The sequence below is a fragment of the Photinus pyralis genome, unplaced genomic scaffold (genome assembly GCF_008802855.1).
Source record: "Photinus pyralis isolate 1611_PpyrPB1 unplaced genomic scaffold, Ppyr1.3 Ppyr1.4_LG2, whole genome shotgun sequence".
Lineage (NCBI taxonomy): Eukaryota > Metazoa > Arthropoda > Insecta > Coleoptera > Lampyridae > Photinus > Photinus pyralis.
In genome coordinates this window covers 41471589-41543677 of record NW_022170403.1, presented here as the reverse complement: position 1 = coordinate 41543677, position 72089 = coordinate 41471589, and the positions used below count along the sequence as shown (strand labels likewise).

The window sequence follows — 72089 nt, the reverse complement described above, 5'->3', positions numbered from 1 at the left end:
GCTTAATTTCATTTTTGAATTTATAAATTTAAGTTACCCTAACTTCAAATCTAATGTCAATGAGTCTTTAATACTAGGAAAAATTAAAGTTTAACTTGCACTCAATTACACTTATTATTTCATTATCTTTTGTTTGTCTCTTTTTTTTTGTTTCGTTATTTACTAATTGCAATTATAATGTAAGTTATATTATACCTAAGCTGTGCCATTATATTTAATTTACTTTGGCAGAATGGAAGATCGACCATGTCGAATTCTTGCCTTTTGTGTCTTTGTTCTACATTTACCTACGCAATAAATATATATTATTATTATTATTATTATCTAGAGAAAGAGAATGTATGATCTCTAACTTATTTCAAAGAAGGGAAGTTCAACCCCCTTTGTATGCAAAGCCTGTTTGTTGCAAGGTTTTTCAACACATTATGACGTTTCAGTTGTTCTGGTTGTGTTTTTCCAAGGATATCTCGGGCATTATTGATGGTAATTAATTGAAAGTGTGTATTTATAGCCGCATGGGCCATTGACATAATTTAAAAACGTTCATCACTACTAAAACACTGATAGATCGAACACATTGAACTCTCCTCGTCCGATTCACATTCTAAAGTTATTGGTAGCGTTTATCCGAATTTTAACATTTCTGCATTTACACGATTTATACTCGTACATTTTAGCTAGATGTATTTCACTTCAACAGTACATTTACGTTCACTAGACACCTAATTGAGCACTACAAATCTTTCCCTTGTTTAGTTTCTGATGAGTAATTGCTATCAAACCAAGTTTCCTTGTGTTGAGCATTTAGGCGTGATAAAAGTAGATTCTATCCGCTCTATTCAATTGAAACGAGCAATATCCTCAATTAAAAAAGCATCAAAGACCTAATGAGTAATGAGTAATTTAAGAGTTAGCGAAATGACATTTTCGAAAGTTCGTGTTCGTGTTGGGAAAGAAACATACAAAGATTACGGTGCACCAAGCTTACAATGTTACGTCTCCTACTTTGTTATTATTTTTCATATGAAACCGCAATTTACGCGAATTGCCAATAAAGTAATCAAAGTTCAATCTTTTTAGTGACCCCAACATAAACCCACTGAGATTTATTGCTATATGCCATACCGTCCCACCAAAACCGCAATAGATTAGTGTAATGTGTTATAGTAAACCACAACAGCTTCCGACGAGCAAACGTAAACGACGCAATTTATTGTTTCAGAAAGTGTAGAAAATTCCCTGATGTTTTCCTAAGAGGCTTTCAGTATTCATAGTAGTTGTCATGAGTACTTAGTATTAAGACACCATTTAAAACAACTCCTGTTTTGTTGGTAATTTGTTATAGAAGCGGGCAGTAATATGGATGATAATGGCAAGATGACATGAACGTTGCGTTACTACAGAAGTCGAAGAAACGCGGTGCATTGATCTACTCTAACCGTTGATCATTGGGGGTCACTTGCACTTGCCATTGCAGGTACACATCTCAATGTCGCAAATTCGCAATACCACGTCAACCTTATAAGATTGTTATAGTGTATCCCAATTTATTTTACGGCATGTTTTATGATCGAATAAGTCGGATTTGAAGATGCCGCCATTGTACAATCAAAACACAAAGAAATATTCAAAGTGCGCTCGTCGGAAGATGTTTACGAGTTATATGTAAGGCGAGTGTCCGTTTATAAGCCTCTCATGATTGTAGGGCCTATTATAAATACGAACGATGGCTGTAAATGACATGGCTGTAAAGCTACAAGGTGTGGGTTAGTCATCGTAAAGAGCACAACTTACGGACCAGCACAGTCTTGTTATGGACCACTAACAAAGTTCGCCACCGCTTGTTCCACTCACACTTTTACTACGTCTTCTACTTCTTGGTTCGACGACCTCATTTACTGCTCCGATTCATAATTTTAATAGGAATACTCGCTTTCATCTGAAACTTGCTCAGGTTCAAGTAAACGCAATTTGAAATAATTACCCTTTAGAATTTTCATTCAATACGAGATAAAAACCAAACAATTTTAATTTTTAATTTGATCGCTGCACGCAAAAGTTGGTACTGTAATAACCTCGTTGTTACGATGGTAACCAAAAATAATCTTCGGATTTTAAAGGTCAATTGAATTTTCAAACTTGGAAAGATCTTGGTAAAGGCACGATAAAGTAAAAGTTTTTCAAAACATATTTTTTAGGTATGTTGTGTTCTTCATCTTAATTCATGGATGTACAGCAACAGATGTTTTTTTATACTTCAATCACTCAAAAACACCTACCGTTTTAATAAGACCAACTTCTTAAATGCATCGTTCATTCTTACCATAAGCATTAGGACTAATGAGAATTTCAGTCTGTTTGACGGTTCTATTACAAACGCATGAACGACTTCATATTAATTACTTGAAAGGTGCACTACACTACCTACAAACCATATTAATTGTGAAACCAACAACGCCTCTGTCACTTTACAAAGCTAATGAACAAGATCACCACTATTTAGGTGTTTCAAAGAATACCATTTTCCAAAAAAATATGATTGCCAGGAGTTTATCAGGAAGAATTCGTCAGGAAGGAACTGCTTAAATTAACTACCTAAACTGGACAGAAAAAATTCGAAATTACGAAGATGAAGGTAGGTACAGTCCGTCTCTACCTACAGTAGAACGAAATAAGAAAAAATTGACGGATACCTGCCAAAATTTAAATAGTCCAGGGTTCCCATTATGTATGGAATATAGTAATATCTCGGTAATATCGAAAGTATACAAAATTTGTCTATATGAAAATTGTTTAGCATTTTATTTCCCATAATAAGGCAGCATTCCGTTGTTTTTATTTCAGAACACAAATGAGTAATGAAAAACAATTGAATTTTTTAAAATGGCACTGCACCTTTGCATTAGGCTCATTTGATAGAGACTTTTTTTTCTCTTTTTGATGATATAACATGTTAGTTTATTCAAGAAAATTTTTCAAAAAAATGTATTATAATTAACACAAAAAGCTAAAAAAAATTCTTCTACACGGGTGTTATTACGTCATTGAAAAGAGAAAAAAGATCTCTATCAAATGAGCCTAATGAAAAGGTGCATTGCTATTTAAAAAAATTCAATTGTTTTTCGTTGTTCATTTGTTTTCTGAAATAAAAACAAAGGAATGCTACATTATTATGGGGAATAAAAATAAAATGATCCAAACCGGATTTTTTATGCAGGTAAGAGGATTCGAAATCGGGGAAAAATAATTAAAAAAGATGAATTTTTCCGCGGCCGAAATCCGAGGGGTTGAAAGTGGTGGAAAGTGGTATTTTGCAATTTGTGGCAAAAGTATTCATTTTAGGCGAAAACTAGAGAGATAATAAAAAGATGAATAACTTTTGTATCTACACTTTTTTCACGTAGCCTCAACTTTTCCGAGAAAAACCGGAAACACTGTTTTTTTTCGTTTTCTGTTCATATTTTTGCGAAATTTGAAGAAAACATACAATTTTTAAGACAAAAAGGAAGACAATCTTACATCCGTCAAGTGAACTCGTTTCGGAGTTTCAGTGGAATGAACAATCAATTTTTTTCATGGTACAGAGCTGCGTAGGATAGCAAAATTTTCGTAAATACTATGCGATCAAAAATGAGTTGCTGTCGAGTCACCTTTGGAATTTTTGTTTACGTAGAAAATCATATTTAACTTGAACTTCCAAAGGCGACTCAACAGCAACTTATTTTTGATCGCCCGTTACGTTTTTTTTCCTTGCCGATTTAAATTTAATTTAAGCAACCTTCGATATGTCCTTGAATAAAGATATAAGAACACTAAAATCGTACCTTACAATCAAAGGTGGTTAACATAGTAATATATTTAATCGTTGATTAACCTTAATGATCGTTTATGGAAGCCTATAACTATCGCATCAACTGTGAAGATAATCGCTTATTTGATAACGGTTTATAAGTAATAATCTTATGTTAAATTATCAATGTTAACCGGGTAGTCCAAGAATTCATTATTTGTGGTAATTACGATATTCACCGAAAATTACGATGCTCTTGGCAATAGCCTCTGAAATTAAAAGTTGTCATATACAGAACACCCTGTGTATACACGCACTGGAAATAAGTCCCAATCCAATTAACTATGAAAACAAGTCTACTGAAAATTGCACTAGGAAGTAAAAACTCCTCGCATATGCTTCGCTAACGTTACGCGTATCCCCTATTAATTTCATTTACTAACTAACTAACTATTAATTGCATGAGACGTGAATGCTTCTTTATTGCTGGCATTAAACGCTTTTAATAAATTATTAAGCATCGTACACATTAATAATTTATTATCTCTTCTCGGGCGTTACCAAATTTTACAACGTGGTGTTTATACAGTTCACTGCTTTATTGGGAATCTCAATTTTTAACGAGTTCTTCTAGTTCATATAATATCGCTTCTTCATAATTTTTATAGCAGTACAACATTTTCCTACATCAGTTCCATTCATTTGAAATAATCGTATGCTGGTTCTTAGTTTTACGAAAATCAGTTATTTTTGTCGGTTTTCCTTTCGTAGATATCAACTCATTTAAGGGAGGGATAAAGTGGCAGCAAAGAATGAAATGACACACACGAGTTAATAATTAATTAATAATTACGTATACTCAAATGTGTATTCTGTTTCCTGAATTCTTTTTATGTAGTCATTATACCTACTATTGTTGAAACATTTTTTTTTATTTTCAAACTTAGATTTGGCAGGTAGTAATGAACACATATAGCTTCTTCATATTTCGAGTCGACGATCTAACAAAATTCGTTCTTTCAGATTTGCCCTTGATCATTAAGTTGTTACCCTTAATAATAAAATGCACACCATTCGTTTACTATACAGGGCGGAAAAAATTAGTCCCACTTTTTCAAATGAGTATAACTTTTGTTTATGGACCGAGATTTTAAAAAACAGTGCTACCGCAATTTTAAAATAAAAGTTATTAATAGAGAGTGCTAACGAATTTCTTTGGAACAGTATATGCTGCCACGGGAGCTTTATATAATTATATCAATCTGCTGCAATTTATTGATTGACAATAATTTACATGGCGTATTAGTGAAAATAAAATTGCAACCAGAAGGGTTTGTTTTTGAAATTTAGTTTAATGTTTTTGAAATCTCTCTAGTAAACTTTTTCACTGATTTGCCCTTCACTGTAGCGGTTCAAAATGGGCATAAAAGTTATTTAAAGTTACAAACAGTTTTCCTTATCGCAATTTCGCTGTACTCGGGAGATTAACTTTCTTTCTACTTTGTGGCACTGCATAGAGTGCGGAAGACCGTTTGTGCAATTTGCTGAATAGCACTTGGTACGGACAGTCTAATCTGAATTACGATCGCGAACTTTTAAACTCCTACACGTTCATGTGTAAATGTTCCTTGACGTAGTTTTATGTCACGGTAATCCTTATTGAAAATGGCAGTTCCTTTGATAAACTAATGTGCTCGATGACTACACACGGATTTTGCTAAGGGTAGCGAAAACTAAAACGCACTATAATTCCAAATTGGAACAAGTTGGATTAACACAACTTTTCCACTGAGGCAAAATGATACATTCCCAAAAAACTACTGGATATTATAGACACCAATTGTCGCTCTGAACTAAATTACTTTTTCTCTTTTAGCTTGGTTGCCTCGAACGCCCAAATTTAAATCCTTAGGCACTAAAGGCCGCTATATGAAAACGCTGACTGACTAATCGCAAATCTTCCTAGTGGAAACAACAAAACCAGTATCTCTTACTACCTTACTGCTACGGCTCAAACGCGAATCTTTCCTAGTTGACTCCCCAAATCAGAATTAATAATTTCGTGCAAATCTCATCCCATTTCATGATAGAAAGCAATGGGGGCGATATAGACCGGGAAATGATGACACATTTTCTGGTGTGATTTGCTACAAGTATGGCGACCATTCAAATGTTTATCAAAATTATTAACAATGACATCTTTGCGGCGGTATGGCGGCTATGCGGGCCGATCGGAGGACTTGTTGAGTTGATAAAAAAATGAGTTTGTAGCAAATCACCCAAAAAAAAACAAACAATCGACGCGTTCAAATTAGCATGGCGAGCCAAGTGGCGGGCTATAACGCCCACGGGAGAAGTATGGCATTTCGTTTCCTCCATTTGTTTTGTCACCGACTACCAGAAAATCCAAAGAATTTTGTGTAGCAAATTGTCCAAAATCATTAAATTTTCCGACAATCGTCACGCAATAACGGCCCCACTCCCAGGGAGTTAGCACCATTTTCGTTTTGAGGAGTACTTAATTAAACCTTTGAATGGTCGCCATAGATGTAGCAAATCACACCAGAAAAAGTGTCACCATCTCTCGATCTAACACTCTGTTAATTTTCATTGGTTTGTCAACTCTAGGCCTGTCTACAGAAAACGCTGATGTAATAGACATTTATTTATCTTTTCCCAAGAAAGCTTAATTTGCAGTGTGAGAAATGTAATATTATATGACCTCTTTCTAGCGTGTAAAACGGTACAATTTTCCGTCAACGGGGCGCCAAATACGATTTAAAACAAAGACGTCACTGACGCTATGACGCAGATGACAAATAAAGCTCGCTGAAATATAATCGACAAAATAAAAATTTGAATGTGACATAATAAATAAATGGTGATCAAATTAGTGCTTTAGGATTTTAAAGTGGTATATTGGCAACACTGTACTGACTGTACATATGAAAACCATTCTTATTTGACAGTTGTGTACGTTAGGTTGTTACAAAATTTATACCATGGAACTTCGCCTCGTCAAAATACCTTCATTCTCAATGCGCGAAATTGAACTTCGCGCTCTTGTTATATAAATAACTATTAAAACAGACTTGTAATTAGATGGCCTTTCGAATAAAATTAACATATTTTCAACACGGGACGATTTTTGTGTTTTATTTCATTTTACAATCCTAAAGTACTAATTTGATCACCTTTTATTTGTTTGATGGAATGCTGAAACTTTGACTGTCCTGAAACTTATAAATTCTTCTTCCGCATTTTTCAATGAAAATTGCAACGGATTAAGATAGCCAGGTACTGTTTGCGTAATTAAATTTCTGATAAAATTTGAGCCCGGGAAATGATGGAAGCGTCTACTTGGGTCCAAACCGTGGATTCTTCAAAATGAGATCTTTTCAGAATGGATTAAGAATTTTTGTAAAAACCAAAGTTTAAAATGGAACTCCATCTAAAAAGTGAATTCCTTTGTAAATGAATGAAAAAGCCCTTTTTTGAAATACAAAGCCACAACTCCATGTATTAGAAGGGTTTAACTAATAAATCCAATGTGCTTGAAGATTTTAAAACCTTACGGGTTCAGTCCTTTGAACAGATGTGATTTCGTTATAAAATGACAACCTGAAGCAAACACAACATCCTATTAAGAGGACGCAGTTTTAGGAGAGCAATCCCGAAATTGCAATCATCTTGGGTCAATGATCAATCTCTTTTTTTACTAGTGACCTACATTTTCATCCTGTACCAGCACGATACAATCCTCTGCAACAGAATTCATTAAAAAACTAAAAGAAGAAGAGGGTAATTTTTTATCAGAAATGCAAATAGAACGACATAAACATAACGAGGCTATGTTACCTACATGTATATTTTAAATGTAAATAAATATCCCTTGGCAGGTCTACTTGGATTTTAACCGAAATATATCTGCCGTAATCCGTTGTCTACTTCGTGAAATAAAAAATTAAATTAAAAAATGATTGATTACATTTCGTTGTTGTTTTTAATCGTATGTAAATTCGTATAATTAACTTTAGGGTGCGCATAAATACCTGCATCATCATTTCCCCACCTTTGCCGAGAACGTGTTTCTGTGTGTCCCCACCCCCTTTTTTCTATTTTTAATTAACAATTGAAGTACTCTATCGATGATTTAGTAAACACATAATTGATGATGGCGAAGGCGAATAAATATGAAACGGCGACACCTCGCTACAACAGTTTAGTAGCAGCCCCTTTCTATTTGTCACATCAACTTTGTAAATCAAGTCCGTTAGTTTACCAACTCAAGCACTTACTTTATTAAACAACCAAACCTGACAAACCATGCCGAGACAAGGAACATGGAACACCCATCACGATCGAAATCCCATTACAGCCTGAGCGTTAAAAATGAGAAGAATTTAAATCGCGGTAACATTGTAGCTGAGACGTGACCGGTCATGAATTAGCACAATTTCCATGTCGAGCTAATGACAGCAAGTTACAGTGCATCCATTGGATAATAATGGCCGAGGAAAATGTAATATTATTATCACTGCACACCGTATAATAGAGATCTTATGTAATTTCCTCGGGGTGAATCTCGCTAATAACCTTCAAATGGAAAACCAGATAAGGTCGCGCCAACTTGCGGCCTCTAAAACGTATATACTAATTAATGAACTGGACGAATAAAAATTAAAAGGTGATAAATTACTCCCGAGATAAAAACCCAAACATTTAACAAGGGTGAATTTATCTCGTGCTTTAAACGACGCATAATTTCACAAATGATTATCACACGCATATAACGAGCAATAAACTACAAATTGCGACCGTACTTTTTACAAGTATTCTATATACGAAACTTCTCTTATACATCGAGCAATATGTTCAAGAGTTATAATTTAACGCGAATGGCCATATTTATAAAAAATAGTTTTATTTGCAAAATATGAAGGCAACCGGAATTGTGGAATTCGAAAAAAGTTTCCATTATTTCTCTCTCCTTCAGTGGACTTCATTTACACAATAGTAATAAAAGTCCCTGCAATTTTGAAAGCCTCGTAATCGGAGAACCATATTGTGTCTTTTTGCTCTTAAGAACAATCAAGCAAATAAATTATTCCTGCACTATCTAAAATAAAAATTGATTGCACTATATGTACAGTATGGTGCTTATGAACGTACATGCTTGCTAAACGTATTTACAAACGTGACAATGATGGCACAAGGAGATTACGTTGTGTTTTAATAGTTCAATTCAATCATTAGTTTGGCATCATTGCGGCGAGGAAGAAGGATAGCGTTAACGAAGAATGACGCAAATGAGCAAGAGAAGCATTTAGTCCATGGACCCCTGTGGCGGCTGAGTTTCGTCTCGCCACCGACTGACAAAACTCAACACCTGATTGGTCAACGCGATTCACCACTAGGGAATGATCCCGCCAACGGTACAGTATCCACATTTACGGTACCAAACTTATCATCACTCCAGACCTCAGCCTCCGCCGTCATTTCGTGTGGCAGTTGTAGTCCAGTAGACGACTCAGGCCACGCATCCGCTTCACTTGTCTATGACAAAGCACTCCGTTGGCCAGCTGAATTTTTCGTCAGCATCCGCAACCATCAAGACACGACCCTTTTCGTCAAACAACTCAGAGCAGCTTTCCAAGACTTCCAACCTTCCCGCCACCGACTGCACGGCAACAAACTAATTTTCGTTCACCCTGCGCTCGGAGCCTGTCCCCAATTGTTCGTACGCAAAAAAGGACTTAAAAGGTCATTGCAACACCGATATGAGGGACCTCTATCAAGTAATCGAGAGGTACGAGAAATACTTTGTCGTCGACGCCAACGAGCGTACAGCTAAAATCTCTATCCACCGTCTGAAACCAGCTTTACAGGCCATTGCAATGAAAACACGCTGTACCATCGTCTCCTCAAGAAATGCCATCATCAAGCAATAATCCCCCATGTCAATCGCAAACGAGATCAGGCAGGAAAGTTAGGTTGACTACCAGATTCGTCGATGTTACTAGCGCTACGCTGGAGGGGAAGTACTGTGGCAACCGAGTTCCATCTCGCCACCGACTGACTCGTCAGACCAAGAATTGTTGGAAGATTTAAGGATGCATCATCCTGGGGTAGTAATTTTAATAACAATTTTACAAAATCAAAAAGGGCATATCCAATAAAGCAAGTTACATTCTTCGATATTTCAGACTCGATTCCAAAGAAACTCAAGAAGAAAAGGAAATTTTAGTACTTTTTCGTCACAACACCCTGTATATTGCTGTGTATACTACGTATAAATTGTTGATTCGTAGTTATTAATTATATTTCATTGTTTCTTTAAATTAAATGTGGATCACTGTTAGATAAAAATGCGAAATTAGCTTTTATTTGATTTAGACAGTGTTGATATTAAAGTAGTTAGAGCGCCTACGTGAAGTAACTCTGAAAGACGCACTTGCCAATGGTCAAAAGAAAAAAGAGTTCTTATGTGACGTTTCTGAGATATTTCACAGCAAAAACAGGGTATTTTAACATGGGCTCTCACGGACAGGCTCGGGTTTTCTGAGCTAGTGAAGGTTTTTGTATCAAGACTTAAATGAGATGGGTCTCATTAAGAACGAAATTTTGTGATGAATCTAAATATGCACTGAAAAGTACATGTTCATATGAAACAAGGAAGATATTTGCATAAAACTGGCAAGATGGGCGCTGTCTGCTCTGGCAAATCTGGTGACTTTTCCACCAGGTCTAGTATATCATTCCCGAAGCTTTGAAATGCAGCATTCAAATTATTGTAAGTAACTAATTGTAGTTACTACTTACTAGAGCCATAAAATAAAATGCGAATGTTTAGGGAAACTAGTCAAGTTGACTACTGTATATACCTTTTTAAAAATCATTTATGACGTTTGCATTGTGCTGAAGTACAAAATACCACTCATACCGTATTTCCAATGACGTTTCCTTCTGAAAAAATGTGGCTATTTTTAAGTAAGTAAGTAAATAGGTAGGCCGAATACATCGCTTGACTTCAGCTGATGTTACCTTCCTCAAAGGTATTACAAAAGGATGATGATTCGTCTTCCACACTTATGAATACAGCTTCGAGATGAAAGTGACGATGAATGAGGTAATAGTTATTTATTTCATACTATCTAGTAATCGCCGCTTTCCCAGACTGATTTGAGTCTGGTAAATCGTATTTTACCAGACTGAAAATTTTTACCAGACTGGAAATTTTGCCTAGCAACCGCAACTGACATCCATCTAAACGTGATATTTGATTGATTGATTGATATTGATATTTGTCAAACTACTGTCAGATCAAACAAATCAAGTGATCGACTTTTGCTTTTATTTTAATGTGTACCTACAACATTTTAATCAAAATGGTATTTTAATAGAAATAGAGCAGTATGAAATAAAATATTTTACATTATTTGTATGTTAAATCAGTTAACATTACTCGTTTCGAAATTCCTGCCTCAGCTACGCTTCGGCAGTAAACATCTCACTCGTTAACGTAAACCTTGATTTACCATACTCATATGTAAATAACTATTACCTAACAAGTTCGGCAAGTTAATTTTCCCGCATGAGCACTTTGTGCACATTTAGTGCGAATGCGGGAAAATTCTTTCCGAAAGAGTTAGGTACAATATTTTTTGTAACGAATTGCGTAAAAAAAGGTCAAAATTAATAAAGTTTTGTAAATTAGCTTTTTTTTTAATCATGAGTTGGTAACACAATCATATGTTTGGTTGGTAACATAATTTTGTAACTACCCACTTTTAATAATGCACTGGTCACATTTAAAACTTCCACATCTTTGGTTAATACATATTTTGCCTTTGCAATGAGTGCTACTGGTCACGGCATTGCATCGTTTGCACTGAATATCTTGAGTTGCGTAAATACACTCGTTACATTTAAAATCCTTGGAAGCTTTGTGTGTGTTAATATGTGCTTTCTTAAACTGCATATGCGAATAGTTGCAGAATATCACTGGTCACATTTTAAGACGTTTTAACAATAAATTTTACTTTTTCTTGAGTTCCAATTCTGAAAAATAATTTGATTGCGTTATAAGTTCTTGTTTATATATTTACGTAAAACTTAGTGTACGTCTGTTTCCGATTAATCGCACTAAATACCCTCAACCAACGGTTTAATTGATTTTACAGCAGATGACAGTTAACCATGACATGACGTTCGTTGACTTCAATAAGTACTACCAACTGAAGAACGCGGATAACCCCTTCTGTCCAGCGGAAACTAAAAAACACCGCGATGCGGGAAAGTCGTTTTCCCGTGCATCGAGGATGCTTGGAAACATTATCTTTCCATTCAATGAGTACAAAATAGTTATTTGTGTACCAAGGCCGTAAAAGTGATCTTTTTTGGCCGAAGCTGTTGTTTGCGGCCGAGGCGGTAGCCGAGGCCGCAATTCAGATGAGGCCTAACAAATCACTTTTGGCCAAGGTGCACACAACATTTTTTAGGCGATCATCAAAAAAGAATTCAAAAATTTGCTCATAAACATATTTTTTCTGAAAATCATAGTTATCTTAGACAATTAAAAACAAAGCATTTCCTGTCATATGTAATAATAATTAGCATCTTTGCGTGTGTTTTGTGCGTATCAAAATGGGTGATAGCGACAGTTCAGATACCCCAAATGAAATTTTGGAAGCTGCAAGCGTTGCGATATATATATGATATAAGAGCAGGCGTTTGAGAGTAAAAGTACAATCGCAACTTCCTCCGTTGCACAAGATGTTAATAATGTCAAATGCAATAGGTCCTTCGTAACTGTGGCTTCCAAGACCTTATAGTTAACATGCTGTACAATTATTAGAAACCTGATTACCTACTTTGATGGTAGGTATAGGTAGCTACTTGTGTTCTCGGTTAATTGCTGGTGATTCTTCGTATAATAATGTAAGCAATAATATCTTCCTCATGTTTTGGTTCTACACTTCGAAAAGGTATGCAAGCAGCAAAGATTGAAACGTCAAACTATAATTTTAAATGCGAATATTGTGATTATGCAAAATAGTGTGAAACATTCCTACAAGTCCGAAAATGAAAAAAACGCACGTGGATGGCCCAATCCTTGATGGGGTTAGACCAGATAGACGCTTTCTATCAAACAGATTACTGTTTCTCACACATCAGTTTCAAATAAGTTCAGTTTGACAGAAGCGTACAATAAAGTGGAACTTTATGGCCGCAAAAGCGACCACAAAATCAACGTTTTTGTGATGATAGCCTAAAAAGAAATATACATTCTATGTGACGGATGGTGTATGTACAAATACAGAAACCAAAAACACACTAGACATATGTAGATTAAAAGTATTTTTGCAAACAAGAGTTGCTACTTTCTTCTTCCAGTGCGAGAATGTGCACGAAGAACTTTACACGAAGTGGGAAAAATTAAATTATCAGACTATAGGAAACTTTATTTCGTAACTGAGGACCACAAGGATAGATATAAGAGTTTAAAAAAATACCTTCGACACCTTACCCGGCGTCCTTTTGCAGAAATCTGTTAGCAATAAATTCTCATACAATATCGGGCACCTTGTCATGTCATAATCTCCTTTGTCTATGATTTTGACGGACTTCGTTATGGGAAAAGTTGGTTTCATTATTCTTCGTTCATATTGTATATTTGTATCCCATTTGAGTAGGTACTCGTTCAACAAGCGAACGTAACGTAATCGTGAACTGGAATTGAGAACGGCATAATTGTACGATTTCATAAGCTTGTTGACGGTTAAATTGGCAATTAATCATGTTGTATGTAGTGTATATCATATTTTTATTCCGTAACGCTAATTGATTTTGTGGCATTTAATATTAACATTCTTGAAGTTAATTTAGTATTTTTATGTACGGAGCGAAATTGCTTAGTCGAACGGACAAATTGGGAGTTTACTTTACATTTTGCTGTTTCTAATAGCATATACATCTATACTGACAGATTCGACATTACGTCAGCGCATGAAAGGGCAAGCCTATATACCAAACGATGCATAAGTTCCAGTTGTGCATTGATTATTGAAATTATGCCTAAATTTAATTGATAGATCAGTAAATTGGGTTTGTTCATGAATTAAACAAGTCCAAGTATCAGTATGAGGAAAGCGCGTTTTTCTTTCTTAAATTTGCTCCCCCTCTTCTCCCTGGCCCTCCATCTCGATAGTCTTTAATAATTGTACAAAAGATATAATGGAAACAAAATTATTTAATTTATTGAACGAGGGACCTGAATAACAAAGGCGAAGCCATCAGAATCTTTGAAGAAAACTTCCGGATGCACTCTTCCCACATACCAATATACAACTAGACCTTCTTTCATGTGCTGCTGCATCAAATATATTCCACACAGCGCCTAGAGATACGGTTGCTTGCATTCAAATCTGTATTTTTCTCTAAGTGAAAAATCGCTAAATCGCTATTGGCTGCACTTTGTCGTCCGTCCGTCCGTCACACGTACTACTTCTGCACCACTGAACCGATTTAGGCGATACAGGGCTCATTTGAAAGGGCTTGGTCCAAAGATTCCGTGCATACCAATATTTTTTAGTTTTGCGCATGCGCAGTGTCAAAAATTTGGTTTAACGCCTGTGCGATGCTAACTTTTTTATATTTATGAAGATATTTAATGAAACTTTATATGTAAATACTACGAATATAAGCAAAATTAACGACATTTTCAAAATGTTGTTTTGCGCATGCGCAATGCCAACTTTCTTATTTATGAAGGCATTTAAATAAAATTTTATACATGGGCATTTGGCATGAAGACAAATCTAACACCAGTTGCAAAATTTGGTTTTGCGTATGCGCAATGGGAAGTTTCTTATTTATGAAAGCAGTTAAACAAAATATCATATGTACGCACCTTGAATGAAACTAAAACTAATACCGGTTTCAAAATTACTGTTAACGCATGCTGTATGTTTTATTTATGAAGGTATTCAATGAAATTTGTAAAATTCTCTAAAACTTAATTTTATGTCTCATTGTATTCTAATTAAAGGTCTGAACGAAAGGAACCGTTTTCTCCCAACTACTGCCCTTCTTTCTGTCCTCTTATCAAAGTACAAGGTGGAGGGGAAGGGAGGGAGAGGGGGGAGGGGGGTGGAACTAGTTTTATCCTTCATGGTACTCTAATGAAAAGTCTCAACGAAAGGAATTAATTTCTACCAACCATAGCCCTCCTCCTGACCTCTTATCGTGATCGGGTATATTACCTTATACCTCAAGAACGGATAGTCGGAAGAGGTACTCACAAAGGGCGATTGAGACGTCTGCAAGAAATATATCCATTGGTGATTGGTGGTCAAAACAAAGGCTATTTCTGATTAAAAAAATGTGCTTTATCTGCACAAGAGTTGTGTTGAGAATTTCTTAGTATTTTCACAAAAGACCTTTTAGTTGTTGAGAATTTCCTAGTATTTTTATTTAGAAGAGACCTTCTTGGTATTTCGACAAGGCCTAACGGTAGTTTTAAGATTCCAGGGACAAGTATCCCTAAATGAAGCAGAGTCGGTTTCGAACTGCTGAACAGTAAGCACCTTTTTGTTCACCTCAATGTATATATTTCTTGTTAATTAAATGTCGTAAATTGTTATTACGCTACCTATTTGTTTTATTTTGGTTAGACGCCGCAAAGTTCTACAAATCAATGTAAAGTACATTATTTTTTTGGTGATAGCCGCAAATTATCACAGTGGGATTGTGGACCCCACGAGTTCAGTAAATTGCCACTGCAAAGGTAATTACCACACAACAAGTTGTGTACAATTTATACTTGTTAAACTTGTTTATGATTTGGCGCATATACTTCTAGGGTCTTTAGCGCCATAAATAGACATAAAATTATAATATATGGAATAAACAACTTTAGGGATAATGGGGGGTCGGCGACATCTGAGCGCTATCCCCGAGAGTAGTGTACTAATCTGGAGATTTTTCAGTTTTTTCCTATCTTCTTCTACAGTTTTGGTCCGATTGTTTTCAAATTGGTGTCGTAAACGTGTTGTAAACGCACACAACTCGTGCATGGCGGAATTTTGTTTTTTCTTAAGAACGAAATTAACCGCCTTTTGCAAGGCGCGGGTCTTCGAGAGGTAGTCGGCTCAACATTTTCTTAGAGCTCTAATCGCGGTTTCTCTCTCTGTCTTTTTTTATCTCGTGTGCGCGCGAATTGCGGGTGAATGGGACGTCGAAAGAGTGGCGGGTGGTGATGGTGGAGTCAAAACTTCAAACGCGAATTGCGGGTGAATGGGACGTCGGAAGTGGGTACCGACAAAGGGAATGTGGTTGTCCCCGACAAGATCTTACTGATGGTGGAGTCAAAACATCCCCTACCTATTGCGATTTTTGGCCCATCCGTGTAAAGGAATAAATGATCGTGATAGGCATTTAAGATATGTTTAAATTTAAGACGGTATATAGATGGAACTGTATTTGCTGTGCAATATTCACTAAGTTTCAAACAAACATTGACATTGCTATTGCCCATGGTGGGATCTCCAGCATTGACAGTGGGAGTATACGCGGAAATTGGGTATTGATTTATTGTAAAGCACTCTTGATGTTCCACCAAATGGGTTTATGTAGTCTTGGCCAGTTTTGTAAATCAATCATTATCCAATATGACTTTATAATTTGAGACTTTGCGACTTGTATATTCGGATCCGCTCCCCATTGAAAGAGCGCTAGTGCTCGCATTATATTAAGGTCTGTTTTGCACCGAGTCATTAGATCATCAATATGGGTTTTCCGAGAGTTTTTCCATGTAAATTCAGAATCAAGGGTCACAGGAAAGTTCCAGAACTCTTACACTGTAGGTATCTACCCCCCAGTGAGATCATAGGGCCATAATGCGGCGAGATAATTGATTACCCATTTCGTTGGAGTTTGATGTTATGCAATCCACAGCGACCACAGCTTGTTGCAATTTTCTATTTATTTCTCACATAGTAGGCGCCGAGTAAAGTATTGTGAACTCATCTACATAGAGATACGTATTCGGACACGGTCAACTCGCCAAGGGCGACTCGCCACCCACGGATTAGCCAACGGGACAACTCGCCAACGCGACAACTCGCCAACGAAATATGTTTCCCTGTTTAATGTGTCATAACAAATGCAATAGTCAATTTCCCTAATTTTGTAAACAAAGTTTATCGAAAAATTGTAGTCAATATTTGAATGAAGACCCAACCGCCTATACCCGTTTCTATTACTGCATTTTGATATAACGACATCTTCTGCAAATTATTATTTGAACAGAAAATTTGACAATCACATCGTTATTTGAACGACATATTAAACAGGGAAAAATATTTTGTTGGCGAGTTGTCGCAGTGGCGAGTCGCCCGTTGGCGAGTTGTCCCGTTGGCGAGTTGTCGCGTTGGCGTGTTGTCGCGTTGGCGAGTTGTCCCGTTGGCGAGTCAGTCGGTGGCGAGTGGTCCGGTGGCGAGTCGCCTTTGGCGAGTTGACGCGTACCGTACGTATTGTACGTTACTAAGAACCGATTTTGTTATAGAATTACTTGCAATAGCAAATAGGGCCACACTCAACGTCGACCCCTGTGGAATACCGTTCCCCACCCGAATACGAGGACGGTTCTTCAAAAATGATGGTGCAACCTACGTATCACTTCATATCTCCATGTTATGTCAAAGCTATCTCTACGTCCAAGAACACGGTAACCGCATGATGTATGTGTAGAAAGGCTTCCATAACTGCCACATGTAAATGAACCAAGTGACCAGTTGTTGACCTGTCTCTTCTATATCCCGCTTGGCAGTAAACTCTTGTTAATGTTTCGGAAGTTGACAATGAAAATTGCGATTCATAAGACTCGCAGTGCAGCTAGGTCCATAGCAAGAAAGGGCCCAGATCTTATAATTGTAGCAAGCATGGACATTTTGCAAAGTACTGTCGTGTTCCGAAGAAGAACAATACAAAAAAAGAAGAAAATAAAAGTTTTGTTGCAGCTTTTTTCAGAATCTTCTCAATGAATGAAACTATATTAAGTGTGATTTTTAGCAAACAAGATAAAATTGAAACGGGACAATAAAGTTTACAAAATAAGAACAAATATAAGCAGCCTCACTTACTCTTTTTCGCCCTCCAGTTCAGGCCATTACCACTACATCCAATTAATGGAAATTTCAATCAATTACTATGTTTGAGTAGTTACTCGTCTCCGACACAAAGTCAAAAATCTCTTTCATTCCCATATACAATATACATATACCGTGTGCCACAGGTTGAACACACCATAGGCAGTGTATTTGGCGTTCAACTTACGTTATTGCGCTTGCGTAATAATGTTGATTATATACAGTAAATTTCGTTTTTGTTAAACCTGGTGTAGTACTTATGCATAGAAAAATAATTGCTGTTTGCCTATGGCGCGTTCAAGCTGGGACACACGGTATAACTTCCTGCTTAATTGATTTAGTGTAAAATTATGCTATACGTGTGGCAGTACCTACGCGCAAATGTTCAGACTTGTTATGATATACCCCTTCTAATTCACTACATAGTAGAACTAACACAAAAGTATTGAAAAATGAATTTAAAACGTGAGAGTGGCATGAATACAATAAAAATTACAATAACAAAGAAAATTAGTATGTCTGAGATTCGTTATAGATACCATACCTACGTCTCTTAAATTTTAACCGACAAAAGAACGTGCAAACTAAGTACACCTTACAAGAGAACTAGATATAATACTAGCCGTAATAGAACACTTTGGGCATACTTTAGTGTCCAATGTTAATGTTAAATAAGGCAGACTCTTGTTCATGAATAACTTTACGCCCACAATGATCATTCAGGTGTACCTACAATGCACTAGGGACAGACTTACGTGCTTGGCACTCATTAGTTAGGAAGCAAGTAAATTAAAATGTAATTACCAAACTGCATTTTTCAACTTGTTAATCCCGATACGTTTTTATAATTTGTTGAAATCGAGAATGTATTCATTTAACGAAGATGTGTAACTAAATCAAGTGCATTTTTAATTTTTATTAAGTTTTTGTGGTCACTGATCAGATAAAACGTAATTGTCTAATTGTGCGTAATTTAAGTCTCCCACGCAGTGATCATATAATCGAATCGTGCATCAGGTGGTTATGTTACTACAATACAGATTTCATAATGTACCTATCTGCAATTGCGAAGAATCATATTTTAGTGCAAAGGCGACCATAATGTTAGGGGAAAACGGTGTCAATGAGTTCAATATGCTATTTGCAATGTGTAGTTAAATAAGGTGCAGAGTGTTACGTTCAATTCGCATTTTGGGGGATTTCGCTAAAAACCCTTCATAAAACAGTACTTCATTTTTGGGGTATACTTGGCATAGCTTGAGCTTATATTGGCTACACGAGAAAGAGAGACCGCGATTCGAGCTTTATGGCTTTGTGAAAACCCAACGCCATGACCCCAGACCGGTGCAGGGGGTGCAAGGAGGTACCCGTGTTCTACTACCGCCATACGTCATAAGACACACCACATCAAAACTCTTGGCAAATCCTGTTCAATAAGTAAAATGTGATTGAAAACGGTATTATGAAATCATATTTTCCGCCCCTGGTTTTTGTTGATATAAGCTATGTCCAGAGTTGGACTGGGTCACTGGGTCAACTGGGTCACCTGGGTCACTAAATTAAACTGGGTCACTGGGTCGCTGGGTCACGTCATACTCTTTTCAGTTAGACCCAGTGACCCAACTTGACCCAGTTTGACCCAGCGACCCAATTTCACCCGGGGACCCAATTCGACCCAGTCACCTAGTTTGATCGAATAACGCAGTTAAGTCAGTGCCCTCGGTTCAAGTGTACAGATTATACAATAAATGAAATGCTGGTTTGTTGAAAATAATACTCGATTGCTTGACAACTGCCATTTCTGTGATGTTTGCTTTAATACTGCCGTAAAAAACTTTCCATGTCCCGAATTGTATTAGAATAATGTTATTTCTTTGCTTCAAGGCTTACCAGTTTGCTTACAGGTGTTCATTCACATTTAATTTTTTTCTACTAGTTAGCTTAATCCAAATAAATCTTTTCTCTAAATACTTTCATTGACTACTTGACTACAAGCTATAAACAAATGCATTTGATTTTTTTAGGTATTAGTTCTCTTGAATGAAATTGGGCTACGTGCTTGTTGCCGAATATTATTGAGGAAGTTTTTTTTTTTTAATTAAAAGTTACTTGAAATTGTTTTGGATGATACCTAACAATAATTTAATTACTGGGCCAGCGGGACAAGACGGGTCACTGAATAAAGCTGGGTCAAGATGGGTCAAGCTGGGTCACCGGGTCAAGCTGGGTCACCGGGTCAAGCTGGGTCACCGGGTCAAGCTGGGTCACCGGGTCAAGCTGGGTCACTGGGTCAAACTGGGTCACCGGGTCAAGCTGGGTCACCGGGTCAACTGGGTCACCGGGTCAACTGGGTCACCGGGTCAACTGGGTCAGTAAACTAACTGGGTCACCGGGTCACTGGGTCACTCTATGCTTGACCCAGTCCAACTCTGGCTATGTTTACTCAGCCCATGCTTAAAACCACCCCTGATAAGCGTCAAAGAATTTAAAAAAACCGCTGCGAAGAACCTACAGTGAATGTACCGTGTGTCCTATTTTGATTGAGACTGCAGTGTATCTTTACTCTTTTTAAGGATAGACACTTGCGGTTTTCGCAACTTTCTGCCACTTTTTTTGAAACTTTTAATACACTTTTAAACAGAATCAATCTAGTTATGTTTGTTTCTAGATACAGGGTAAAAATGAAAAGTTTGACTTTTTGTTATTTTATCGTATTCACTTACGCATAAAATTAGGCGTCTTTCAGGAGACTTTTTATCATGTAAAAGTAGACATAGGAAATTCCTATAGGAAATCCCTATGTCTACTTATACATGAATATCACTGTATGGCTAAAAATTGTCATTTTATTTTAACTACCTATAGTGATTAAAATAAGGAGGCTATTAATCAATTGTCTCTACGCAACTATAGTCAGCTTGGGGTAACAATTAAGTATAAATAAACAGTGCATCATTGTACTTTGTAATTGTCGTATAAATAATATAAATAATATGTAAATTATAGAATTACGCAAAATTGAAGAAGGGTGGGGAAATGCATAAACGTACAAGGTGGAATTTTTGAGCCTTTGATGCAGTCTGCCTGATTTCAAACAACAGGGTGTTGCATTTAAAAAACACCAACATTAGGTATAATTTCAGTGGTCCAAAATTATGTTTTGACTACGTCACTGGTTTCAACGTCAAAATATCTAAAATAGGCAATTACCCTTCAAATGGGTAGTAAGATACGATATCATCCCAAAATGTCAAACTTATCGTTTTACCCCGTATCTCAAAAATAAACGTAACTAGATTCATGCGGTTTGTGGTATTAAAAGTTTCACAAAAAAGTGGCACAGGGTCGGAAAACCGCAGTCTCTATCTTTAAAAACATCTGAGATACACTGCAGCCTCAAGCAAAACAGGACACACGGTGCAATCAACAATACCTTTGAGAATACCTGTTTCAATTTTTTAGGAAATTCCCGATATTTATACCGTGCATTTTCTTTTGTTCCATTATCATGATATACAGCGAAGAACCACACCGTGAAATTGCGAAGACAGTAAATAACTAGAACCACTGAAAAAGCATGTGCAAAGTAAAGTATTATGCGCATAATATGTATGAACCAAATTAGAAAACATTGGAATCTGGAAAAACAAGGTAAAATCTCATACAAACACAATAATAGTATAGTAATAAGGCAGATTGTAGAAAAAATTACATGTCGTGACGGCTAAGAAACAAATACAGAAATTCATATCCGAGCATATTCTGCACGCGAAACGATAAGCCAACTTGTAGCGAGAATAGGACTCAGCAAGCGATTATGGCATCGATGTCTGTGATTGTAAGTTTATACCTAAGATAGCATCATGTTACTTTATTTTACCCGTCCATAGCAGTTCTTACGTAGATAATGACAATTGTTGAGCTACCTGAACACAAACTAGCGTACAGTTCGTGTAGCAGCATCTCTAATAATAAACGATTAAAAATCATCCTTCCACTATGCACTTAATAAGACGGATGGAGGTTTTGTTGACGCAGCAGCAATGATTTAACCCCAACTATAATTACCAATTACCTAGTTAGTCTTGTCTGTTACACTATAATTATTGTACAACGTTGATTAAGTATTTCAACAAATAATTTTCCTTTATTTGGAATTGCAGCATACGTACCGAGCTGAGATTAATACCTTTCATCAAGTACAACAAGACAACTTTCCAATTAATTTCGTAAGTTGACGACCCAAAGTATGTTTTAAGTATTCATAGCATTCCAACTACTCTATTATTAGATAGAGAACAGCTTGCCTGTGCTCTACATACCGAACTCAAACCAAAATGCAATGGGTTTAACTTTTTGGAAAAACTGTCGAAAATTGGATTTTTAAAGCTGATACGCGTAAATGATTTGAGTTTGTTTCGTGACAAGTTGCAAAATATTGGAGCCAGTATTGAATGATGTGTTTCCGCAAATGTTAGCTTTAAAGTAGGTCGAAAAACCTTTCAATCTACTTCATAGCTGACTGAAGCACTGAACCAGTTCTTCGTTTATGGAAAGTTTGGGGGGGGGGGGGCAAGTTTCGGAGTGGAAGATGATAATAAGTTCTGTATCTATCTATATACATAAAAATAAATCGCCGAAATGTATGTAAACCTCTCGCCAGGAAAGATTGCCGGTCACAGAACACCTGATACCGGTCTACAATCTGTATTTTTCTAAAGATGTGAGCGACTTCCGGGATAAGATCGTGCTAATGTTGAACGAAAAGTCTTTTTGTTCAACATTGGCACGATCCTATTCCGGAAGTCGCTCGCATCTTCAAAAAAAACTTAGATTGTAAATTGACACAAGGTGTGCTGTGAGCGGCAATCTTTCCTGGCGAGAGTTATATGGACGTTGTACCCGCACAACTTCAGAATGACTTCACCAAGTTATATCATTCTCTTTTTGTTGTGTTTGTTATTATCAGGACAAAGTTTGCATATAAGATAATTTCCAAAAAAAATGGTACGGAAAGACGTACCTAAAAAACCGCCATTTTTAAGTACCGACCTACGTTAATAACAAAAAAACAATCAAATCCAAATTCAAATCAGGGTTGCCGTCTCTTAATCACACGATAATAATATTAGGGACTTCATTGATCACAAGGAAGGAAACAAGTAAAAAGGTTTTCGCCCTAAGGTGAGTAGCTTCAGCGCATTTTCCATGAATTGATCAGTACTTCCCAAAAGGCTATGTGCGCTATGTTTTTCTTTACTAGAAGCATCTATGGTTAAAATTTCAAAGAAATATCTTCATAAATAAGGAAGTTGGCACTGACTGCGTATGCGCACCTCTAATATTTGCACTATCAGGTATGTTTGCTTTTAACAGAAGCATCTGTGATTAAAATTTCAAAAAGATATCTCGATAAATAAGACAGTTGATATTGCGCATCCTGTGCATGCGCACATTAATCTGATGTTTACAATATGCGATACGTTTGCTTTTAGTAAAACCATCTTTGGTTAAAATTTTAAAGAAATATCTCGACAAATCGGAAAGTTGGCATTGCGCAGTCTGCGCAGTCGCATATCTGATTTTTATTATATGCGATATATTTGCCTTTACTAGGAATATCGATGGTTACAGTTTCAACAAAATATATTAATAAATAAGAAAGTTGACATTGCGCGGACCCAGTTTATTCGTCAAGATTTTCCTTGGCTCAGGTGCCAGAGTTATGCGCTACCGAATGCAAAAAGAACGAACGAAATATCTTGAAAACTGTGGGAGTAGTTAAGGCCTCGGACAGACGGACGGACAGAGAAAGTGACTGCAATAGCCCACACCCAACTTCGTTAGAAAATGCGCTAAAAAGGAGCTATTAAAAACCTTTCAGGATATACACTCATTTCCTTTCGAAGGAATATATCATTTCTGTTTATAGTTAAGAGATCAGGTATGTATTAGGGTTTAGGACATGACTTGTTTCATCATAACAACAATATAGGGTTTAGAGCTCAGGTGTCTGCATTAGGGCATAGCGTGTCTCATGTAATACAGGGGTATAATATTAGAGTAAGGTTTGGAGACCCACCACATAATAGTATTCCAATGTTCAAATAATCCAGAGTCATGAATATAATTGCATTTGGCACTTCTGCAAAATTAGATAGTGGCAAACTACCATTGTCCTGTATAGTCAAAATAAACTTCAAAGAAGGGTAATATGATAATAAATTATTAGCATAATTTGTACTCGAGCATAGAAGAGGAGGAAAGTATCTAGTGGAAATACAATATTCAAGAGTTCTAGGATTGAGTTACATAGTCGGTTCATTTACAATATTAACAAGTTAAAAAGTAATCGTAAACGATTTACATAAAGCGCATTTCCACTTGCATTCATTTCCCATTATTGTAAGATGCAACTTCTATTAAAATCGTAAAAATCCGGCCACAAATATGAAAGATAGCGTTGCACATGGGCAATCCATTTTTGACTTCAATTTCAGTTTATGAGAAGAATTTCATTTCAATGCTTTTCTAAATAAGAAAGTTGGAACTGCGCATGCGCAAACCTAAATTTTGAAACTAATGTTAGATTTTCATTTGTTCCAAGCGCCTAAGTATCAAATTTCAGTTAAATGCTTCCATAGATTAAAAAAGTTGGCACTGCGCATGCGCAAAATAAAATTTTGAAACTGGCGCTAGATTTTCCTTTATTCCAAGTGCCTATGTATCACATTTCATTAAAATTCTTCCATAAATAAAAAAGTTGGCACTGCGCATGCGCAAAACCAAATTTTGAAATTGGCGTTTGATTTTCCTTTATCCCAATTGCCTATGTATCAAATTTCGTTTAAATTCTTCCATAAATAAAAAAGTTGGCACTGCGCATGCGCAAAACCAAATTTTGAAATTGGCGTTTGATTTCCCTTTATTCGAAGTGCTTATGTATCAAATTTCGTTTAAATTCTTCCATAAATAAAAAAGTTGGCACTGCGCATGCGCAAAACCAAATTTTGAAATTGGCGTTTAATTTTCCTTTATTTCAAGTGCCTATGTATCAAATTTCATTCAAATACTTTTATAAGTAAAAAAGTTTGCAATTCGGTTTATAAATGGTCGAGATGCGAAAAGGGCACTGTGAATTTTGAATCGATTCGATTCCACTTTTGGCATTGCGTATTATATGGCTAAAGCTATGCCCATATTGAATTTCATGCAATTCAGTTCATAACTAACGGAGATGTAAAAGCGATGGAACATTTCTAAACAAAGTTATCGTTCACACGGACAGATAGATGGACAGACAGACAAAGGAACAGACGGACAGACCAACAGGCAGACGACAGATAGCAATGCAAAATTATAAACGATCTCTAGGATCGTTAATAAACGGCAAAAGTGTAAAATTATGGAACATGTAAAAAAACGGTTTTTTGTTTTTTTACAATAACTTTTTTTGTAAGCGGTACAGAAAAAATTCCTTCCTTGGTACAAGACTCGACACCATAACGAACCAAATAGCGAAAAAAGTAGAACAATAGCTCTTAAGATAAAGAACTAGTAGCGTCGCAAAACGAGCGGACGGACGGACGGACAAAGTGGCCACAATAGCGCATTATTTTTTATTTTTGTGGAAATGCGCTAAAAATAGTATCATAAACAAGGTCTCTAAAATAAACAAAAACAAATTAATCTCGAAGTATCTATAACCCTCAATCAAGACCACTTGAAACTCCTTGCGAGGCATTCTTTCGGTTAGCTAACACGTTCCAACAGGGGTTCACAATGAGTGCGTAATGGTATCAATGTGCAAAGGCCCTGTAAGTTCAGATTTATGATAACAAGCATCTATTAAATCAACAGCAAACAAACAAAATCAATTACCTACATGCTACATATTTAATGTTACAATTTAAAAAAAAAGAATTACCTGGCAAACGTACTTCACCACTGCAACCTTTTTAGTTGTATCGACAAAAAAGTTCAATTAAATAAAAAAATAAATTTAGACAAGAAATATAAAAAAATACTGATCTTACAACTGTAAATTGACAGCTAGGGAACACGTTTACCGAAATTAGTAGAAATTATAAAAACTTTTTTATTATTAAGGTATATAGTGACTCTTTTGAAGATTTTTTTAAATGGTACCATAGCTAGGTGGTGTTTAGTTTCAACATATATTATTCTGTGCTTAGTAATGTGGTATATAAAAACAAAATTAAATAAATTAAATTACAGAGTGTAAGTTAAGTAGAATTACATTTTCAATAAAGCTTGTTTCGTTTGTTTTTTTTTTGTTTGCATCTAATACATCAAAATTTGCTTCTTTCTTTTTTTTCCAGCAACGATAACCTGTAGGCAACAATGGAACCAGCGGGTTTTCGATATGTACACGATAACTAACATTTTTCTGTACCGCTCTTGACTATACTATAAAGGAAAGAAGAACGTCGTCAAAAGGGTTAGCATTTTCTGAAAGGATCGTCTTTCCGTATCGACCACCGAGTGCTCTCGACATCTCCATAGACCGATTCTTTTCGTATCGACCGCCGATTAACTTCCATAGACCGATTCTTTTCGTATCGACCGCCGATTAACTTCGAACGCCTTTTCTATCCCAGCCGGTGACTAGCATCGATCGCCTCATCACCCGAAAGGGGAAGGGACATCTTTCCCATCTTGCATAGACCGCCAATTAAATTCAAAAGTATTTTCTGTATCAGCCGCCTTATCACTCGAAAGGGGAAGGAACATGAATTATGTCAAACATATAGAGAACTACTTACTGTTATTACGGTACAATTACAATAACATTTTTTATCATGGAAAAATTCTCTCTTAAGAAATTGAAGTTGAAATGTTGCTCACACTCTTACCAAATTAAAAGTAATCAGGAAATATAAGTAACATAACCTCACATTTCGACGAAATTGTGCGAACTTTGTATTAATNTAACAAAGCTACGTCGGGCTATCCAGAACAAAACGAAGGCCCAGCTGACAAAGGAAGTTCGTTTGCACGCCCATTCTCACGTGGCCCACATCACAAAGGAGTTCAGCGTTAAATTAGAGTGGGAAATCGCATTGACCATCTTCCGTACAGCCCAGTGACTGCTATTTGTTCCTCAACTTGAAACAACACTTGGGGGAATGAAAATCTCAAGCGACGAAGAGCTGAAGGCAACTGTCGATTCCTAACTGTGCAGATCGGTGGGAAACTGGTACCACACGGATATGACAAGAGTCCAAAAGTGATTAATCGCGATCAATTGGTTGCAATAAAATCATGTTTGCTAGACATGTGAAAAAGCATTGGACGGACAACCCCCACATAATTATCTTCTTGGAAAAAACAAAGTGGAAACGCCATTCCCACGCGCTCCCGCCCCACTACACCACTGCATTGAATAAGCACTTTATATTCAATGCTACTACCACATCACTTGTTAAGATATTTCAGTTTTTTAAAAAATGCGCTTTATTTGTGCGCAATTTACACTTGTTTTTAGTGTAAATTTGGTAGCTGTATCTGTATCTCCACAAGCAGCATCGAGAGCAGCATACTGCATCTGGCGCTCAGCTACCTAGTGGCGAATGGATCAATGGATGTTTCAATCTTTGTTTTTGAAATTCACTTGGTTTAACCGCAATGCAGAATGACATGTTTAATACCGTTATCCTATTGTTTGTAATCGTTTACGTTTTTGGTGTAATGTTTGCTTAATTTATGTTTATTGATGTTGATTGCTTGGTGTTGGTCTTGTCCCTGAAGTTACATTCATATAAGTTTTGATCATTTTATTTTAATATGTGGAAATTACCGATTCGTTTGATGTATGTACTGACTTGTTACTAACAATTTTCTACGTGAATGAAACAGTCACGGGGATGGTAAAAGCTGTAGTCAAAATTGAGCTACGACACCTAATTCCGTGGTTGTCTTCGACTTACAACTGTAGGCTCGAAACCCCGGACAAGGGGCAACGCTACCTATCTTGCGGGGGAGAGTTTATGCTAATCAAAATTCTTCGGTTTGGAATCTATGTGTAATGTATGGGTGGCGATTCAATAATTTCCACATATTTGACGGTTAGTTAAATTTGCCTACAAAGCCATGTAATTTTCCATCTTGCTTTTAACAAAAGGACTTTATTGCACTAAAGATTAGTCACATCCTGTGTATTTCACCCTTTCTTAGAATCTTGGTGCCTGCTTACCTGACCCATAATTCCCAAAACTTATTTTTAACCTATATGTTACCTCTTGAAGTTTACCTGCCACTTTTTGTGATGTTATAATTTTATGTTACGCGTTCATATCATTAGAAACAATTAATTTTACTACACAATTTGAAGTTAATTTGACGGCTGGTTTTTTTTATTGGTAAGTTCTTTTTTTCCCCAGCCTATTTCTATTTTTATTCGGTGAACTACCATTTTCAAACTTTATTTTTGCAATGTAATTTATTTTGGACTTAAATTTCCAATCTTAATCATTGCGATCATTATTAAACAAACTTGTCACAATTTCAGTGTTTTATTTAACGTTCCTTCCCTACTGTGCTTCAGGTCAAAGCGTTGTCTACAACTAACATAAGGGGGCTCTGCCTTAGATGTTTTATCACGTGCAACTTTTCAAATTTAAGCGGGATCTTGTTTAGTTTTAGAGGGAATAGTCATTTGGGTGGTCACTTTTAAACGTTGAGGGGGTTGACTTTTTCCGAGTTCTTGTAGTGTGAAGTTAGCGTAGAACCTGGGGGTTAAGTATACTACAAGCTGGACTGGCTTTTGATCAATTTTGGATAACTAGCCTAGCTTGTAAAAAAACTTCTGAACTAACCTCTCGCATACTGAGCAAGCCAGACTTTTACCAGATACTAGCGTCGGGGTGTACTGGGAGGGTTGTAATATGCGATGTTGCGTTTCAATAGTTTGAATTTTGCCCATGAACGGTCACAAATGGGCTCCGTAGTCTTCCGTCAATAGCAGAAGGACTTTTTCACTTCTTTTACTTTGGGACAACATACGCCTATTACGCATAATGGTTCTGCTTACCGTAACCTCGGTTCCGCCGCGACCTACCTTTAACAGTTTAAACTGATTCGCCTGAGATGTACGCATAACTTTCTCCGCTATGCTATATATAATCTCGTGGTACTTCTCGCGCAGCTCCTTCTCCTGCGTGACGAACTCACGATTGGCGGCGAGCAAACGTTCGGACGTGCTGCGCGGAAGCGTGGGTCGCTCGGGCTCCGCGTTCGCGCTACTCTCCGGTCCGTCTGCAACGCTAGTTAGTGGTTCTGCGCTAGTAGATTCTGTCGAGAAAACTCCGGTTACTCTAAGAAAGAAAGAATGATTTAAGATGGTCGCTCGACCACCTTGGAAACTGAAAATATGAAAATTCGGTTACAGTTTTGTTTTTTACGCACTCCTTCAAGGGTTATAGGCAAACGTTTCATGGAACATTTCCATAATACACAACTCGCAAACGCTCAAAAGTTAATCCACACAAACGGGCTGTTAAACAATCTCAATAAAAAACAAAACTGTTCACACGCCCACTCATACTTACATGTTTTTGCTTGAAAGTCTCTTCACCAATTTTATATTCATTAATTTTGAGATTTTCTCCCCCGTTTCGGACGTGGACTTTTGTGACTGTAAGGTCGCCTTCTTCTTCTCGTGTTTCTTTCTCAACGTCTCCAATTTCTTTTCTAACTCTAATTTCTTTTCCTTAACTAATTTGTTTTCTAAAATTTTGTCTAAAGGTTCGGCTACTATTTCCTCGACGCACAGTATCTCGGGCGGTTTTGTAATCGAATTCTGCTCCACCAACGTGGCAGAGACTGGAGGGGCGTTAGTCACGGGCACGTCGGTCTCCGTGACTAAGTCAATGGACGAACCGACGCCGCTAGTTAAAGTGGGGCGCGGCGAGGGACTACCGTTGCTAGTTAATTCTTGCGTCGTTTTCGCGGTCGCGTCTTTTTTTTGCTCGTCTTTAGTACCAGTGGGCGCCTCCATGTCGTCCGTGAGAACGGCTAACTGCCGCGACCTTTTTTCCAGATCACTTTGGTATTTAATGGGGTTTGCGAGAGCTTCGGCAAAATCGGATAACCCATCAGGAACGTAGTCTTTAACGACTATTAAAAGGAACAAACTGCATAACGGTAAAGGCTGACCTAGCTCAGTTCTTAAATTCACGTGACGATAACCGGGACACAGCCCGACGACAGGAAGAATCCGATGACCGATGAGTTTACCCGATTCCTCGTAAGCGGCTAAACGAATGGAAGCTAATTCGGGAAGCACAACTTTCTTGAACACGAAAGGTTCTTCATCGTACAAGGGATTGATCCCGTTATTGGGTATAATTTTTGTACGAAACTTCTTTCTAACTGTATCGGCGGGTAGACCGTACATGTCCACCTCTACGTAAGTTCCGACCCTTTTGTCAGTGAGAAACTGACCCGATATCACAGATATTTTGACGGTACCGGCTATAATACCGTCGACGGTCGACTCCGCGAACGGATCCAACCTTCTATCTTTGCGACGCATAAATTCCGGCTTTAGTAAATAACCCGTACGATAATTGTATTCGAATATTCCCAAGTTTAGTTGCATCGCTAAATCCAAGGTTTGAAAGTTTAACGCGACCAACTGGCAGCCCGCATTCCAAAAGACTTGCGGCATGAAGTTGGAGGAGTCGAATCGAGTACCCGCGGGATAGACTCTGCTCAGCTGGAATTTGTTGTAATTTACGAATTCGATCGGTTTCTCTTTTAAAAGCGTAGTGGCTTGCTTTTCGTCAAACGACGACATTTCGTAGCTGCGATTTTTTTCTGCAAACAAAGTAAATAACTGCTTCGAATTCGACGCACCACTTACTTTCTGCGTTTTCAAAACTGGAAAAATGAACCGGTTGTATATAGTTGACTAAGGCGGAAATTTCGGCGCCCGCCTCGGTCTCCTTTTGAGCAGCCGGTTTTTGATCCGGGTGTTCTGACGGTTGCCCTTGGACTGGTTCCACTTCTGCAGCATCGGCTTCTTCTTCACTTGACGAATCTTCATCTTCGGTACCCGTTGATTCTTTAGAGCCCTAAAAAGGAACGATAATGCTAAACCTAAACTAATTTTTTTTGTTGAGGATGCCTACTCTCTACCTTATACTCCAGGAGGCAGCGACATTTTTTGTGCACTCATTTCCACAAAGCTGATATTCTGCCATTTTATTGTTTTGATAGTACAAGTAAACAAAACGGTAGTCTACCGCGTCGGCGGTGTTGCCTAAGTTTGCAACAATGTTCTGAACATGTTAATAAATATGTACATGCCTCATTTCTATGAATGAAAAAATTATTCGATTGAACTTATTTCTACAAAGATGAAATTTTTTTTGGAGAAAGTTGATGTCATAGGAAACCAAAAAAAAATGGTCTGCCGATCGCGTGATGTTGCTAAGGTCTCGGTAGACACGCTGGAAGGTACGCTTTTCCGAGCGCAGCTGCTGCACTGCTCTGCTAAAAGTACCTCTAAATTATTATATACACCGGCATAAAATAAAAGTATTTCAAAAACGAACATAAATAATTAACATGAGAAAAAGGTTTTTGCAGATCGTTGCTCCCCATGATAATTTAGGTCTTAGCGGGTTTATAATGACACCAATCGAAAGAAGATTTTTTTTCTTTATCTAATGATATACGAATTAGTTCATTTTCAGTTGTATTTCTCATTATTAACGATCCTCGACATTGTTTATAATTTTGTATTGCTGTCTGTCTGTCTGTCTGTCCGTGTGCACGATAACTCATAACTGGATAATATCATTGACATTCGCTATTTTGTATCAAAATTTAATGCTACTGTTCATAGAAAATCGTGAACAAAAGTACCAGTTTCCATACGATTTTTTGACAAAAAAAGCCCGGTAATTAGATAACTATGCAAAAAATTTAATTGACTAACCTGTTGAAAAACGAGATGAGTTTTCAGTCTATGAATTTGAACGTTTTTCGTATTTAGGTTTTTGCTCAAAGTTTTCAACTTGTATACAGGGTGGTGCCTAGCGCGCCGCAGCATAGGAATTTCAATGGTAATTTCTTTATAGTCAATTACTAGCTCCCCTAATTATTTTAGAGCAAAAGTCTAAATACGTTTTTTTCAGAGAAAAAAATACTGCATCTGTTCATACTATTACTCATAATTTTCCGTTTTTCAAAACCGTAGAAATCGACAAAATAAAAAGGTTCATTTTACAATAAATCAGATATGCCTTGGAATTAGCTAAAAAAACAGATAACTTTTTATTATTTGCCTTTGACGTATATTAAATTTATACTTGTTTATAAATTAGTTAATCATAAAATTGTTTATCATGTATTTAACTGAAGAGAAAGAGGAAATGTTAAAGTTGTTTTATGCCCGCCAAGTAACGTCCTTTATTTACTGTGAAGTAACCCAATCGACCGATTCCAAGCAGTACCACAGTAGACAGAATTGTGCGCAAGTTTCAAAGAACAGGAACAGTGTTAAATCACTGCAAGTGCAATAACGTTCAAAATGTCCGTCAAAACCATCAGGAAAACGACAATACATTCAACGTTTTGGCTGCAGTAGCGGAAAATCCGAATATAAGTCTTCCTCAAATCAATTTCTTTTTCTTCGATTATGTACTCTGGTTCCGGAAAATGATACACAAATAGTATCTGATGCAGATGCAGCATACATTCTCTAAAAAACCCATAGACGCTTTTTCTTGCGTCAGTTAGTTGAAATAGAATTAAATACGATTATCGTTCGACGTCAAACAACGACAACTTAGATGCGATGCACTTGTAGTTTGTTAAAAGATTCCAAAGCATCACTGATTTATAAAAATGTAACTTTTTATTTTGTGGATTTCTACGGTTTTGAAAAACGGAAAATTATAAGTAATCGCATGAACAAATGCAGTATTTCTTTCTCTAAAAAAACGTATTTAGACTTTTGCTCTAAAATAATTAGGGGAGCTAGTAATTGGCTATAAAGAAATTACCATTGAAAACCCTATGCTGCGTCGCGCTAGGCACCGCATACCCATTTATTAAGAAAAACGCTCAAATTCATTCTTTCGATGTCGAAAAAGGGAATTTGATGCTTTTTTGCTGACCATTATGCATTTTGGTAAAATCATGACCTTATTTATCACCGTTTTCATTTGAAATATGGTAGGTTTATCTAAAATCTTTTCACTCCTCACGTGAAGCCGGTCGAGACCATTCGAAACCGGACTTTCTGAAAACGGTAATTGACAATGGTTTTGTATCTCAATACATGGTATTTTGAAGAACGTACATTAAGAGTTGGGGGATTTATTCAAAGTTTGTCTGGTGCTCTCGTGCGATTGGCCGTGATTTTTCGGAACGGAAGATTCGGCAATGGAAACAAACTTTAAAACAATGAGGTAGATTCAATTAAGCACTAGCTACGTTCGTTGATTTTCGAGTTTCCAATTTTTAGCGTGTCAAAATCGTTATATACGGTGCTGATTGCATTTAAAAAAAAAACGCTGGAAGTAGCTTGATATCCGTTGATGGATTTTCCATGTCCTCGTGCGTTTGTATCAAAAGGTTATCAAAATCGGTATTTTTGCACTGATCTTACTGGATGTCTGAGTGTCAAGGAGTGAAGTTTCTGAAATAAAATTTAATTACTTCACTTGTTAAAGCTTTCACTTGATATATTTCACTGGGTGGCAGCATTTTTTTAAATAAGTCGCGACGTTTCCGAAATATTTAAATATATAAGAAAAGAACCGATTTTGGCTATCGTTTATCCTGGTGTTTATCATAGATGGCAATGGTATTCGTTTGGGAAGAGATGTTGTAGTCGTACTATTCTAGATTTTACACATTCAACATCGTCACATGCACTAAAGTAGCAATTTAGCAAATGCTGCGCGCCAGCAAATGTGGGTCTCAAAAAGTGACCAAAAATCAAAACAACAATTTCTTTAACTTGCATGAATTAAAAATCTGCGTTTACAAAAGTTTGCTTCGTTTTTAGAGCCCCAAATTTATTCGAACAGTATGTCACTTCAGAACAGCAACACATCAATTCAAATAATCCCGCGTTTGATTAAAAACACAAACGAAACTTATCAAAATTTGCAGAGGATTAGTTAGTAGTAATTTTATATACTGCCAGTAATAAAATTTAAATGTCACAATAACTTTTTGGATTTCCTTAATTAAGTATTGGTTCTCGTACATTATCGTTAATCTGCTTTCAAATGCTAGAGCTAATCGCTAATCCCTTCTTATGTGCTCGAATAAATCACTTCATTCTATTAATTATAGTTTTTGAGTGACTCTTTTTCAAACTTTTGCCGGACGTAATGATATGTTTTTCAGGTGAACGAAGTACAAACGTTGCAAATCGTACCTATATCACTGACTAGCAGCACCCATGGACTTAATGCCTTTTTTTCTTCATGGTAACCACCTTTAAGTCTTGGTAATAACTAAAAAAAAACGTCATTTGAAGCAAATCACGTTAGTGTTTTTTTTTAAATATCAACTTTTAACGTTTAAGTATACACATTTGCATGTAACCAAAATACCTCGGCGCGGCGTCTGTATAAATACATTCCGAATTTGTTAAGGTATTTCTTAGTAATGTAACTCCAAACATTATTAATGAACTTAATCTAAATCTATAACTTTAGGGCTTTTGATATCAGATCACCAGTTCGGGTTTAGAGGGACCATACCACCACAGAACAAGTTCATCGTAAAATAAGCCAATCGTTAGAGGACAAAGATTACTATTCAGTCGTCTTTCTAGACGTTGTTCAAGGTTTTGGTAAGGCTTGCTGCACAAATAATTTAAAAAACTAACATGCGCTCAATAATTGTTCAGGTCAGATCGCTTTGACGGTTGCCACAAAAAATTGCCTGTCTGATATCACAAAAATTTTTACAAAACCTTAACCGGTTTAGCTGATCAAGGAACTCCTCGGAGTTCCATTCTTTAGCTATCTGTTACTTAGAAGGCGAAAGATGACGCATTCCCACTATTCATTTTCTATTACTTGTACCTACTAGTGCACCACGGAGCCAGTTGGCTCCTCTAAATTGGCCATCTGCACATAGCTCGCTCACACCTTCTTATGTGCCGGTACAGTAATTGATTATCCATTACCTACTTTGTAATGCTACTGTTATTCTTCCATTATAATTTTTCGAGACAGTAATTACATCACTTACCCAACTTTTACGAACATCTAGTAACTATGTGTACCTGAAACAAAAAAAAAAAACAAAATTACTTATCTTTGTCTTGTTCAACATGTGATTTAGCGTACATTTCAAATGTTTGACCGCCCTTGAATTATAATGTGTCCAATTTTGTTTGACACTGCAGTGTATCTCAGCTGTTTCTAAAGATAGAGACTTGCGACTTTCACGACCCTGTGCCACTTTTGTGTGAAACTTCTAATGCCCCAAACAGAATCAGTCTAACTACGTAGTACGTTTCTTTCTGGAATACAGGGTGAAAACGAAAAACTTGACTTTTCAGGACGTTGCCACATCTTGCTAGGTATCCATGTAAGATAGAAAATAGGTAAAAACTTCCTAACCACCGTTTCTGAGATTAGACTCAAAGTTGGTATTTTTTAAACTAAACACCCTGTATATCTGAACGTCAATAGTTTTCATTCTTTTTCCTGATTTACATTGATGTAGCACAACTTATATTATTTCATATTTTTCAGAATTTTGAAATGACATACTTCGTCAATTTTATTGATTGGCCTTACTTATCATGGATGCAATAAAAAAATACAAAATCTCCACGAATTATTTGAAAAGACTTAAAATGTAAAAAAAAATCGTTAAGCCGCTTGTGAGCAAGAGGCGAAGAGTGCACGTTCAAATTTGATTTTTCGATTTTAATAGCCCTTAATGGACATTTAATGCGTTAACGAGAATGCAAACACGAAATAATTTTTAATTTCTGATCGAATGACACCAATACCAAGTTTGTGAGTGGTGTAGTTCTGGAGCTTTTGTGACTCAGACAGACAGACAGACATATCAGGGTTGTGATATATCAATAATCAGGAAAAAGAATGCAAAAAATTGACCTTAAGATATACAGGGCGTTGTATATCAAAAATACCAACTTTGGGTCAAATCTCAGAAACGATGATCCAAAATTTTTTTTACTATGCCGCTGAATTTACGTAAAAATATCTAAAATAGCCAGTTTTTACCCTTTTTCTATCTTACATGGGTCAAACTTTTCGATTTCCCCTTGTATCTCAGAAAGAAACGCAGTTAGATCGATCCTGTTTATGTTATTAAATTTCACAAAAAAAGTGGCACAGAGTCGTGAAAACCGCAAGCTGAGAGCTTGCAGTCTCAACCAGAACAGGACACCCGGTACAGTGATGCTGATGCTCCATATTTTATTTCCCTCAGACTGTAATTTATATTTTACTCTATTCTGTATAATTAACTGGTCTAGATAAAGAGGGCGCAAGTGATAGTTGAACATCCAGTGTCCCATGGGGAATTGATTACTTATTCCACTTTTACTTTATTTTCGTTTTGTTGTTTATTGTATCCTACCAACAAAAACAATTTTCAACTTCGACACTCTGTTCAATTTCTGTAGCGCTGTAAAACTGTACATTTTCATTTTATTCTACAGTTATTACTTGAAAGAAGTACCAATTGTCCACCCTTATCAATATCTACATGCACCAGTGAAATCAACGTAAAAAATTAAAATCCGTTTTTAACTTTTGAATAACTTTTAGTATAGTCGAGATATGTTTCCGGCCTGTGTGGCGCAGTTACGTTGAAGCTTGACTGCGGTCCCAGGTTCGAATCCGGGTTCGGGCATGTATATTTGTAAATGTATAGTGGGTTGGTTTGATAGAGCAGCCCCTGGCTGAAACCCCGCCCACTTGTAGCGTAGCTCCTTTAGATTAGAAGATGGACAAAAGCAGCATTGGCAATTAGGATCCAAAATGTAACTCAGGGCCCTTAGCATTCAAACAACGGCCACCATCACCAGGTCAAAGATTTGGGTCAATATGTTCGTACTAGTGATATTAATTTCACAATTAATCGCTTACAGAGTTTTGAACACAAGCTGTAGCCACTCGACTGCTAGTTATTCACTTTTAAAGTAAATCTGCTTTTAGTAACTATTTAAACACGTAGGTGAAATGTACACTTTCAAAGACGCTATCGATCTCTCTCGCGACTATTAAATTCGCGAGGACACTTTCAAAGACGCCACGAATCTCTTCTGTTCGCTGTGCACTTTACTATTTATATTACGCCATCAACGGAACCAACGAAATTTTGGAGACTGGCATCCCTTTTTCACCAATAACCGATCAACATATTTTGTTTATAATGCAATTTTCATCTTGGCTGCACGGAACCGCGACGAGGTCCGTTGCTATGGTAATAAATCCTCACGCGCCCATGTTTATCGTTAACTTGCCTGGCACCTACTATCCGTATATAACGGCATGTATGCAATTTTACTCATATGTGAAATTTGGAAAACAAATTGAAACTGTCGTTACAGTATGAGAAGTTATCCTGTCATATCTTGTATGATGTCAAAAAAAAGGCTTGTTGAATTCATGAAAAAGGATTTTTTGGGAGTCATTCTCAGTCTGAAAATGGTATCCTAATAGCACCGCACAGGCGAATACTGGTAGTAACGGGTGTCTTCTTTTTGTAGCATGAACGTAGGGCCGTTAAGTTCATATGGTTTGATGTCAACTGTCTCTAAATGTCGTGATATTTCCTCTTCTTTCTTTTTTATTTTCTTATTATTTATTGATATTCTTATTTATTTATTTATTTGCCTTTATTTTTGAGTGGGCACGGTTTCAACCAAGGCTGCTCTACCAACCCAACCCCACTATACATTTCCAAATATTCATGCCCGAACCTGGATTCGAACCAGGGACCCTTAGCATCACAGTCCAGTTTCAACTGAACTGCGATACACGGGCCGGCTGTAATAATGGATATATATAATCGATCATGTAATATAATATAGTATAATGATATAATCTGAAATCGACAAAATATTACAAATAAACCCCTAAAGTAGATCTAACAAAACGGCAGAGCACCATGGTGTGACCCTACGGGGTCATTGGATTTGACCTATTTTGAATAAGCGGGTTACCTATATGTCAACTGTGCAAAGTTTGAACCGAACAGGGTCAAGCGTTTGACAGTTATCGTGTTCACGGACAGACGGACACCATCGATTCCCTATAAAGCTTGCATCGCTTTGCTCTGCCACTTAATTATTATTACAAAACATGTTGAATATTTCTACCTCCTGCTTGCTATTTATCTCTTAAATTATACTTATGGTTGCAAACTATCTTTCCTATAACCGAGTATATTAATATTTCTTTCCCCCCCCCCTCCCCCCGTGCATTAATGGCTAATGGATACCCAAATACCTTCAGAATGTAAGGGTGTTTCAATTATGATGACGTGAAAAATCCAAAAGCAAACAATAAAATCGCGGATCCAGCGAAAACAAAATCACCATCAAACTGACACATACAAACAAAAACGCAACGAAACCACTTTTAAGTGTAGTAAACAACGGACCTTAATTTGGAAAAACGTACAAATATTTGAAAAGTATGTAGTAATTTAAAAAACGGAAGTCATTTAAATTCAAGTCCAGTTACAAGTGGTTTGAGAAACTATTAAACGGGCGAACAAAATGTCTACAATAACTCTCTTTCTCATTTGGTAAAATGCGCTAAAACTCTCATTTCACAGTCCTCAACCTACTCTTACGTCTTTGGGTTGTAAGATGGCTCTCTAGATCTAGTTAAACGTACATTTAATACGTGATTTATTTAAATCTTTATTTAAGCGCATTTCAACTTGCTTAAATAACAAACAAAACGGTTCTCGACAAATCTCGAAGGATTGCATAATATTTTTTTTTAATATTTTTTTTATTGCCTTTATTTTACAGTGGGCGGAGTGTTAGCAATTTGCTACTCTTCCCACTCAACCCACTATACAATCACAAACAGCCATGCCTTACCTGGGATTCGAACCCAGGACCCTTGTACTTTGTAGCCAATGTTAGAGCTCCTAACGTAAGCTCATCTGAGCTCCGATCACAGAAAGAATGAGTCGCTTCCGCTTTCATTTCTAATCGCGGGGGACCTTCTAGAAAGTATAGATACCGTTCTAGAAAATTCGCTACAATATGTACTTACATTAAAATGCATCGTTATGTAGCGAACATCTTCAATATACATTCTGTAGTATTATAATTCTGTATCCCCGTTTTTTGGTCCGTTCTTATTCCCGAGAATGTAATCGCAACATCTGTATACTTATTATATAATTCATTGCGCTATGATAACCAAGTTTTAAATTACTGGCACAATCATAACAGCACCTAAATAAAAAAAAGTGAATTTAGATTTTTAGATACCAGCTGCTCAGAAGTTGACATTCCTTCAGTAATCATCGTATAACTACAGCAATTTTTGTTCTTCTCTTAATGACTGGTCCAAATTGAAATTGACTGTCAAAAGTCACTAAGATATTATTAACTTCCTTCACAGAGAAGTCCTAATTATTAGGTGATCGCAGGCTTCGTATTTTTGGTGGTCGTAGTTTATTACCAACTTACACGGTAGTCCTCAATTAAGGAGAATGAGCTCATTCGCTTAAAAAGAAAAGCGATGAAATTGTACGAGATTGAGATGTTACAGATGATTAAATTTGAACGTAACGTAAATCTCAATTATTATGAAGATATTTAGCTCGCGATAGTACCGCATGAAAATAATTATAATAACCATGACTGATATTATTTAGGTCGTGTCTTAGTTATACCATGCCATGGAATAGCGAATAGACACATCTCTAAGTATTGACAACGATTCTACCATAAAAACTTCAGTTGCAAGGAAAAAACACTGAATATAATGGCTTGATGGCATTCTTGCCTCCAGTTGCAGCGGAGCAACGCTGCTGTTATAAAAGCATCCTGCGGAAGATACGAACAAAAACTTGGGCGACTAGATGTAACCCTGTGTGAGAACCTGCTCGGCACAATGTGCACGAGGATCGTGCTACAGTAGATATACTGGTCAATGCCGGTGGTAAGCGTTCATTCGTTACAGTCTAATGGTGCAAACGAAAAAAAAGAAGAATTAACAATACCCTATGCTTGTTGAGAGAATTTGGAATTGAAGTACGTACTGATGGATCTTCGATAATTACTAATATACGAGTTTTACTAACTAGCACCAACTGGAAGCGTTCAAAATAACTGCTAACGAACATGCAACTACGACCGCATACGTGAGACCTTGATATACCATGTGTTACTCTAGGGATCACCTGTGGCGTCTACTTTTAAACCCCAACTAATAAATTTAAAACAGTTAAACTATCGCATCTATACATATATGACGGCTTTTACAAGAATGTATGCAAAAAAGATACTGTTAGCAATTCATTTGCAAGTGTCATGGCGATCACATTAATAGTCCCGTAATTTTAGGGGGCGGCTAAAATTAAATTAAATGTATGACCGATACAACTACAGTGATCCGTATTTTTACAACGAAACCTAATATTATTCTAAATTCAAAATTAGTTTCAGATTTACAACATAATGGTACAATTTGCTCGTATCGATAATAGTTTGTGCTTCTACACCATTTGCGAGTTTTTGACTTGAGTTCCATACACGTGCATTAAGTTCAAATTCAAGAACCCAAAACTCCTTAATGCATTAATTTGTGCCGAGTGCTCTCAATTTGTGCATTAATTTTTTTTTCTATGATGACACCTTAATGTCCATATACCCACCCACATTTTCAAGTCAGTTCAATGCCACATAGTCACTGGTGCTTGTTCTCAGCAGATTTGTGATGAAATTTCCATTTTTTGTGCGTAAAAATTAACAGTGATCAACTAGCTAAACAAGAAAATACAAGCTTGAGATCTGTCACAGCGGCAATTCGTTCTGGGTATTTGATCTTCGTCCTTCGTTGCACTTACCAATGGTTGAGCGCCACTCAATTTCTATCTTAACTCTCCCCGTATGAACTTGAGAAAATACGAGGGTAGTAAAAACAGTACAAATCAATTTAGGTACCAAAAGAAATACTAGTTTATTCAAACAAATGGAAAAAATAAACATTCTCTCCACAATGGGATACCGTAACACAAAAATATACAAAATACTTCCCCAAATATTCAACATTATAACAAAAATCTTAGTAGCTTCAATGTACAATTGAAATTCCCCAGTTTAACAAAACCCCCAATAAATAAATTGATATTTTGGTAAAAATTCACACGCATAGGGCCAAGTACAAATAAAACATATAATGAAAAGAAAACCTCCTAAGCGGCAGAGCTTGGTATATAATTAGTTGAATAATGCCCGAAGGGCCTCGCTCTACTCGTAATATGCTTCTATAACAAGTACGATACTTAATTGGCCAACCACTCCAGAAGGAAATGGTGGACTCCAACAACATTCACGTTTCAAACTCGATCATAACTTAACCGAGATAGCAAAGTTATTAAATAGGTACTATAATGTTAAAAAATTACTTGAATGTGATATCATTCCAGAAGGGCGAAATAGTTATTAACTAATACACTAAAGAGTTACTAAAGTTGTCTCTTTGTTGAAGATCGAATCCCGATATCAAATCTCGTTAATGACCCGGTGACCCAACTCCAGAAAATGATCGCTCGTTATCATCAGGTGGAAGATATATTAAAGGTGTTGGCACTCGCAGACAACAATGAATTTTACCCAAGGTTACACGCTCGTACGTCAACAGAATTGTACAGTGCCACCATGCTCAGAAAAGCCCCGGAAAATATGCGAACTAATTTTGAAATAATTCAGGCTGGCCAATAGAAAGTCTGCAAAACGACGCGATACATTCCGCGCCATAATTATTAATTATTTGGTTTTGACAGTTGACGTTTCACGTTATTTTAGTTTACACTTTGCTTCTTGTATTTGCTTTTTTTTACGTTTTCCGTCTCCAGTTTTATATAAACTCGTCTTTTTCAAGACGCATATAGCTTGGATCTACGATCTGATAAGGTATTTAATTCCCTTAGTGTTTAAATTTTGCATCAGAATGTACGGTCTAAATTTCTAGCGCCCTCGGACACGCCCTGTCAGGGACTGTCTGAGCGTGGTGCCACTGTAGGTAAAGCGTCCCCGAAACTTAAGCTGGTCCTTAAATTTGAATTTGAACTCACATTAGTTGATACCATAAACGAAATCAAAGGTAACCCCTCTCTTTGATACCCTAAAATATACATACCTCTTAAATAAGAGGCATAACTATACAGGGTGTTTTTTTGGGAGCTTTAGTTAAACGTTTCTGGGACAGTAAAATAGGTAGGTTTTTGAAATGTTGTACTTAGGAGTTACTCTGAAGGCCGAATCGATGTAAAATATTTTCAAAATGGCCGCACTTCCAGAAACACCGGAAGTAGATAGTAACTTCGTTATTTTAAATGGAAACCCCTATTTTTTTATTGGATTTTTGGATTCTACGTGAAATTTTAATTCTTTTGATACCAATATGTCGATATCTGCCATTTATGGTTTTTAAGTTATTTTGACTTTAAGAAAAAAAATGGCGGATGCAGATGGTACCTTGATAATTGATTACTTGAAAACGGTTGTAGTCATGGCAACCCATTTTTATCAGTGCATAGAGAATGAATAGGGCTTTCTTTTAGTGTACTTAAAAAAAAGTTAAGTTGCGTACAACCGCACCTATGGAGATCCAAATGTAAGAAACTTTAAACTCTATGAACTCAGTTTTTTTAAATGGAATGACCCTGTTCTTATTATTGCATTAGATAGAGAATCGAAAATGGCATATTTTGATATTACATGTTCCTATAGCTATCTTTAACAGTTTCTGATTTATTCCCATTTCATTGAATTGATTTAGGAATTGATGCGATTTTTTTCGCATTTTCGTTTTAGTAGTTGGCCATGATTTTATAACAATCGAATTTTAAACAAATCAAGGAATCGATTTGTTAATATCATTGATTCTAGTCTAAATAATTCATTAATAAATAAGTTTTTTGTTAAGGATATAGGACAGAAAATTTTTGAAAAATCTAGAAAGAGTCGTTCAACTGAATTTCTTAAACAACGTATAAGTCTGAAAATTAAGAGAGGTAATGTGATATCTGTTCTAGCAACAATTCCATACCAAAAATGTTTCAACGAAGTTTTTTATATTTTGCATTGAATTTATTTTGTTACTCTTGCATTTGCAATTCAATTCATTTTCTTAAATATTCTCTTGTAGAGCTTTGTATCACTTGTGCTTCAACGGTTTGTAGTGCATTTGGGGATACAACATTTCCAAAATTCATACAATTTCGTTCCAGTGTTCGAATGAATGTACGGCAAGCATGTGCCGCGATTCTGTCCATTTCACCATAAATAACAATTAAATTCCAAAATAGGTGAAACCACTGCCAGACATTTTTCGATTTTTGAAAAACTTATATTAACCTATAACAGTAGGTGACGGATTAGTGTCACTAGATTTGTTTAAAATTCGATTGTTATAAAATCATGGCCGACTACTAAAAAGAAAATCCGAAAAAAATAGTGTCAATTCAATAAAATGGGAATAAGTCACAAACTGTTAAGATAGCTATAGGAACATGTAATATCAAAATATGCCCATTTCGATTCTTTATCCCATGCAATAGTAAGGAAATGGCCATTCCATTAAAAAAAAAACTGAGTGTTGAGTCTTTGAAGTTGCATAAATTTGGATCTCCAGAGGGGCGGTCGTACGCAACTTAACTTTTTTTTAAGTGCACTAAAAGAAAGCCCTATTCATTCTCTATGCACTGATAAAAATAGGTTGCCATGACTACAACCGTTTGCAAGTAATCAATTATCAAGGTACCATCTGCATCCGCCATTTTTTTCTTAAAGTCAAAATAACTTAAAAACCATAAATGGCAGATATCGACATATGGGTATCACAAGAATTGAAATTTCACGTAGAATCCAAAAATCCAATAAAAAATAGGGGTTGCCATTTAAAATAACGAAGTTACTATCTACTTCCGGTGTTACCGGAAGTACGGCCATTTTGAAAATATTTTACATCGATTCGGCCTTCAGAGTAACTCCTAAGTACAAATTTTCAAAAACCTACCTATTTTACTTTCCCAGAAACGTTTAACTAAAGCTCCCAAAAAAACACCCTGTATATGAAGCAACAATTGTCGATGGAAAATTGATATCCAATGTAACCATAAAAAGACAAACCACGGAGTATCAAAAATCTTGTGGCACACCACAGAAAAAAAGAAAGAACAAAACATCAATGGTATTAGTAAAGATAAAGATAAGAATAATTAGACAATGTTTTGCAATTCTTTGTGTTCATTAAAATTCCACCTAGAAGATTTTAAAATTCGGACCCGATTAAAAGTCTGAAAAAAACTGGAAATAGTCGATTGCCAAAATTCCCCAAAAATATCTCAATAATTCTAAAATGTTACGACAAAATGCTCATTTCGATACGACAAACATAAAAACGATGCCAAAACCAAATTCGAGATGGTAGTTATTGAAATAGGATAATGTAACAAAAACTTTATTTTGAAAAATATGTCCTATATTGAATTTTGACATGACTAAAGAGATATTTTTTTATTATCTTTTAACTGATATCGTATGATTTAACAAAAAAAACATTTACATTAAGTATTTTAGCATTCTAATCAATATTACGATACTTCGAATTAATTTGATAATTAAATGATATTAAAATAATAAATATGTAGATTGTGCGTGACTGTGGGTATAATGGGTTATTTCAAGTATCATAATATCCAGTCTTTGTAACTCTCACGATTGCTGAGGAAAAAATGCAATTTTCACTACATTTTTGAGGGTGACACCCTGTATAGCGCGATTTTTAGTAGTATTCCAGACGGCCTTTAAATGCTTATGTGTAATGACCCTCTCCCCATTAGTCATCTACCAAGCAGGTAAACAGTAAGCATGCTACTACCTTATAATCCAATTAATTACTAAGCTATTTCAGTTTAAAAATTCGCTTCATCTGCACAAGAGTAATGTAACATATGAACCACTTGGATATTATTGTTATACAGTGCTATTTATTAAGAAGTAGACGTAGGGATTTATGTATATTGTTTTTCCCTATGTTTACTTTCAAAAGACAAAATTTCTTCTGAAGGGCGCCTAATTTTATGCAACCAAAATGACTTCTTAAAACAAATTAAGATCTGGCTGTTACATTAATTAATTTGAATATCGTTGCTTTGGCTTCTGTATTTTTATATTCGTTCGTGTGATATGTATTCAACTGGAAAAGAAGTTGATATTGTCAATTGTTATAGTGCCGGTAACAGTTTAAGGAGCGTAAGAGATTTATTGTCTGTTAACTCAAAGCAACAATATTCAAACTAAGTAATATGACAGTGAGATGTTTATTTGTTCTAAAAAGTTATGTTGGATGCATAAAATTAGGCGCCCTCAGAAGATATTTTGTTTTTTGAAAGTAGACATAGGGAAAAACAATACATATAAATAATATAATAAACTCATTTTTTTCTTAAAATTTTAACACCCTGTAGCTCAAAAACTAATAGGTTTAGGACATATGTTGATATAAACTTTTCTCCTTAAAATCACCCGAGGATTCACACCCTGTATTATCGGCACTTAATTAATTAACACCATGTATAGCTATGGTGGATAAAAAATTCTAGTTTTTTTGCAAATGACTTTAAAATTACGCAAACTTTAACAATATATAGGGTGGCAATTTGAAAACTTACCACCCCCCATGTCTTAGTAAATAAACGAGATATTTTAAAAAATCAAAATCCGTTTCGGTAATTCGGAGGGGGAATCACAACTACATAGTTGTCAACGCACCCCCTCCAACCCCTGCGCCCCAGCCACCCCAACTTTTAAATCTTAAATAGTGACCCCCCATATGTGATAGTCGTTGGAAAGCTCTGAAAAAATGCTTTCAAACCATACCAAATAGCGTTACATTTAGGTTATTTAGGTTTATCGTGCAAATCAAAAAATGAACTAATCTGATACATTTGAAATCTGTCGTATTTAATAAAACGCAACTGGCGAACATAGAAGAACTAAGATAGAGAATAATTCAAGAATGTCGAAATATTGCAAAACCAACATTTGAATTTAATTTTTGATTTGCACTATAATTACTAACCTAAATGTAATGCTATTGGTATGGTTGGAAAGCATTTTTTCAGAGCTTTCCAACGACGTATCACACATGGGAGGTCACTATTTAAGATTTAAAAGTTGCGGTGGCTAGGGCGCAGGGGGTTGGAGGGGGGGCGTCGCCAACTATGTCATTGTGATTNTTGTGGATGGAAAATTGATATCCAATGTAACCATAAAAAGACAAACCACGGAGTATCAAAAATCTCGTGGCACACCACGGAAAATAAGAAAGAACAAAACAATTTGCAGTTTGCACATAAATCTCAAATGATACAACCATGCTAGGTATTTGTGCAAAAAAATAAAAATGCTTTTAGATAATTATTGTATAATTTGTAAAACATAAAACATAAATGGTATTAATAAAGATAATGATAAGAATAATTAGACAATGTTTTGCAATTCTTTGTGTTCATTAAAATTCCGCCTAGAACATTTTAAAATTCGGACCCGCTTAAAAGTCTGAAAAAAACTGGAAATCGTCGATTGCCAAAATTCCCCAAAAATATCTCAATAATTATAAAAAGTTACGATAAAACGCTCATTTCGATAGGACAAACATAAAAACGATGCCAAAACCAAATTCAAGATGGCAGTTACTGAAATAGGATAATGTAATAATAACTTTATTTTGTAAAATATGTCCTATATTGAATTTTGACATGACTAAAGAGAGTTTTTTTTATTATCTTTTAACTGATGTATGATTTAACAAAAAATACCATTTGCATTAAGTATTTTTGCATTCTAATCAATATTACGATACTTCGAATTAATTTGATCATTAAATGATAAAAAAATTAATAAATATGTAGATTGTGCGTGACTGCGGGTATAATGGGATTTGGGTTATTTCAAGTATCATAATATCGACTTAAATCGTTAATTTTTTGTTATTTGTGACATTTTCAACTAACTACTTACAAAATTAGATAAGTAGTCGGGAGACACTTTCTGACCCGAAGGGCCAATTTTGAAATGAGTAGGTAAACTTTGGTTTGAAAAGTGATTTTAAAAAACTGCTCGACAATTTTTTCCTTAACTCGTTAACTAATTTCGTGGAATTCTTTCCATTTTCGTTGTTCGGCCAAGAATTGCAGTGGATTTTTTTTTTCTAATTTTCGAAATTTTCAAATTCGTGTTTTTCATGTTCAAAAACCCCCGGATACCAAATTTCATGGAAATCAAATTTTGTTTTCGCCCCCTATGTAGGGGTGTACTCTTTCGTGGTAAGAATTTTGAAAAAAATGTTTGCAAAATCGAAAAAAGCATACCGCAAAACCTATTCAAAGACGTGGCACCAGTCTTTGTAACTGTTACGATTTCTGAGGAAAAAATGCAAATTTCATCACTTTTTTGAGGGTGACATACACGGTGACATACTTATATATAACACCCTGTATAGCGCAGATTTTAAATAGTATTCCAGGCGGCCTTTAAATGCTTATGTGTAATGACTCTCTCCCCATTAGTCATCTACCAAGCAGGTAAACGTAGATAAATACAGCATGCCTACCTTATAATCCAATTAATTACTAAGCTATTTCGGTTTAAATAAATAAAGTAATGTAGTATATAAACCACTTGGATATTATTGTTATATATGTATTATTAATGTTTTTATTGTAAATTTTATTTATTATAAGTTATTGATAATATTATTTGTATATTAATTATAAATGTTGTTTAAACAATGAAAATAACAGGGATCTCACATGTTGACTTAACATGTTAAACAATTAGTAGGTAGCGAAAAAATGGGTTAAACTGTTGATATCTGATTCTGGTGGAATAACCGGCAAACCGGAAAATTTCACACTCTTTTTTTTAACTACATGATTGTCATTTCCACAATGTAAGTCGGGAACAGTGAAGTCATAACTCATAAGTTCTCAAATCCAGTAAAGCAAGTCACTAGCTGATTCTGAAGGCATTTTCTTACTGAAACCGTTTAGGAATAATAAACATTTAAATGTATACATGTACTTCTGTGTTCCGTCCGCAATATGTTTTTATGCGGCTCGATACTGTTGAAACCACGCTTGTTTAATTATTAATTTTCGAGTATACAGGGTATCAATTAATTTAGTGCCGATAATACAGGGTGTGAATCCTCTGGTGATTTCAACATCTGTCCTAAAGTTAATAAATAAAATTCCAAAAAATGAACTAATATGATACATTTGAAATCTGTCGTATTTAATAAAACGCAACCGGCGAACATAGAAGAACTAAGACAGAATAATTCAAGAATGTCGAAATATTGCAAAACCAATATTTGAAAAGGTTCGACAAGAGTCTTACCAAGAAACGAAAACCATTTTGAACATTTATTGAAATAAAAGCCAACTTTAGAAAATGTATCATATTAGTTTATTTTTTGATTTTCACGATAATTACTAACCTAAATGTAATGCTATTGGTATGGTTGGAAAGCATTTGTTCAGAGCTTTCCAACGACGTATCACACAGGGGAGGTCACTATTTATGATTTAAAAGTTGCGGTGGCTGGGGCGCAGGGGGTTGGAGGGGGTGCGTCGCCAACTATGTCATTGTGATTCCCCCTCCGAATTACCGAAACGGATTTTGATTTTTTAAATTATCTCGTTTATTTACTAAGACATGGGGGGTGATAAGTTTTCAAATTGCCACCCTGTATAACATTTTACTAAAGGGGTCCAACGAAGAATTATGTTCGTTTGTACGACGACAGTTTAATCTCAGTTCAGTTGACTACTAATATTGGAAGGAACTTGATTGGATACTTTTTGAATTTTAACTAATCGTTCCCTTAGTTGTATAGGATTATAGGAAGCTCAAAAACCACTTTTCTACTTCGTGAAAAGGTTTAATATCCGTTCATGATCTATGTATTGCGTCAAATGTTTACTGTCATATTTTATAAGAGCGGTTCGTATAGTCTTTAATGATCTTCCCGCGTATGATTGGGAGCTAATTAAAACTCTGAAAATTAATTAGATATGAACAAAGAGGATATTTGAGTAGACTGCCGAAGAAGTTAAGGAAGAGTGTTTTTTTATTAGCAATTTACTATAGTGACTACAATATTAGACGCACATGAAATATTTGAATTATGATGTAGCAATATATTATGTGGTGCTCGTTCGTTAAACATGAAGTAATAAAAATTAAATTATACAACGTTAGTTAAAGGAAAAATTTCATTATAGGTTAATATGTATAATATATAACTATCTACGAATGCGTATATAAATTGGTGAGGAATAAGAAATTAGTTTTTTGTATTTTATCTCTGCATATTAATGTAAAATTATTTCGTATACCAATAGAGAAAAAACGGCTACCATAGTGTTCATATTTACATTTATTCGGTGATACGTTAATTAGCACTTGCGTTGCATGTAATTTTTTTAACTTTTTTGTCGTGAAGAAGGTGAAGGTGAATGTAGTTTACAGATAGTTGAGGTGTAATAAATCTTTACCGCAGATTAAAATTAAATTGTTCGGGGTACATTGAGTAAACCGTTGATTTATTAATTTATTTTAATTTATGATAGCATGGCTAGTTTGTCATTGACATTGTTAGCGTTGATTGTGCTTACCTAAATAGAGAATACTCCGCAATTAAAGTTACTATCGAGAGAAAGTCACATTTATTTCATTTTTGACCTTTTCTTTTAAACTGTTAGACCTTTTCTTGAAACTCTCTTAATTATGTGGAATGTAGACATTCGATAATACAATTTCCAAAGTTTAATGTCGTGACGTGACACTTCTCCCGCTTTTCATTATTACATTTTCTACGATTTATTACTATTATCTAACGCGTATAAGACAACTTTATGTTCCGATTGACCTGGATTCGTGTGCGATTATCGCGAATATTTTCATTTAACAGAACAGTTTGTTAGAATAGTGCCTTCTTCACCTGTAATACAATACCTACCTACATAATTCAGTATGTCAAAAAAAATATGGGTGATAGAGGGCAAGCAAAACAAACATTTCTTCCAAATAAACCGTATATCCAAAAGGTTTCGTTTAGCAGCTCACTCTCTTAACAAGCTCCATAATTTGTGGATTTTCTTTAATTCTGTCCTCACCAACCTAATAAACGAAAAACTAAAAACTCAGTTTTTTTAAATGAGATGACGATTTTTTTACTACTGCATTTGGTAGAAAATCAAAATTGGCATATTTTGATATTACATGTTCCTACAGCTATCTTTAACAGTTTCTGACTTATTCCCATTTCATTGAATAGGGAATATGCATGTGGTTTAAATTTACTTGATTTTTTTCCGAGGATTTTTTTACCCTCTGTATCCGCCATTTTTTTTCTTAAAACCATAAATTGTAGATGTCGACATGTAGGCTTACATGTGGGTATTAAAAGAACTGAAATTTCACGTAGAATCCAAAAATGCAATAAAAAATAGCAGTTGCCATTTAAACTAGGTAAGTTACTAGCTACTTTTGGTATTTCCGGAAGTGCCACCATTTTGAATATATTTGACATCGATTTGGCCTTCAGAGTAACTCCTAAGTACACATTTTCAAAAACCTACCTATTTCACTTTCCCCGAAACGTTTAACGAAAGCTTCAAAAAAACACCCTGTATATAATATGTTTTCTACAATTAGTAGCAGTAAAACATCCGATATTTTCTTATATTTTTGGATGTTGTTTGGAGTGGTACTCGAATTTCTTCTATTATAGTAATCCTGTAACGATCTACATTTCCCACAAGAATGGCTTGTGTTCTACGACTAATAGAGAAGCAAATTCTGTAGGTAATAGAACAGACTTTTCGCGCTAAATTCAATTTAAATATTAGCGGTTTGTACATTTTTTTAAAGAGCGACCCGGATGTCTTTGCCCAAGGAGACGAGAAAGAATTAAAACAATGATGAAGATCACACACCTGAAACTCCAAAAAAGTCACTTACCACTTTGCGGAAAGCATTTGAAATGGACTTTGATCGCGGATCAACAAAATGAATTTTTATTGAATTATTATTGAATATGAGACATCTCTCTGAATCGTTAAAGGGATCGAATAAACACACGACTTGCATGATTTTACATAAACAAAATTTATTCTGCGACTACAAACATAAAATCCTATTTACCAAAATTGGACCACAGCGTCCGACCAAACAAACCAAGCATATGGGTTCGATTAAAAATTAAACAAAGATCAATAAATTTTAAGATTACTTACAGTTTTCGAGTTACAAAATCTCAATAAAACCCGGGGACACGTGACGCACAAAAATTTGACCTTTTTAATTCATTTCCCCAAACAGGTTGTAGAGACGTTGATTGTGATATCTGGCTGAACGCAAAAATAGGCTATCGATGACGAACGGCTGTCCGCTTAACGTGGACGATATCTTTAATGAAGCTGCTATTCCCAGCACCTACTGACTTCTCTTTAACGAAGTTGTTTAACAGCAAACAAGGCAACTAACTCTGCCACCAACTTAAACGTACACACGAAACAGGCGGCTTCTTCAAAGGACTGCAACTCGGCCTCGACACTTGCAACAGGACGCTTGAGTTTGGTCACGTGCGCGATTTTACTCGGAATTATCTTATCTAAACTATATCACATTTCTACGAAAACAAATAGTTTCTTTTACGATTGAAAAACTACCTTATCTCTAGACAATTACATTAATCTTTTACAAAAAAACGTGCGTTAACAAAACAAAATAGATCACACAAATTGAGATAAACATTTTCTTAACCATAATTCTACGAAATACCCTTTCTTTTACAATGAAATAAATAAACAAAGCAGATACGCAAAATATGTTTGTGTTTATTCGTAAATAATCCCACGAGATTGATGAAATGAGTTGTAATGAGCATTTGATTAATACCCGCATACCATCCCAAGTGCGTAGACCTAAACCTTAACGTCACAAACCGACATTGTTTACACAGTAATATTTAGCAGGGGACTTGTTTCGAATATGTGATATACCTATTTGATTTCAATAATCTCGACTTGAGTGAAGATATATTTATATGTACTTGTTTTCATAGATTCTTTTTGTTGATTCGGAATTGGAAGTCCTTCTAAACTCTCACTTTTGTGTTCCTTGTGATATCCCTATAAATCTATAAACAATAGATTTTTTTCACTACTAGCGTCTGATGACATGATTATTAACCTTTTTTCCACTTGTAAAGTAGGCTTTCTCGGCATTTGTTCAAAGTGGTTAATAATTTTTTATTATTAACTAGTAGTCAATAATGAAAACTGTCATGCTGTCACTTTTAGAAAACACAACCCGAAATTTCGCTCAATGAACGTTTAGACAAGTTCTCTAAAACGAATAATTGCCACCATTCGCAATTTCCAGAGAAATTACATACCTAAAATTATCACATTTTGAAAACATTCGAATGAAATTACTCTTTGAAAAATCTCAATGACAGAACAAAATACGGCCTGTTTGACTTGTACTTCCACGTACTTGATTGACATGTTAAATTAAGAAACAAACAATTCTGTCCAACCGTTAACTCTCTTATCAATATAATATGTTAATTTAGAGGATTTCAAGTGCTAGTAGTGAAAAAAATAGTATATATACCACGGTAGAGAAGTCTATTATTGCTTCGCACCTTACACCCCTCGGCGCAAGCGCCTCGAGATGTAATCTTGGTGCTCAGGCAATAATAGTGGACTTCTCTACCTTGATATATAATGTACTATTTACTGCATGTACGACACGAGATGGACTTCATAAAAAGTAAACACATTTCGCAATACAATTTAAGGCACGGTGAAACTCTTCATTTACCAATCCACAAAAATTCTTTATCAACCAGAAGCTCTTACGTAATGCCTATAAGGTTATACAATAAACTACCAGCATCCGTAAAAACATTACGACCATTATCACACTTTAAAAATGCTGTTACCAAATTATTAATAGATAATAGCTATTATTCTATCGCTGAGTACCTGGAAAATAACTCGGAAAATAATGTTCACTAGCTAGTCATTTTACACTGTGTTTCTTGTTAAGTTTGTTTTCATATGTATACGTAGTATTAGTTTTATACAAAATAGTGTAACAATTTTATATGTTCAGTGTAAATGCAATGATTTGAATTGACTTATCCCATAGCATTTATGAGCTCAGAGGATTAATAAAGTATTATTATTAAAGTATTATAAACTTAGGTGTGGTCGAACTTCTTCAGGTTGCATCCCCACTAAACAAGCGGTAGAAAATACGAACGTACTAATCGCCAGTCCTACGAAATCTAGCTTTACAATATCAGGATGTAATACGATCTAACCGTACCCGGACAGCACACGGCATGCCAGATTTCATAAGTGCTCTAAATATTGAATTATGAATTTCTTCATTCTTTGTAAGTTAACCATATGCATATTTTATGTTGTACAGCAAATTATTGAAATAGGTATCTTAAAAAACACAGGCATTGCATTTCAAAAGCAAAAGTTGTCTCCAATTCTAGTTAATCCGGAAGTTTCAATGTGCGACCGGATAGATCAGAATAAAATAAAAATTATGTTTGATACATTTTACGTATTTGGCCAAACAAAAGAGATATTGAGGTGACCCTCATATTTCGAACGCACTGTATACAAACTTTTAGAAATCTATTCGCATTTGTTTTCGAAATAATCACTCAACTCAACGTCGAGTCAAAATATGCCTCTTATAAACTGCTCATGCACACATCTAATGTTTGCAATATCACATTTGTTTGCCTTTAACAGAAGCATCTGTGATTAAAATTTCAAAAAGATATCTCTATAAATAAGACAGTTGATATTGCGCATCCTGCGCATGCGCACATTAATCTGATGTTTACAATATTTGACACGTTTGCTTTTACTGAAAGTATCTGTGGTTAAAATTTCAACAAAATATATTAATAAATGAGGAAGTTGATATTGCGCAAATGCGCACCCTGCGCATGCGCAGTTTAATCGTCAAGATTTTCCTTGGCTCAGGTGCCTGAGCTATACGCTACCGAATGCAAAAAGAACAAATGAAATATTTTAAAAACTGTAGTAGTTAAGGCTTCGGATAGACGGACGAACGGAGAAAGTGGCTGCAATACCGCACCCAACTTAGTTGGAAAAGACTCTTAAACGAATACCTGTTTTTCGTATTTTTATTAGGAAATAGGTAAAGGATTTAAAGTCAAAAATGTCGAGGTAAGAAGTTTGGGTCAACATTTTAACTTATATACGAGTAACTATTACTCATAAGTCATAAGGGAAACGTGCACCGCGTTGATATATTTTATTTGCAGTTATTCTAGTGAGATATCTATTACGATTTTCGGCGGCGCTCTACGTGCACAAAATTTTAACATGTTCGCATCAAGTGGAACATCGTTTCTCGCAACAGCGAAGTATAAAAAGAATCTTTTTGATATCTAATGGGGCATTACAGCTTTCCGCACTAGCTCGCTAACAAACCTATATGTACAATCATTTAGGGGAATATTGGATCAAGATGGATAAAATGCGACTTGTATGCATAAGTAAGCATTAATAATGTACATTTGTTCGTTAGTCCATAACTTTCGAGGTTTTTGTCGAAGCCGCCAATCTTTGTAAATTAGAATGTAATAAGAACAAATACACCAAAGAGTTAGAAAGAAGCAACCGAAGAACAAGATAAACACTTGTACTTAGTCGTGCGTATAATCAATGCCCTGGTTCTGCATTCCGTATTCACAAGAGACGACTAACTTTTGATTGTAAAATGATACATTTTAATGTTTCTTTAACAATATATGAAATAAAACAAATTCTGTGCGCCAACTCCGTGACTAAAGAAATACGAATCCTGTATCTCATGCAAAAGGGATTTGCTATACAAACTGACTTCTAATATAAAATTATGCAATTTAGCAACGTGGAGAAATTTTTTAGAAAATTATTTCCAAAACTTAAACTCTCTGTGTTTCAACTTGAACTAAACAAGCCTCACAGACTAATTGAAATTAAGTATTAATATTTACTAATTTAACACGGACGGTTCCTTACGTAAATAAATATATGAAAATTTCCCGTAAAAGGTACCTATAGATTTCCACAAATTAAAGAATTGATTATTACACGCGTCAAAATATGGTTATAATAACAACGTGTAAGCCGTTAGTAGACAATTAAACAGTAGCTCAGCAGTATTCTCATGCAAACACGAAATTTAAACATATTTTTTCTGTCTCGATAAAGTAACACTGAAAAACGGTTTTTCATAATTCTATTCGATTACCAGAAATAATTTGATGTGATCACTAAGATTTAAATGCATTACGTCGAGCATTGCGTGCTTTCAAAGGGTACCTAGGTAATAACCTAATTTCATTTTTTCATTTCGATGCACTATTGGATAAACTTTTAACCTCGCTTTTAACGCCATACACAGATTATGCTTAATATTTATGCATTCGTTTCATTTCACCCTAGCTTAATGGAACCTAGAATGGACAGCACAATGACTGAAATCACCTTGACTCATGTAAATCAAATGCTGGTGCTTTATGTGACATTCAAAATTGTTAAATAACATTTCCGCGTTTTATATACGCCCACAATTTGAAAGGTTGTCAAAAAGGTCAACAAAGAAGGGCAAATTTATAATTTAGGCTTAATTCAAATAATCGAGAAAGGACTCGCAAGCCTATTACTGTAGCGTAGCGTTTTATTTAACAGACAAAATAATACATTTTTTACGCAATAACGCAATATTATCGTTATTGATAAATATACATATCAATCAACGATATTATTAAATTCATCAGACTTCAGTGAAATACGAGGGTCGTTTGATAAGTCTTGTTTTGAAACAAATCTAAGAATGATACAAAGTTCCCGGTTCGTCTCTCTTAGTTCACTGAATTTGACTCTTGCTGTCTTTCGGAAGTGTAATGGTGAATCCATGTTTCGCCCAAAGTAAAAAAAAACGATGCATAAAGACTAAAGTCCGATTGCTTCGTAACAGACTTAAGTGCATTCAAACAACTGTCAAAACAACACAAATGATTCCATATGCTTGATAATTTAGTTAGGAACCTCACAAAAAATATCCCATTTCCACTGAATGGCGTTCTAATCTTTTGAACATTGGTAACGATTTTATAAATTTTAAATATTCAATTCAAGTAATATCTACCCTTTATGCCATCTGTATATTTTCTCTATAAGCTCATGTGTGCTAGTTTTGTTTGTAAAGTTTTTATTTCGTAGTTTCGTATTCTACTAATAGAGATTATCTGACTGTATTGTAGTGTACAGTGCTCTACAGAGACAGTGTGGTCATACGGTGGTGTTATTTTCTATTGGTAGTTGGCAGATCCGGCAAATCTACTAATTCGGTTAAACCAATCAGCTCAATGATAAATGGGAAAAACTGATCTTCTCCCTGACCCAGACGCTTCGCTGACGCTATTGTGGATTTTTTTTAAACCCCTTGCGTATGTATTGCGACGTTGCGAAATATTTGTTTTAAAACTGATTAATTCTTTTAGGCTTTTATTTTCTGGTATATTATCTTTTTTTCCTATTACTCTTTGTCTACCCCAATATTACTACCTACATCGACATCCGTTGTGGAATACATATTTATATACACCGAATTTGAACTGCCGCACCTTTGGAAAATGATCTGACCATCAAAATCTTAAGTCTACATCACGTGATATTTTTCTACTAATCTATACATACCAATTATTTACACATGAAGACGTATTTGTTCCTGTTAACTGCAAGTATACCGACATCCTTTGGAAGACTTTTTTTGCTACCTGTTCCATTGGTTCAATATAACTTACGATATCCCTTCGATAATTGACACTCCGATATTATCTACGTTACTTTTGCCGTTACGAAAAGTTGCTCGTATTAGGTTACTTACATTTCCAAACAATTAGTTTACTTTTGTTGTATAGAAATTTAGTCATTTGTTTTTTTAAAGATACCGTTACGTTTATTGCCGATTTGTATAGGGATAACTCGTGTCGAGTAAAAATTTTACTTTTGCTCCTTAACGTAAATTGAATTATTACTTTCCATTGAATGTTACAATTTTTCAGTATTCGAGTTACCCGACGTGACAAAGGTTAGAGTTATTCTCGCACTTTATATGTCGCACTATCACTCCCTCTCTTTTGTGTTTTGTTTTTATCTGATTGCAGATTATTGGCAGAAAACGCCCTTCTGAGCTCGCAGAGGTTGCGACTGTTAGTAATATTTTAATTTCGTCGTTACGCCCGTGAATTAACGTTTGTGCACTTTTGATACAGCCAAATTGTAATTAATATATTTTTTGTGATGGTAATTTAAAAATTTTGATTTTGAATAAGACTCATACATTTCAACTGCTAGGTATTTGTAAAGTTTGAAAACCATTTGTTATATGTATTGTATATTTTAAAATAAAATTGCCATCGATTTAAATTATTCTTCGACTACAGTTCTGTTCAACCCATTCAATTTCTTTACCCTTTTAGCTTAATCACGGAAAGAACAAGGATCTCGCAGTCTACCTTGTTCCCATTTTCTTTTTTTAAATCCACTAAGTGGCGCCTATCCGGTTTACTTAATTATTTTGGCTGTGTTGACTAGCCGTAGAAGACAACCCCTGAATCGCCGCGACCCATCTCTACCTACGCTTACCGTGCTTAACTAAAGGCGAGACTAAAGGTAATTTTGTTGCGTGTGTCCAAAGTGGATGTAACACATTAGTCCTTAAAACTAAGATGTCAATAACTATTACATGCGATGACCAAATATAATTTTGAAAACGTTTACTTCCAGTGAGCATCCATAATTTTTTAGCGCATTTTTTAAGAATTAAAAAAAATGTGCTATTGTTTGCGTTTTGTCCGTCCGTCCGGACCCACTTCTGCCGTTTCAAAGAACTTCTAGGGGTATGGTCCTAGAGTCCTGGAATTTGTTGCAGTAGTTAGCCTAAACCTTGAAGGTGTGGCAGACGGTCACCAAATTTCGCTGTCTAAAAGGGACCCCCCCCCCACGAATTATTTCCTGAGATGCTGTTTTTGAAAGTAAAACGTGCATATGACAACCAACTGGTCTCAGATTTTGCACACGCAAGGAACCGTTTTCTAACCAACTACTGCCCTTCTTTCTGTCCTCTTATCAAAGTACGGGGTGGAGGAGGAGGAGGAGGAGGGGGAGCGGAGCTAGTTTTATTCTTCATGGTACTCTAATGAAAGGTCTCAACGAAAGGAATTAATTTCTACCAACCATAGCCCTCCTCTTCGACCTGCTCGGATGATCGGATATATTCCCTTATACCTCAAGAACGGATTGTCGGAAAATGGTACTCACAAAAGGCGAGTGAGACGTCTGCAAGAAATATATCAATTGTTGATGTCAAAACAAAAACTATTTCGGTTAAAAAATGCGCTTTTATCTGCACAAGAGTTGTGCACAATTTATACTTGTTTTAAAACTTCCACAAAAATTGAATAAAAGTTAAATTTTGCATCTTTCGAATTTTATACCAGGAGAGCTAGTAGAAATGGTTGATTTAGATCACATTTTTTTTAAGAGAAAGCAGAATGACACGCTATTATTTTTTCTTACGATGATTCAATTTTCAAAAGTTAAAACGTCAAACGTCGGTTGTTACGATATAAATAATCTGACTATATGGCTCAGTGGTAGGGCTACATAACCGGAGGTCGGACGTTGGAACCTGGGCTGGGGTAATTTTTTCATCTGATATGGCAGACATGGGAATTTCCTTAGATTAGTTTCGAGCATTCTTCCGGCTACTCCGAATTAGGTTTTCCTGCAGTTTTTTTCCTAATTAGTAAGGTAAATACCGGAGTAGTGTAGAACAACTTATGACCTTCTGTAGGGGGCCACTCTAAAAAGCATTGTGAAGGTCACTCTATAATTGGGCGCAAGCTTATTGACGGCCCAGAAAAGGAGAGGAATAACAAACAAATAAATAAATGTTTGGTTAAAAAATTACCAACATGCTATGCAGCAAATCGTGATACGCTAATTTTAAGTTAATATGAGAGCAATTAAATTTATTTTTTGCGCGATCGGTCATTTCTGACTATTTACCATGTGTGTTTCCATGACAGTAAGTGGAATTTACCAGTTGCTATGATTACGACGACGCCAAAATTACTTACCGATCTGAAAACAGAACAACAAAAATACTTACCGACGCCTTTTTAAAAACAATCAGTTCAATGTTAACAGTCTTACATTACATTTAATCTTTAATTTAATCTTCGACATACCATTCGGCCACCGGCAAATACCTGGTTCATAAAGTCATAAAGGAAGTGCAAAGCTAGCAAACTACATCAGACACATGCACAATTTTATGAAATTATTAATTTCAATTTTGACAAATAAACTGGTTACCTAGTGATGTACACCATACCACTTCGATCATTTCGATTTATTCTGCTCGTTAATTTCTTAGTGCATATTTATATTGGTTGAATAATTTTAATTTCGATCGCGCAAAAAATGTTATAAGCACGTCGAACGTTAAGGGTTATCGTTCTCAGACAATAATTGGAGTCGTCGCTCCGCTCCTCCTCCAAACAATTGTCTTCGAACGGTAAAAATCCCTTACCGTTCTCCATACTTAATATACTATTTTGTACGAAAGTGTAGAAACACGATTGTTTTTGTAGGTAAATTGATTGTGAAAACAGGTCTTTGAAACACTAGTGCGGCAAAAATATTTTCTGCACGCATTTTCTACACGCTAATAAACATATGCGAAGTAACTCTTTGTAATTGTATTGCTTTATTCACAGTTTCGTTATATAAGACAGACAATGGTAGAATTTTCTTTGCCTTCTTCTACAGAAAACGTTCTTGGGGCATGATTCTTGGAGTCAGGAATCGTTAGGTATCATTAAAATTGCATCTTGTTCTGTGAAATCCGTTACAGTCATTTTACAACGTTCGCTCCGACGGCAAGCTCCAGCCACTCCAAGGACGAGAGCAACCTGTAATTAAATTATGCTTATTTATGATTTAAAAATACAATAAGAAATTCACAAACCTTCATCATTACAAATGTTTCATCAGGCGCTTCTCTCAAAAACTTAGCGATTTGTTCTCTTATGAAAACGCTCCTTTCCGAAACGCTGCTTAGACTTTTGGGGTAGCAATTCATGCGAAACCGCATTAGCCATTTCCGCAACGTCCGGCGGGGTGCACATACCTTCTTCATCTTCAGTTTCGTCAAAATCTATCTTAACACTAATTGAAACATCCAACTACGATCAGACTATACGATTTTTTGTCGTTATTTGGCTAGTTGAAATTTCTAATTTCTAGAGAAGAATTTTTCACTTTCGTAGAAAAAATAGTATGAAACACGCATGCCGAAACGGTCATTGAAAAACTCGTATAATAGGAACACGAGCGCCAGCGAGTGTTCCTACATTTATACTCGTTTTTCAATAATACCGTTTCTGCACTTGTATTTCAATGTACTATTTTATTCTGGTTTTCTTTTCGTTTTAATTAACAATGGTTGGTAAAAAGCTGTCTTTTGCGGCCAAATGCGTTCGGAATGGATGGTTTAATTGAAGATATATTATAAATGTTTCATAACAAATTGAACTGTAAATAGTGGATAGATGATTGTATGAGTTTATGTATAATAATATCATTGTACGCCTGAATGGGTTGTAAATAATAGTTGAATGGATTGTTTGAATTTTATGGCGGATAGTAATATTAATGAGCATACAACAAAATCCTTACTACCGTACATGGCGCAGGTAAAAATCTCAATATTATTGTTTTTAGTGTAATTTTCATTTTTGCGTGATATATTTTAGATAAATTTTAATAAAACTTCCGATTCTCTGAATGAAATTTACCTCTGGCGCCTTTATTTGGAACCCGACGCAAAAAGACGTTTTTGTACACCTCATCAAGGCACATCTTTTTTGTATTTAACATTATTCGCTATGGAGCTTACTTTTCGAGAAAAGTGCAAATTAAAAAAAATAATATAAGTAGTTTAACTTTTCAATTTAAACTAAGAAACTCATTGTAAGGGACTTTTTTTGTAGTTTTTTATGCTACATTGGCCAGTGTATGTGAAAATAATTATAAACATTTTATTGAAATTTGGAATGTTTCGGTTCGTTACCACGTTCAGGGTTTTTGAGGGTTTCAAACGTTTAAAAGGGCCATAACGACTAACGGCATAAAAAAAATGTTTGTAATATTTTTCGCAGACACTGGATAATGTGGTATAAAAAACTCTACGAAAAGGTCCCAATGTAGTGTGTATTTCAAATACATTAGTAAAAAGTATTTTGTATTTTTTTATTTCAAATACATGAGTGAATGTATTTTGTCCGACCCTGAGACCAGTAAACAATTTTGTATTTTTTTAGCATCACCTTGTCAATAGATCTTCCGACTGACTTTTACTAATTGATGTTTTGATTAGATGAAAAATTGAATTGATAGCAGGAATGTAAAATATCACTGAGAAGCTTGGATAATAAATTAAATTTCTGAAAATGAGAATTGATTTCCATACTCATTGGGAGTAGGTGAAACAAAGTGGATTTTACAAGGATACTTTTCGAATAATATGCAAAGCAATCTTTGTATGTCTTAATTAAAATTTGTACCTATGTAGTACATTTAACTCAAAGGCCATAATGTAGAGGCACGATTGGGTACTAAAAGCTGCAGTCGCATATACATGGTAATAGTGAGAAGAAAATATATACTTGACGGAACATAAATTTTAACACAAGTTAACCTTTCCTGTTTAGGAAGGATAATAAGTGATCCACCCCTTTACAACAAAAGGATATGGCGTATGATTATAATTATATTGTATCAGCAAATATATATCTACTTCCATCTTATGTATTTCCACAGCATGTCTTTTACGTTATCCACAACAAAAACCTTATATGGTAAACAATGCATTCCTAATTCCGAAAAGGTAATTATAGGCTGCCGTATAAGGAAATATTAGTGTACTACATTCTTATTAGAAAAGCGGCCGATAATTTCTCCTATTTTAAGTAAGACCTTTAGAAATTCAGCCATTGATACTTCTTATTCAGTGCATTATTTAGTGAAATGCTGAAGTAATTGAATATCAATAAAACTCTACACAAAGCTTGCGGAGATATTTACGAATGAGCAAATTTCGCGCCGCTTTACATTCCCTAAGTAGGCAGCTTGACATAAGCGTTTGCAACGTAATGACTTTATTGTAAGTTAATGAGGATGCTAGACTAAAAAGATGAGGGCAATCAGTTGAAAATAACGATTGAAAACCAGCCGAAATTGATCTAGAGAACGAAAAACTACAATTTTACTGCAAATGTAACACGCCTTCTCAAGAAACGGCCACCAAACTTGCAATTGTGGTTTCCATATTGGGGAACCATCTGAAGAACTCCCGAATTGTATGCAAGAAAAATTTGATTTCTTAGTGTAAAGTTTATCAACACATTTTTATATATGCAACTTCCATTGAATATAAATAGAATATTAGAATACCAATGATTGATCTGTTAATGTATTATTATTATTAGTATGTAAAACCGTTAACACGTAATAAATGTATGCATGATGCCGATTCATTAGCATTCTAAACGCATCTCATCTTTACATATTTCTATTTACAAAGTGTTGAGGATTGTTAAAAGGAAAAACCATATAGTTTGTGGACCAGGTTACTAATGAGCCTAGGAAGAAGAAAAATTCTCGGGATAAATAACTGGCTGCTTACTATGTCAAGGTAACATTTTGCGCATTTTAATAAAATAATGTCAATGTACTTACCTTATTATAGTTTCAGGCGTGATATTATCTATCAAATCAACAAAATATTTTTATGGTTATTTAACATAATGTCAGGTTATAATGATTTTTATATTTATTTGTGTAGGATAATTTGTGGAGTCCATTTGTGAGTTACTGAAGGGCAAGTTCATGAGTAATTTCTCCGGGTACCTACATTGCAACCAAGATTGCTCATACTCAGGGCGACGTAAAACCATGGCATTCATGTGTCTATGTGAAGTATGATTTGATTGTTTGAATTTCAATTTGTGTTTGAGTTAAAAACCTATCGAAAGTTTTTCAAGTTTATGGAGTTGGTTCGGTAGAACCAAGAAATCTGGATTGTTAAAAATTGACTAAATTTATAAAGTGTAACAGAACACGTATTAAAAGTGTTCTCTACTAGGGTTTGAAGAATTTTCTATCCTAATTACCGTTTTGGATTGTTTTCGTTGCCTTTTCCATCTTTTTGGACAGATTTCGAGGTTCAAGTTTGAGTTACACAATTAAAACTGGTTTATAACTTTATTTGCGAAAAAATTAGTTAAATCAGCCAAATTAGTTTTGGGTTAAAATTTGTCAAAAATCCGCCCACAACTAAGTTGGGTAGGCGAATGCGTAATGTATTTTGCGCTCAAAGTGCTCCTGTTAAAATTTGAGTGAAGTAGTTGACTGTGCTAGAGCAACCCATTTTTTTGACGAGATTTCAATTTGCTCTTATAAAAGGCATCTTCAGTTAAAATTTCAGAAAAAATGGGGCACAAATAAAAAGGTTATGACTTGCACAATTCATTTCTTAGCACTTAATTTCAATTTCCTTTTATAAGTAGCACCTTCTTTTGAAATTTAGAAGAATTGGGTCACACATAACAAAGTAAGTTTGCACATGAGCAATAATGTTTTTGAGTGTTTTTAAAATGTGCATACATCGAAACCCGTTTAAATTTTCTTCCTAAAGGGCAAATCACTTGGTCGTCTTTCAAAGCACAGAAAACATTGAAGCTCCACACATCTTGGAAATTTTTTCTCTCACTACGTAAGGGTTTTCCGTTGCCCAAAAATGACTATTATGTCTGTTATTAAGTTCATGTAAACTTCGTTAGAAAAATTAACAATATTCTAAAACTCAAAAGAACACTAATGCTTGGTTTAACAGATTTATTATTCGTTGAAATTTCCATGACAATCATGATTTGTATAAAAAAATACGTTACTAAGAAAAATGTAAATAACTTGAAAACTAGCAATTGTATAGCGCGTTCGAACCTCCAGATGCAGCATGGTGCTTATGGGCATACAGTTAACACCCTTGCCAAACTTATTAACAAATGTGACAATGACAGCACAAGGAGATTATGGGGCCTATTCTCTAACCTAACCGATGTTGTTAAATCGCGAATATCGTTCGACAACGACTTTCTCTATTCTGTATGACATAACATATGACATATGACGGCATATATCAAATCGTTACAATATACAGAATAGACCCCTATGTTATGTTTTAATACTTCAATTGAAACATATGTCAGTTTGGCATTATTGTGGTGAGGAACAAGGATAGCGTTATCGAAGAATTACGAAAATTTAGTCATAAGACCCCATACTGCATCCGGGGGTGGATCGCGCACATTGCAATCTTTCCGACGGTAACATGAAATCTTCTTTCAATTTTCAAATGATGTAAAATTTCTCGGAACACTGTCTATTCTGGTGTACCGTTGTGTTTTAAAAGTTACGGCAAACCACAATGTTATTGGAGGTTAAACAAATTTGAACAAAAATTTGGAGACACTTGGTTCGATTATCACAAATAGGAGAAAGCCTCACTACGTAAAAATTTGCACTTTATAATGTTCCTTATTCAATTTTTAGCGCATTTTTTTAAGAATTAAAAAAATATGCCATTGTATGCGTTATGTCCGTCCGCACCCACTTCTACTGTTTTGAACTACTTCTAGGGGAATGGTCCTAGAGTCCTGCAATATATTGCAGTAGGTAGTCTATACCTTGAAGGTGTGCCAAACGGCCATCAAATTTCGCTGTCTAAAAGAGCCCCCCTCAAATTATTTCCTGAGATGCTGTTTTTGAAAGTAAAACGTGCATAACTTTTACATACGACAACCAATTGGTCTCAGATGCCTTTAGTGGTGCCAAGTTAAACTTTAGACAAATTTGGGGGGGGGGGGGGGGACACACATGTTCTATCCTTCATGGTGTTCTAATGAAAGGTCTCACCGAAATAAATTGGTTTGTACAAACTATAACTTTCCCGTGCGACTCTTTTTCGAGATCAGTGAGCGACGGGGCCTGAGGGGGAGGGGGGGGAGTAAAAATTAATTCGATCTCTCATTGTATTCTAATTAAAGGTCTCAACGAAAAGAAACGTTTTCTCCCAACTACTGCCCTTCTTACTGTCCTCTTATCAAAGTACACGGTGGAGGGGGAGGGGGGTGGAACTAGTTTTCTCCTTCATGGCACTCTAATGAATGGTCTCAACGAAAGGAATTAATTTCTACCAACCGTAGCTCTCCTCCTCGACCTCTTATCGTCATCGGGTATATTCCCTTATACCTCAAGAACGGATTGTCGGAAGAGAGTACTCACAAAGGGCGATTGAGACGTGTGCATGAAATATATCCATTGGTGATGTCAAAACAAAAGCTATTTCGGTAAAAAAAATGCGCTTTATCTGCACAAGAGTTGTGCACAATTTATACTTGTTTCCAATGCGTCCCTTTACGATGATTTTAAGACTACGAGTAGATTGAAATTCACTGTGCATTACGTCCTTTTATTTTTCATGATAATCCGTAGTTTCGCTACATGTATAAAACCGACACGTTAGAATTTATATACTTCAATTTTTTCTTTTTTAAAGATAACTATCGGAACTCGTGTTGTTATATTTTACTCATCAAAATGTATCTAAATAATTAACAACTCTGATTTTTATCGATTGCCCTGGTACTCAAAAACCCGAATGATCTCAAAATCTCCCCAAAGATTAATTCCCACTATTATTTTTACCAAGTAATGCCCCTTTGTAATATCACGTGTAATAAGAAAGTTAGGTTTTTAATTGCGCCATTTGGAACCCTTATATTCATGAGAGCACAAGTGGCTGTTATTGAGCACCAAAATTTCGCCGACTAGTCTCTGATGAGCAATCGAGTGACGTAATACTGAGTCAGCAACTGCAACATTGGGTTGAAAACGAAATATGATATAAATCCCAGACATCTTGGCTCGAGATGCTGCCGAAACTCATTAAGAGAAAAATACGCCATTCAAATTACATAAATCACATTTGCACCGCAGTTGACAAATTCTTATTCTTTGACTTTCCACTAAAAATATCATTTATTTTGAAAAATTTATTTGGAAGTCCCAACATTTCAAATCTTCTCAAAACATTTAAATGCAAATGTAGAGCTACAGTTTGTAGTGTACTTAACTCCCAGGTTCTACGCTAACTTCACACCACAAAAACACGAAAATAAAATCAACCCGGCAACGTTTCAAAATGACCACTGGAATAGTTGCACCAAAAGCTAAACGGATCGGAAATCAGTGAATCGCAACTCATATATCTTACATAGATTCTACCTCGAAGAGTTTTTGTTAGCAGGAATTCGCCCCCGAGATAGGCAACTTGGCCTTCGTCCAGGGGATTCAAACCTAGGTTAGTCCGGCATTAGCTGTCGTAACTAATGTTGTTACAATTATTTACCACCACCGGACTGCCTCATTCATGGCGAAAATATCGGGTTACAAACAAGTCAGTACATACATCAAACAACTCGATAACAGTCCAAAAAGGATATAGCGCTCGGGTTAGAGATGGGAACTTTTTCTTTACAATCAGGACACTCACCCCAATCCTTTGGCGCCGAAAAACCCAGAATTGGTATTTTTTTAAAGTTTGGATTACACATCCTAAATTATTTATTCGTCAATTTTTGTATTATTTGTATTCCATTGTTTAAAGAAATTATAAATTGAAAAAGAAACAATCTAGTTCTCATGCCCATTTATCGGGAAGTAACAAAGTTAGATAAAGAGATATTTGCAGAACATGTGGCGACTGCTCTATGTCTTACAAAGGTATTATAATAAACATAAACATTTTTTTAAAACATAGACCGGTCGCCACATGTTTAGGAAAGATCTAACTTCCCCAGTTCCCGATTAATGGCTTGATATTGTTGTGAACCTTCTAGTTTGTTATTTACACGTCACAAAGACGATAATGGGCGATAGGGAATAGAAGCGGACGTGAACCATTCTTTTTATGAAATTTGATATGCCAACGTTCGAGAATTTATTGGTGTCAACAAACCGTTTTTAGAATGATTGGCTAATTGCTAATGTATCGATGGATCCATCTCCTCAACTATGTTTCGGGCAACAATCTGCACCCTCGGGATTAAAACACACACTTTAGTCCCTTGGTATATAATATACTATTATTTAGAACACTTAATTTCTTTATTGTTAATGTCGATGTACCTATTCAAACTTGATTACAGAATGAAAAGTATCAGGAATCGAATTTAAAATTCGGCAACAGACATGAATAACTGAATGTGAAGGAATTTATGAAACACTCCTAACTCTTTTTCTTCTCTATCTCTTTGTGAATATAAGGTATTTAATTTGTTAACAAATACTTACTAAAACACTTTGTCAAACGTATGAGCTATCAAGCGGCACTAACGGAACAGTCATGACGGACAAAATTCTAGTATGTTTAAATGCAAATTAGATAAGTATAGGTTGTACTGACCAAGATCCTACAACTTGATTGACAGATACGGAGATTATATTGTTAAAGTGGTAGGTTATACGGAGTACAGTACGAACTACTGACTGAATTCTCCCTTAAATAATGGCGAAATGAGAGACAGCCACAACTTAAATTGTCGGGGCCCGCAGGTACTCAGCCAAGGAAATTATAGGTAAGCCATTTGTCATTATGTTTGGCTGTAATAAAAATATCAATGAATATTTTGGTTTAACAATGAACTAAAATGTATGGAATTTTTCATAGCTTCCCACAGTTACATGAAAAAATATCCGCGCGGTAATTATAAGGTTAAACATCAGCAGTTCAACTAACGTCTATGAAAACCAAAAATGGCAGGTATTCATTAGAGAGGTATTAAACAGAATGCGCTTGTGATGTATGCTAGTCGCGCTTTGTAAATTTCCTATTGATTGATTGTCCAAAATAGTAATTACGAACCGAAGTATAATTATAGTCATAATGTATTTAACAATGCTTAATCGTCGACACTTGAAGACGTGCAGATATAAAGCAGATCAAACTAAAACATTTCTACTTTATTTGTTGTATAGACAATTCCTCAATAAAAAACACAGTACGTAACTAAACGAGAAAGAAGGGTTGAAATAGCACTGACCTCACGCACTTGGTTAAAAAAAACTATAAACCTCTCACTGTTTGTTTCTTCAGCTTTCCCAGTCCTCTAGAGACGTTTGCCGAATTGTTCGGAGTACCTTGGTCTTTAGCGCTATTGGGTTACATTTCGCAACTTTCACTCTAGCAAAGCTCGAACGAAATTATTTCGCGACGAAAGTACGTCATTACTTCTTGGTGGTTCCCAACCGAATCTCTAATAAAACTGCCCCGGATTAACTCCCCGCGGAAAATCTCTCAGAGAATAAATTTAGTTTTTTACCCATAATCGTTCCGAAACCCTCATTTTCATGCCTACTTGATGTCGGGAAAGTTTAGTTACATTTCCTGCCGCGTGTCACTTTACTGGTCGCACCTGTCACTTTACCGGCCGCACGGTCACTTTACTGGCCGCACCTGTGACATTGCTAAACGTCTATAATGACCCCTGTAATCACTGACAGATTGACATTAATCAAATTGAAATTTTATACTAAAATTCGATTTCGGGTAAAATTTAATACAAAACTCGTCCGTAAAACGACATTACTTGACTCGGAAATTAAATCAATATTTCCTCACCAGTAATGTGTCATTTTCCGGACTTTTATGTAAATAACTATTACTAAACACTGCCTGGTCCAAACCCGAATGATTGCAAAATCTCACTAGGGCCACGCACTAGTCGCATCGGTGGCTCGCACGCGAATGAATTAAATAATCTTCCGGAACAACAGGAAATTCTTGTTCTAATTTAGGATTTCAGGGAACGGGAACACCTCGAGAGGTTGTTTTTCCTCAAAAATAACAAAATGAAAAAAATTATCTTTCCTATTAACCTTAATACGACAATATTTCTTGTTCTTGATCTACTGGAAACCATATTCTGTGGTCGTAAATATTAAAATACAAGTACAATAAATTCATAAGTCATGGTTTTATCCCACTCGTCTAGTCTAAAAGCCGCGAAGCATCTCGTTTACGTTTGTATCCTTTTAACCCTATGGAATTAGAGCCCGCAAGAGGGTGGGTCGTGGTATTAAAACGTTAGGCGCAAGTGCGGTCTTCCCAACGTCGTTGGTTTCGTTTTCGGAGGTAATATGGCAAAATCAGAATTGTTTAATTTATTTTTTGTTTTTTTTTGTTCGGTTGATTATTATTCTGCTTTGGAGAGCTTCCTAGTTAGACGATGAGTACAATTCCCAAACACATTAACGTTTCATGATGAATAGATAATTATTATAAAATAGTATAAAAATCATGTCCGCGACATGTGTAACGGCAGCCCGTTAACCATTTTTTTTCAATTTGCTATGTGTGCAAGCGGTTCATGAATACGGCCCTGACTACTTAAATGTGTGTGAAGCCTTAAGGTCCCAAAAAGTCGTGTGTGTAACCTTTATTTAAAAGGAACACGGTTTGGGACACTCTAAGGATGCAGATGCTCTATAATCCTGTGGTATATGAATTATATTTTGTACTGTTTAATTAGCTATAGCATTTTAACTGTTAAAGTGTCTGTTTTATAGAAAGCATTTTGATTAATTCCATGATCAAGATACCTTGGAAATTGGAAATGGTATTGTTGACATAATAAAAACATCCGTCTTATTTCAAGATCCTCAAATGCTTCAGAAAATAGTTGGCATTTGGTCAAATAGCAAGCATTATCATTGGTTTTCAACAATGTATGGCAAAGATCAGATGAATCGAATTATTTCTCCCATTTCTTCAATTGTCCAAATGCACATTTGATTGAATTACTAAATTCTGTTTGAAATTCTATTCTTTATCTACTTTTTCTTAATGGCAGATCATGTGAACTTATCTGATAGATAACTTACACTGTGAATACATTTATTTTCATGGAAACTGTGACATTAATTCAACAGTACGATGAGAGATGGACCTTTGCGATAGATTAAAATAATCTATGCATTTGCTTATGCTTGAAATAAAGTAGAATAGAAGATAAAACATGTAGCTTTAATGTGCGTTTTCGCGCTCATGCAATTTGCGCAAATTGACTTGTGCATGCCAATTTGTGCAAATTCACTGAACTCATGCATCCATTTTCACGGTTCAAGTCTGGTGCACAAATTTGTCTACAGTACAGTTCAGATTTGAGATTGTCATTGTAGACGATGGACTACGAAGAGGAATTAATAGCATTAGCTGGTGTTTGTTTAATTAAAAAGTTAAAAGTGCTAAAAGACAAAACAAGTTAAAAAGTAATCGTAAACGATTTACAAAAAGCGCATTTCCACTTGTATTCATTTCCCATTTGTAAGATGCAACTTTTGTAAAAATCGTAAAAATCTGGCCACAAATATGAAAGTGCACATGTACAATCCATTTTTGACGTGCTACTTCAATTTCAGTTTATAAGAAGAATTTCATTTCAATGCTTTTCTAAATAAGAAAGTTGGAACTGCGCATGCGCAAACCTAAATTTTAAAACTAATGTTAGATTTTTCTTTATTCCAAGCACCTATGTATCAAATTTCATTTAAATGCTTCCATAAATAAAAAAGTTGACGCTGCGCATGCGCAAAACCAAATTTTGAAACTGGTGTTTAATTTTGCTTTACTCCAAGTGCCTATGTATCACATTTCATTTACATGCTTCCATAAATAAAAAAGTTGGCACTGCTCATTTCATGCAATTCAGTTCATAACTAACGCAGATCTAAAAGCGATCGGACATTTCTAAACAAAATTATCGTTCACACGGACAGATAGAGGGACAGACAGACAAAGGAACAGACGGACAGACCAACAGACAGACGACAGACAGCAATTCAAAATTATAAACTCTATTATAATCTCTAGGATCGTTAAAAAACGCCAAAAGTGTAAAATTATGGAACATGTAAAAAACGGTTTGCTGGTTTTTTTACAATAACTTTTTTAGCAATAAACGCAGAAAAATTCCTTCCTTGGTGCAAGCTTCGACACCATAACGAACCAAATAGCGAAAAAGTAGAACAATAGCTCTTAAGATAAAGAACTAGTAGCGTCTCAAAACGAGCGGGCGGACGGACGGACGGACAAAGTAGCCACAATAGCGCATTTTTTTTTATTTTTGTGGAAATGCGCTAAAAAGGAAGATCGCAGAAGACAATGAAAGGATTTATAAAGCTCAATAAACTGTACCATGAACTCTTTTTCTTTCTTTGACATTATTATTATAACAAACAAAACACAAAATAACGTACAACACAGTCTATTAAAGCCACGTGCACGTCGGAACAACAATTCTGTTTACTATTATTCACCCTCTTACGCATGCGTCGAATTGGTGTGTCGTTTACACGTTCATTCATTTGCACCAACCACATGCAAAATATCTGACCATCCAGATTTTACTCAAGCCAAATTTTCTGGCTTGCGCAAGTAAACAATTTTCGTTTTCATGCACCAATTTACTTGCACAAATTGGCATGCACAAGTCAACTTGCGCAAATTGCATGAGCGTGAAAACCATTACGGATTATTGTGATCGGCAATTACTTAAAGCAACAAACGCCCATTTCCACGCAATGTCTCTCCCCAA

General features: G+C 35.6%; 1 protein-coding gene across 1 annotated transcript; it reads right to left on the bottom strand.

Annotated features, from left to right (window-relative positions):
* Positions 1-28559: 28559 nt before the first annotated feature.
* LOC116164018 (1-phosphatidylinositol 4,5-bisphosphate phosphodiesterase classes I and II-like) lies at positions 28560-31126 on the bottom strand. The gene is made up of 4 exons (XM_031478145.1): positions 31109-31126; positions 30827-31037; positions 29511-30780; positions 28560-29276 (listed from the first exon to the last, which is right to left on the bottom strand). The coding sequence occupies exons 1-4, from the start codon at positions 31124-31126 to the stop codon at positions 28892-28894; spliced, it is 1884 nt and encodes a 627-aa protein (XP_031334005.1). The 3' UTR covers positions 28560-28891.
* Positions 31127-72089: the final 40963 nt, after the last annotated feature.

Bases quoted from the DNA above. Each gene is read 5' to 3' on its own strand.
- LOC116164018 (XM_031478145.1), bottom strand. The intron at 30,781-30,826 runs GTAAGTGGTGCG...CTTTGTTTGCAG, and splicing joins CAGTTTTGAAAACGCAGAAA to AAAAAAATCGCAGCTACGAA. The intron at 29,277-29,510 runs GTAAGTATGAGT...TTTCTTTCTTAG, and splicing joins AGACTTTCAAGCAAAAACAT to AGTAACCGGAGTTTTCTCGA.